This window comes from Xenopus laevis, chromosome 9_10S (genome assembly GCF_017654675.1).
Source record: "Xenopus laevis strain J_2021 chromosome 9_10S, Xenopus_laevis_v10.1, whole genome shotgun sequence".
NCBI lineage: Eukaryota > Metazoa > Chordata > Amphibia > Anura > Pipidae > Xenopus > Xenopus laevis.
The window spans coordinates 27,907,143-27,979,231 of record NC_054388.1 but is presented as its reverse complement, the minus strand read 5'-3'; the positions used below and the strand labels follow the sequence as shown (position 1 = coordinate 27,979,231).

The window sequence follows — 72,089 nt, the reverse complement described above, 5'->3', positions numbered from 1 at the left end:
ATCGTTTCACCACAGGAGGGCAGGCCAGACAACACAGCGTGGAGCAGGCAGACCGGGCCAGCACAAGCAGAGTAGAATCGTCAGACAGGCCGGGATCAGGATAAGAGAGCGTAGAATGGTCGATGGACAGGCAGAGGTCAGGATTGGAGAAGTCAGAATAGTCACAGACAGGCAGGATCAAGATTGGAGAGTTCGGAGTTAACAGACAGGCAAGGGTCAGGATTAGAGAGATCAGCGTAATAAATCAGGCAGGCAAGGGTCAAACACAGTAGATAAATCAGGATTCTCAAGGAATAAACACCCAGGAACAAGCTAATTTGAACCTAACAACGGGCAATGAGCTGCTACCTGAAATCCCCTTATATACATTTAAATTTCGCGCCAATGCGCGCTGGCGTAATCACTCCAGCGCGCCTTTAAGAAATGCACACGCGCGGCGAGCGCCCTAGGGGGACCGGAACCAGGAAGGAACAGGGAGCACAGCGGGCGTCCACGCCGAGGATGCAGCGCTGGACCCCACTGCCCACTAGACCACCAGGGTAAGTTATTTTCCTTACATATGCCTTCTTTTCTTAAAGGGATACTGTATGGGAAAGCATGTTTTTTTAAAATGCATCAGTTAAAAATGCTGCTTTTACTTGCAGTGAAATCTGTTTTAATTTTAAAATCTGACATAGAGCTAGACATGTTGTCTGTTTCCCAGGTGCCCTCAGTCATGTGATTGTGCTCTGATAAACCTTCAGTCACTTTTTACTGCTGCACTGCACGTTGGAGTGAAATCAGCCCATCAGCAGAACAATGGGAAGGTAATCAAATAACAGCTGCCTGGTAGATATAAGAACAGCACTCAATATTAATAATCCATGTCCCACTGTGACTTCTTCAATTGCATTGAGTAGGAGAAACAATAGCCTGTCAAACATAGTGCAGCACTGGCTATTTCTGAAAGCACATGACCAGGAAAACTGACCTGAGATGGCCTGCCTACAAAAATATTACAACTGGGCCTTTGATCCCTGTTTTAGCTTGCAATAAAGACTTTTTTCCTCTTCAAGTGGAGTGCCGTCCATTCCTTTGGCACAGTTTGAGTTAAGCGGTGGGGACGCTGCGGACTGAGCACCCCTGAAGAGGAGCTGGAGCTGCTATAGGAGGGGAGGCTGAGCGGTCTCCTAGGAGAGACAGAGGAACTAAAAAAATACACTTGTTGGGTTAGGAATGAAATTTTACATGGTACAGTGAATTATTTGCAGTGTAAACAGTGTCATTTAGAAATAAAATTTACACCACACAAATCATGACAGAATCCCTATAATACAAGGTAAGCTTGTTATTGGCTGTATTCAGTTCAAAGGCCGACATTTATCCAAGGCTTCCTTTACATAGTTACATAGTAAGTTAGGTTGAAAAAAAACATGTCCTTCAGGTTTAGCGTTGTATGTCTCTATAAAGCCAGCCACTGCTGCTACTTGAGAAAAAAAAAATATTTGAAACATCCCCAATTTGACTTAAAACTTTGTAAAAAATCCTTCCTGAATCCAAAATGGCAATCAGAGCAAAGTTAATCCTTGGACTGGTCCAACAGCTATTTTTAATAACCCTGTATTTTCTCACTTGCTAAAAAGCCATCCAACCCTTTCTTGAAGCTATCTAATGTCATCAGCCAATATGAATGATTTAGGGAGAGAATTCCACATCTTCACAAAGACCTACAGGTAAATAATACATTAAAGAGCTTATTATATGGTCCCCTTGTATATTTTTACTGTATATTATTACCTATTTATTATATTTCCAGTGTTATCACTCTTCTCCTGTGTAAACAATCACAACTTGGACAGTTTTTCCTCATAACTGATATTTTTATACCCTTTATCAGAGTAATTCTCCTTCTTTGGACTCTATAATTCAATAATATCCCATTTGTGCACTGAACTACATATTTTCATTGTTTTTTTTTTTTAAAGGTGTTTATTTATACACATTTAAAACATAACAAACAACATAAAGGTATACGTCAGGTAACATAGACAGCGATCAGAATACAGCGAGGTCACGCAGGACCCCCACAGTGCAATAAAGCAAGGAAAAACTCCACACGGTTAACAGCAGATCCCAACAAGAAACGAGCAGGCACGTAAATAACAGCATTCCCAGTCGGATACACAGGACCAAAGCACACCTCCCTCCAGGCAAGACAGCACAATATAGGAGCACAAGATCAGAAAGCAGATGGCGTCCCTAACGAATTACATCATAAGGCCACTTCATCGTGTGCCTCAAGCCACGGTCCCCAAATCTTATCAAATTTTTGGGGGCAGTGCCTAGCAGAGTACGTTAGCTTTATGACTGGAAGCCGAGCATTGACCAGTTTTTGCCATTGCTTGATTGTCGGGGGCAGGGGGCTCATCCATTTGATAGCTATCTGTTTTTTAGCATAGAACAGTAGGGCGCGCAGAAGGCATCTGGTTTTAACAAGGGGGGCAAGGGCCTCAACCACGCCTAACAGACATACCTCTGGTGCCAGTACCCCAGGAAGCAGGACCACATCAGAGAGGTGAGAAACCACCCTTGCCCAGTAGCGGTTGATCATAGGGCAAGACCATACTAAGTGAAAAAAATCAGCACCCAGATGCCCACATTTGGGACAGGCAGCATCCGGGCTCCTACCCATGGCCTTAAGCCTAAGTGGCGTAATGTAAGTACAGTGTATTATCCTAAATTGTACCATTTTATCTTTAGTAGAAATCAGAAAGCTGTAGAGCTCGCTAGTTGCCTCCTCCCACACATCATCCTCCATATTAGGAATAAGCGTGTCCCATTTAGTCCTGGCTTTAGCAAAGGGGCTACCCATGGAAGTCACTAATATTCGATATAGGCTAGACACTAGTTTCTGGGGGTTCGGATCCCACAATCTGTCCTCATGTGGCATCGTGGCCGTGGGAATAAGCAGGGAGCCAAACTGCGCAGTAACAGCATGGCGGAGTTGAAAGTACCTATGCCAAGCAATGTGCCGGCACCCCAGGGCAGTGGTGAGTTGGGTCTGGGTCAGGAGGGTATCCTCTGCCAATAAATCAGATAGATGCTTCACTCCTAGCTTGGGCCAATAGACAAAGTCTGGAAGTTGTCGCAGGTGCGAGAAATTAGAATTTCTCCACAAAGGAGCTCGGGGGGAGGGCAAAGGGGTTGGCCGTGCCAGCATCCTATGGGCAAGCACCCAAGCCCGTTGTGGGCAGTTCAGTTTGGGAGGAAGTTTTGGCGTGTCCTTGACTCTCCTATATGGAGCGTTACAAATAGCTTCAAACGAACCTGCCAGGGTGGCATGCAATGCGGTCAATGGGTTCTCAAGGTCAGGGTTGAACCAGTTGTGGATGAAGGACAGCTGGCTCGCAAAGTAGTAGAGTCTGAGGTGGGGGAGGGCCAAGCCTCCTTTGTCTACTGGGGCCAGGAGAGTCACCTTATTAACCCTGGGAGGTTTATGTGCCCAGATAAAGGAGAAAAGAACTGCGTCAATTTGCCGAAATACCTGTTGGGGGACCCAAACCGGGGCATTGTGTAGGAAATAAAGGAATTTCGGCAAATATATCATTTTGAAAAGATTCACCCTACCCCACACTGTTAATGGGAGATTTATCCATTGAGCAGCTACACTTTTAAATTTGGTCAGCACCGGGTCAATGTTCTTGGCCACATAGTCTAGAGTAGATTTGGAGACCTGAACTCCCAAATACCTGAACTGGGAAACCCAACACAGACCTTGAATGTCGCCCTCCCTCTGATCAGCTTCTAAAGTAAAGAGGATGGATTTGCTCTTATTTATAACTAGGCCACTATAGGTACCAAATCGATCTGCCAAGTCAAGAGCGTGCCTAAGAGAGTCCTGTGGGTCGGCCAGGAATAGGAGGAGATCGTCCGCATACAATGCAATCTTTTCTTCCAACCTCCCACACTGCAAGCCCACGATCTGCTCCGACTGCCGAATCATTAACGCATAAGGCTCTATCGCCAATGCGAATAACAGGGGGGAAAGCGGGCAGCCTTGCCTAGTCCCTCGAAATAGGGAGAATGTCCTGGAAAGCGTATTATTGACCCGGACCTGTGCGACTGGAGCACGATAGAGTAGTTGGAGCCATCCTATAAAGTTCTGCCCTATACCAAAGCCCTCCAACACCTTCCAGAGATACGGCCATTCAACCGAATCAAATGCTTTTGTGGCATCAAGTGCCGCCACGAGCCTAGAGCCCTGATTTACATGAGAGGTTTGTAGGTGGGAGAATAGCCTGCGTAGGTTCATAGAGGTACTCTTATTTGGCATAAAACCGGTTTGATCCGGGTGTACAATTGAGGTTATGACTTTATTGAGGCGCCTAGATAATATCTTTGCAAGTATTTTTACATCGGTATTTATTAGAGAAATAGGACGGTACGAGTCGCACAGGTCCGGGTCTTTCCCCTCCTTCAATATAAGAACTATCAGAGCTGAGTAGAAGGAATGAGGTAGGGAACCAGCTGCGGGCGCTCCCAACAGCGTGGCATGCAGGTGAGGGGCTAGTTGGTCTCTGAGTAGGCGGTACCAAGCGACTGGTAGGCCATCCAAGCCTGGGGTTTTCCCAGAGGGGAGACTACCAATGGCCTCTGTAACCTCCTCAAGGGTAATTGGCCCGTCTAAATAGAGAGCTTCCTCCCTGGTTAGTCTTGGAAAGGGGATGCGGTGCAGGAATTGTTGTAATTCAAGGTCTGAGTATTGCACCTGTGAGGAGTATAGTCTCTCAAAGTAATCAGAGAAAGTGTTGGCTATGTCAGTCGGGTCCGTAACATATGTACCTGCCGGGGTCTTAATTCTGGGGATAAGCGTAGTCAACTGAGCTGCTTTGGCTAGGTACGCAAGAGTCCTACCATTCCTGTCCCCTTGATCAAAGATTCTCTGCGCTGCATAGAGTAATTTTTTCCTGTTCACCGCTACCTGCGCTAGTTCTAGATCCCTCTGTGCTACAACCAGCGAACGGTGAGTAACATCATCATTTGACTCACAATAAGCTTTCTCAGCCGTTTGGACCTTGCCTTCAGCCTCGACTATAGTTCGCTTGGCTAGAGTGCGCACTCTGGAGATAGCTGAAATAAGCGCGCCTCTGGCGGAGGCCTTAGACGCCTCCCATACTATGTTCGGGGTGCTGGTACCTGCGTTCATTTCCCAATAAAGACCATATTCCAAACTACTGGCTTCCGCCACTTCTACATTATCAAGCCACATAGGAGAAAGCCTCCAGGTGGAGTGTCTTTGCTTGGGGGCGAAATGAAGTTCTAACAGGAGGGGGGCGTGATCAGAAAGGCCCCTGGGAAGAAAATCAATGTTACGGATCCCTTGAAGGAAATCCGGGGAGGCAATAGCCATATCAATCCGGGACAGGGAATGAGCCCCGGCCGAATGACAGGAGAACTGTCTATCATGAGGATGTGCGTGCCTCCATGCATCCACTAGCCCTAAGGCTTCTACCCACTGTGCCAGGGGCCCAGTTCTTTGAGCCGTGTAAGGAAACCTATCCAGCTGCGGGTCTAATACTGTGTTGAAATCCCCAATGAAGCAAACCGGACAAGGGAGGTATGTGGAGGCCTTAGCGAAGATCAGGTCCAGCAATTCTTTATCAAAGGGGGGTGGGACATACAAGTTGACTATTAGCAGATCCTGGTTATCTATCCTACAATGGAGGACTATATAGCGCCCGTAGTGGTCAGTAGATAAGTCGAGGTGTTCGAAGCGTAAACTCTTACGGATCAAAATAGACACACCCCTCGAATGGGTGGAATAAGAGGAGTGATATGTATGCCCAACCCATCTTTTCCTGAGGGACAGGAGCTTTTGGCCAACTAGATGGGTCTCCTGCAAAAGGAGAAGATCTGGTTTGTATCTGTTGACATAATCAAAGACCAAAGCCCGTTTGAATTTAGAGTTTAAGCCTCGAACATTCCACGAAAGCAGTTTCACGTTACCCCCCTCCATTTTGTGTGATGACCAGTGATGCGTCGTTGAGAAAGTAAAGGCCCTCTGGCCCGTGTATACCGTGTTACCATGGAGCGCCCCTGAGTTACCTGCCCATGTACCTTGAATGACAAAACTATGTTACAAACCCAACACAACCCCAAAATGGTTGTTACCCCGTCCCACCCTGCACATCCAGACAACATAGATGGCCTAAACCCAAAACAAGTATAACAGGAGAAGTGACAAAGTTATGCGATGAGTATACTCACAGTCCACATGAAAACCCTCTGAACTCACACCTTAATAGGCAGAATAACCCCTGAAAACAAAATGCAACCTTGGACAGTAGGCAACTCGTGCCCTGTGGCAGTAAAAGTGAGAATGACAGTCATAAGTAGAGATCCCAGAAGAAAAAGTCTCGACCACCAGTCATTACTGCAGCATAATGACCCTGCTCTCCGGCCATCGAGCCCTGGGCTTTAGCTGCAACCATGTCCCGCCCTGAAGTGGAAGCTGGTTCCGCCGTAGAGAGTTCTTGCTCCCGTGACAAATGCAGCGGTGATGCAGATAAAGTAGAGGAGCAACTACCTCCAGCCAGAACGGGGCTCAGACACTATAGTAGATAATTGTGGGAGCAAACATTCCAGCAGATGCCCACGCCCAGGTGGTAGAGCCATGTGACAGCAGGGGGGCAAAGGGAGGCAAGGGTGCAGAATCTGTAGCCCCTGCAGCAAAGTTGCAGCACTAGATCCCAAGTTCCGTCCCATCATTGCCGGCCACAGTCTTGGTTCAATGGCGCCGCTTAGGGAGGAAAGAGGCCCAGGACAGACCTCCACATGGGAAGCCAGAGAAGTAATATGGCCCGCCACGAAGGCACAAACAAGGACCGGGGCAGGGTATAGGAGCAGGCCGAGAAGGGACTTCAACAAAGGTTCCAACCAGAAAAGGCACAGTATAGGCGACCAATTATCCAACATATTCCCGAACAGGTCGGCAGATTATTCCTGACGGCGCGGGCTGTTATGCGGGCCCACCTGCCGCCCACGCGTGTTGATCCAGTGGTCCGCATCTTGTGGCGACTGAAAAAAGTGGGTCACACCACCATCCACCACCCTTAGCTTCGCGGGATAAAGCATTGAATAGGGCATGCCCACATCCCTGAGCCGCTTCTTGACTCCCTGATAGGAGGCCCTCAGCTTCTGCACTGCTGGCGAGTAGTCGGGGTACAGAGAGATGGAGCCGCCCTCCCAAGAAATCGGGCCTTTCTTCCGCGCCATGGTTAAGGCAGTGTCTCTATCGCGGTAATTAAGAAACCGCATGATGAAGGGCCGGGGGTTCGAGCCGGGCGGCAAAGGCCGCGTTGGAATATGGTGGGCGCGCTCAATCACCAGAAAGGCCGAGAATGCCTCTGCCCCTAACACATCCTTCAGCCAGCGTTCCGCAAAGGCCTCCGGGGCGGCCCCTTCGGCCCTTTCAGGAAGCCCCAAGATTCTCACTTTGTTGCGGCGGTGGCGGTTTTCCAAATCTTCCGCCCTGCTGTTCAGCGCCTGCACCTGGTGTCGCAACGAGGCTATCTCGTCAGGCATCGGACGGATCGCGTCCTCTATATCAGACACCCTGCGCTCCGCCTCCGTGGTACGCTCCCGCAGGGTTTGGAGATCCTGTCGGAGCAAAGATAAATCCACCTTTATCGTCTCCAGCTGCGCCGTAGTGGAAGCATGCGTACCTCTGATAGCCGCCAGTAGTTCTGCGTTAGACGGCTCAGGAGCAGAGGCCGCCGGCGCCTCGTGGTCCGACGCTGGAGATGGCGGCTCCCCTTCCGGGGCCTGATCTGGGCCTTGGGAAGGCTGCAAGTAGCGGTCGAGACGGTTTTCCGACTTGGATCTGGTCCCAGATTTCCCCATTTGGCTGCCAACAGCTGTCCACACCTTGTGTCGGTATCAGTTGGAGAGGTTAACTGCTATAATCGCCAGAATGCTAAGCTGATGTGCGGAGCTCTGGATGGACACGTCCGCTCAAGTCGCCATCTTCATTTTCATTGTTTTTAGTATAAAACATAACCCCCCATACTGCTCTGAAGTAGTAAACTTAAGGAGCTACATTTGATTTTCTGATTTTTTTTTTGCCCCGGTGTATATCTACCTATTGCAATAAACATTAAGGGGCAGATTTATCAAAATGTGAGATTAGAGCTCACCACAGAAAAACCCACCCATGTTCTATTCATTCCTATGGGATTTTTCAGAATCATAATTATTAATGGAGTTCTCCATTTAATTAACATGCTTTTAAAAATCTGATAACAATGAATAGAAAGTGAATGGGTTTTATTGTGGTGAGTTCTAAATTCTAAATGATATAACATTTAATATTGACTCACACCATGTTTGCACACATATGATCATAGTTCTAAGAATATCTAGAACAGTAAAAAAAAGTGTGCACCAGAAATCTTATTCTAATTGAACTCCAAATTGGGCTTTCAATAATATTTAGGGTATTTTCCTATATTTATCTGAGCAGGCCTAGGCCTAGAGCAGCAAAGATGAAGAGGCTGTATGCTGCCCAGCCACATATGGGGAACTTTGAGGTCTAGGGGGTTGATTCCATACCCCTCTGCAATCGATAGCACTTGTGAGCAATCCTGGGGGGGGGTGTATACCCGCCTGTGCATCCAGTCTGCCTATGTGTGTGTGATCCTGAAGGGGGCAGGAGCGTGTACAGGCAAGTGCTTGTCTGCTTGCGTGTAAGACTGAGCCTATTATAATCGTAAGGATCATCACATCTAAATGCCATTCTGATTAGCTTCTTGGCACTAGTAGGCCAATCTGAACTATACTAACACTTTCTTAAAGGAGAACTCAACTCCCCAATTAAGAAAACCCATTACCTACTAAGCTAGATAGTTCCATCTCCCTGCTTCCCCCCCCCCACATACTTTAATAGCCCTGAAAATGTCCCTAAAATATTTCTCACCTATCAGTGCAGAGTAAGCGCAGCGGAACTTGTGGGTGCCATCTTCCAGATCGCCGGTCTTCATATGTAAGAGAACGCTATATTGGTGCATGCGCAGTTGGAGCAGTCTTCCAGTTCGTACTGTCTACGCATGCACCAAAAGTGCCAGAAATTGCAGAAGAGGACCCAAATTGCCGAAGAGAACCCAAAAGGAATCCGAAGATCCGGAAGATGGCACCCATAAGCTCAACTGCGCTTACTCTGCACTGATAGGCGAGAAATATTTTAGGGACATTTTCAGGGCTATTGAAGTATCTGGTGGGGGAAGCAGAAAGGGGGGACTATCTAGGTTAGTAGGTAGGGTTTTTTCTTAATTGGAGGGTTGAGTTCTCCTTTAAGGTTGATTGAAGATGTGTTATGATCCCATTTTCTTGCAGCCAGTGCTGCATCTTCTAAGTGAAGATGTTGCTCATTGCCCTGTGTGTCAGTTTATACAATATAGGGCCAAATTCAATCCAGTGACAAAAAGTTTTATCACGTGAAAACTCATGGACACTATTCAATCTGAGATGCAATTCAATTCAGAAAACTTATCTCACTGTTTATCACATTAAAACTCTATTGAAGTCTATGGAAAAAAACTGGAACTGAATTTGGAGAAAAATGTTCTCCTTGAACTGTAAGGCTAAGGCCACACTAGGCGATAGCGCCGCGATTTGACTCGCGGCGACTTTTCGCCGCGACTTTTAAGCCGCAATCGCTGGGGAAACTTTTGCGCTGGCGTCTATGGGGAACCGCGAAAAATCGCCAGCGTAAAAACACACGCGGCGATCTTTTTTCTATTGTCGCTCGAAATCGCCTAGCGAGGCAATTTCGAGCGACAGTAGAGAAAAAGATCGCCGCGTGTGTTTTTACGCTGGCGATTTTTCGCGATTCCCCATAGACGCCAGCGCAAAAGTTTCCCCAGCGATTGCGGCTTAAAAGTCGCGGCGAAAAGTCGCCGCGAGTCAAATCGCGGCGCTATCGCCTAGTGTGGCCTTAGCCTAACTCCTCCAAGAGTTTTCACGTGATAAACTATGAGATAACTTTTTTTCACTGAAATAAATCTGGCCCATAGGTGATGCCCAACCATGGGACTTAATATAATGTTATAACTCCAGAACTTAGGTGCTGACTCTAAACAATGTCCAAGAAACACAGTTAAAAGGTCTCAACAATTGTGTTCTGTGCACATGTATAGAGGATTTATCCATTTAGATAGGCAGAACAAGTAAATATTATTGTGATCAGATCTTCATGAGTAGTCCAAACAAAGTGCTGGCAACTTGCAGGATAAAGATCAATAAAGTTGTCATCTTTTAATGTCTTTTATAAAGTCATATCCAAAGCTAAACTGCATGACTATAGTACAGCCTTCAGCAGATGTTTCAATGACAAACTTAGCTGTCTGGATTTACCATTTTCTGCTGTTTATTTTCCAAGTTCTGACATTGTCTTTGATTACCTTGTATCCTGCCTTGAGATTATAACTGACTATCTACATGACCACAATTTATGGCACAGGCAGGATATGTGCAGCAGAAACATGGAAAGGAACACAGGGAGGGCTGTTTCAATAATTTCCAGCTAAAAACTGAATTTATTTTGAAACATGCAACTCTGCCCTTAGACCACCACACTCTGACAGGAAATCTTTAAAAATTCTTGCTCCCAGCTTTTCTTATCCTCTTAGCAATGTATCATTGGGACACTTCTGGACCTAGGACACCCCAGCACTGTCCATAATCATCCATCAAATTGGCAGCAAGAAAGACAATTGCATGAATAATGGATCAAGGGGCTGATTTCATACAGATACAGGTTTGTGCACAAAACATAACAGAATGCAATGGCTCTGCAGTAATTTATCACTATAGCTTAAATCCAAAAATCTGTCAAAAAGTGTCGCTTTTTGCCTCAAACCCCTTACTTTAAATAGAGCACATGTGATGATTTCACTCAGTCTTTGAATTAACAGATATACAGTATACCTTGATTGAATTCAAGTATTAGTTCTCAAAAACATCATTGTAGGGCACTGTACAGCTGGCAACACATTGTAGTGTGTTTTGTAGTGGTTCTTAACTGAACAAGCATAGCTGCTGATGTTGTATGACTGGACAACGAACCCTGTATCAGGTGGTCCAGGGTGCTTTAACATAACTTAAGACTCTGGATGGTTCATTTAAAGGAGAACTAAATCTCCAGAGTTGCACAGCAGAGTTAAAGGCACCATCTTCTGCCTGCTTCTGATCCTCTTCTGTAGAGTGGTAACATGGATCTTGGAGGAAAATGCACAGTTCAATCCATGCCCTGAATAAGCTCCTACTGTGCATGCACCTGCAAGTTCGGCATAGGCAACGTCAGAAGAGGATAAGAAGATTTATTGCAAGTCAGTAGACTTCTGGAAAGGGGGCAAGGGTTTAGTTCTCCTTTAAGAAGGTTTTTTATATGATTTATAGATAACAAATATCATTTTAATGAATGAAAAGGAAGCACTGGATGAAAAATAATTACAAATAAGCTATTATTGTTGCAAGTGATCCTTTTGTATAGATTAAAGCTGGCAATAAGGCTATTTTAAGTAGGCTTCATTTCAGATGGGTTGAATACAGAAAAATAATTTTTTTAAGGTTTTTATGGCTTTTTTTCTGTTATGTTAAAAGGGTTAAAGGAGACGGAAAGGTACCGAATCAGGTTATTGTCAATATATTAACCACAATAGTTCAAGCTATAGCACTATTTATTTTGTAGAATACTTTACCATACCTAAGTAAACAGCTCTAGAAGCTCTCTGTTTGTTTAGGATAGCAGCTGCCATATTAACTTGGTGTGACATCACATCCAGCCTGAGTTTCCCTGCTCAGTCATAGCTCTGGGCTCACATTACAGCAGGGAGGGGAGGAGGGGGGGGGTGAGGAGCAAACTGAGCATGCTCAAGCCCTAGCCCTGGAGGTTTAAAATGAAAACAGGAAGTCTGATACAGAAGCCCATGTATACACAATAGAAGGAAAGAAATGCTGTGTTTCTTTTGACAGAGGACATTACTTTGAGGGTAACCTTTCTGATAAAGATTACTTAAATTTAGCCTTTCCTTCTCCTTTAAAGGAGAAGGAAAGGTTAAAACTAAGTAAGCCTTATCAGAAAGGTCTACCTAAATATACCTGTAAACCCTCAAAGTAGTGCTGCTCTGAGTTCTCAAAGGAAAACACTGCATTTCTTTCCTTCTATTATGTACACATGGGCTTCTGGGCTTCTGTATCAGACTTCCTGCCTTCAGCTTAAATCGCCTTGTCCTAGGCATGAGCATGCTCAGTCTGCTCCTCTCACCCCCTCCCTTCTCTGCTGTTATCTGAGCCCAGTGCTATAAGTGAGCAGGGAGAGACTTAGGCAGGAAATTATGTCACACCAAGCTAATACTATAGCTGCTATCCTAAACGAGAGCTTAGAACAGAGCTTCTAGAGCTTTTTTCTCAGGTATGGTAAAACATTCTACAGAATGAATATAGCATTGTAGCTTGTACTACTGCAGCGAATCTATGAAATGCCTCTGTAGCTTTCCTTCTCCTTTAATACGTGTTTGGGTTAAAAAGCTTGTTAAGTAATTAATGATGTAATTTCCCGATTTGTGATTTAAAAAGCCGTTGAATGCCTGTGTTAATTATGCCTATGAATACGTATCCCACATACGAAATGCGTCAGGATTTGATGATTTTAATCTGATAAAATAAAGTTGCCTTTTACTTCATGAGTGGCGTCTGGAGTGGTTGCCAATTCATCCTTCAATTCCATACTCACCTCCTGCTACGGGTTAGGGGCGATGCACCCGGGCCACTCGATTCATTTGGTGAGTGCATTTTCCCTCCAAGTCTTAGAATTGTTAAGGAGTTAGTTAATTTACACCCAGGTCACAGTACTTATGCCTGAAGTGTTAGGTGTTTCATTGCTATGATTACTCATAGTACAATTTCCAGTAAATCCAAATAAGATTGACTAGTAAACTATATTTATAAAGGGTTTTGGAATTGAGCTGCATTTACTTACTCCTTTAAGAACCAACAAACTGCAGTTACCCCTAGTAGCCAATCAGCAAGTAATCTGCTAAATTAGAAAAGCACTGGTGCAATTTAGCACCACATCCATATAGGGGTTCCAAAAGCCATATTTTGCATTATTATGTTGCCCTCCAAACTTTTTTTTTTACGCTTGCTGTGGTTCATGGTAGAAAAAGGTTGGGGAATCCTGTTTTAGGCTATGATGACCCCACAGTTGTCACCTGGTTATCACTTATATTTACAGTATACATGCCAGAATGAAACATAGTCTTTAGACTAATGTTGTCACAAATGAACTTTATGATACGTATGGATAATATGGGTGGCAGAGATATAATGGGTGGCAGAGATGGCATTGTCAGCCTGTGGACAGCAGCATTGACCTTCTCAAAAATACTTGTGGAGCAAGTGGAGCCAGGGCTGGTCTTGTCCAATTCGGATAACAGAAAAACTGTGACAAGCACTATATATGAGGGCAGTATACACTGTGAGGTCCCCCTCATGAGTACAGGGTCCAATAGATTCAAATGGCCCAAGGTTGTCCCTGGGTGAAGCCTCAGTGCTTATGAATTTGTTTATTTGAAGTTTCACCTGTAACTTGGTGGAGGTAACTATAGCTACATAATGGAAGTAAATTTACCTTTCCATATATAGATAATTACCACATCCATTATTTTAAACCAAAGTATATTTTGTACAAATTTACTGGCCATCCATTGTTATTATAAAAGCTGAATTAGCTAAAGATACTACACAGGCATTGACATGGATATGCTGCCAATATGCAATATGAGGTTTCTTTGCTCTGACTTGGCTTGACTCTTGCAATGGTGTTTCTTCAGTCTAAAATACAGTATAAACAGGCAAACACATTTATTACAAACTTTTATAAAATTATAAAATAGGATTTAAATGAAAGAAAATATTCAGAGTAGAATATTATATAGTTCCATTTTGCCATCTAGAGTTCAAATTTGGGTATTGCAAATACTTTGGAGTAACCTGACCTTAGTTTTATATATGTATATGTATGTATGTATGTATATTTTTATTTGTATAGCGCTCCTTGAGGGCAAAGCACTGTACAGCAAAACAATAAATTAGTAGTAACAAACAAGGGGTCATTGGAATAAAAAGTAACAATAGGTGCATTATTAGAAATACAATTCACTTAATATAAAATATAATTACAAAACAGATTAAGTGCTCAGTGTCAAGGAAACAAAAGGCTAGAGGACCCTACCCCATAGTGCTTACAGTCTAAATGGGAGGGTAACATATAGACACAATTCAGAGGGTTATTAAAGTGCTGCAGTTTACAGTTTGTTACACTGTTATATAAGTGCCAGTTCCCAGTTCAGATGTTATCCAGGTGCTCCCAGAGGTAGTCTTTGAGTTTCCTTTTAAAAACACTGAAGGAGGATTCTCTCCTGAGAGATTCAGGAATGGCATTCCAAATATAAGGAGTTGCAAGAGAGAAGGGTTTGATATGGGAAACAGCAGTAGTAGTGGGGGGTACAACCAAGCCGTTGCTCTGAGAGGAGCTGATTTTGGCAATATTGCATAAGAAAAAGTGACAGTGGTGTTAATATGATCAGAGAAGGAGAGAGGAATCAAAGATTACCCCCAGACAGCGTGCTGAGTTGACAGGATTAATGAGCATGCCATCAATAGAGATAGTAAATAGGGGAGTAGGACCAGGTTTATGTGGAAAGATGATTAGTTCAGTTTATGTTAGGTTGAGTTTGAGGTGGCGCTGGTTCATCCAATTTGAGATAGCTGAAGGCAGTTGGAGATTTGAGCCTCTGTTTCAGCTGTTAATGGATGGGGTGGATAAATATATTTGGGTATCATCAGCATACAGATGATAATTAAAGCCAAATGATCGGATGAGATCTCCCAAAGACAGAGTGTACAGGGAGAACAACAGCGGACCAAATACAGAGCCTTGCGGCACCCCCACATTAAGTGGAACTGGAGATGAGGTTTTGTTATCATAGGAGACAGTGAATGATCGGTTAGAAAGGTAAGAAGAGAGCCAAGAGGCAGCCTGGTTACAGATGCCAAGCGAATACAGAATCTGCATCAGGAGAGAGTGGTCAACTGTATCAAATGCAGATGATAGGTCAAGGAGTATATAAAAAAGCAACCTGAGAATTGTATCTTGGCTACGATGGATATAAAAAGTCTCTATATGGTCATTCTTCATGAAGAGGGTATGCACAATTCACAATTCGAGGGGCCTCTTCACATTTTCTTTTGGAACTGTTGTGATCTCCACTACCACCATGGGGTCTAATAAAGCTCCATCTTATACCTTTCTTTTCATAAATAACTATGAAGAAACCTCAAAATTTTGCTGAATTGTAGAATGTGTCGGATGCCATCGATCCGACAATCCTGAATAAAAGGGACTCCAAGGCATGGGTTCAATGCCACGAAAATAGGTTGTACTTGTTAGTGTTTCTAGGTGCTTCTAATTTCTCTGCTGACGGTTTCCTGAACATTTGACCTTCAGTTTTAGGGTCATGAAGAAAAGACTTCATCCAACTTTATCTGATCTGACTTTACATACTAGCATCCTACAAAATCTTGTGCTGTTGTATGGAGTTGCATGGAGGTTCAGATAAAATCTGACCTACAAATTACTCTAAGATTCATACATACCTTCAGTGACACTTCAGTTGACTTTTGAGATGGAGGCATTTCTTAGGTGTTTAGCAACCTATTCAAATAAATAGGAACTTGACCACTAGTATAGATGAGCCTCGGGGAGCTCTTGCAAAACAAGTCAATTGGTTTTGGCAGGGAAAAACTTACAAATGTCAAAATTTTTAATCAATACATTAAGAATTGTTGTGGGGACTAAAGCAATGCTTTTAACTAATCTCTACTAAGGTGAAGATGTAGATATTTTAATGATTTTCATACTATTCTACTTAGTGATGGGCAAATGTATTTGACAGGCACAAATTTGCGGCAAATTTGCCCGTTTCGCTGCCAGCAAATAAATATGTGAATTTGCCGTGAAAATTTGCTTGCAAAAAATTCACCGGTGTCACAATTTTGACGCCGGTGTCAAGGTTTTTTGACATTTTGGCGCCGGCGCCAATTTAGATGCCAGTGATGATAAACAGACGACCATTGACTTTAAAGGACCAGTAAAGTCAAAAATTTTTACAAAAAAATTGGTTCTAATACAACGAAAAAAAAATACCAACACAAATTAAAATTTAAAATAGCAAAGCCTTTATTAAGAAATAACTTACAGAAACTCCACTTCCTGTCCTCTTCAGAAACGGCAAAAGGGCGACCATCCATCTGCAGCGCTCGATTTCTCCTCCTGGCTATACACTGACAGCGTGTCCACTGCCCGATCGCCTTCTCCAGCTCTTCTTCATCCAGCAGCAGTAGGAAGGCGATGTCTCCCGCTCCTCCGCTCCAGGAATGCAGCCCTGACTGCCGACCCCGTGCCCACTCCGTCACTGTCAAGGCAGCTGAAACAAAGCAGCCGGAAAAGAATGCGTCCAAGGAAGAACGCTTCCAGGCTGCATTCCTCCCCGATTCTGCAGTCTGCATTCCTGCCCTCCTCCGCGCAGCCAAGCTCAGTCCACCTATTAGCGGAGGCTGCTGGTAAAACAACAATCCCGTAGGATTCCTTTTCTCCAAGAGTGACAATCCCAAAAATGAAGGCCAAATGAAAAGTTGCTCATAATTAGCAATTCTAAAAGTTAACTTAAAGAATAACATCTGCAAGGAACATTGTTCTTTTCTAAACTCGATGTCGGTGTGATATCAAATTGTAAAACAGAATTATGTTACTGGATAATCTTGTCTGATGAAGTACATGGTGGAATAACTGGGGTACACAGAACACTGGAGTTTGTGGCAAGATTTGGGGACAGTGTCTGCTTTATTTTGTAAGTAAAATACAGAGAAAGGGGGCTTTTCATGTTTAAATTAACATTTAGCTTCATATAAAGAGTGATATTCCAAGACAATATGCAATTGCTTTTCATTTTTTATTTTTTGTGATTTTTGAGTTATTAAGTGTTTTTCAGCAGTCTGGTTGCTAGGGTCCAAAGACTGGAATATGAAGAGGAGAGGGCCTGAAGAGAAACCAGAGTAATACAAATTTGTAGCCTTACAGAGCACTTGTTTTTTATATAAAAGCTGGGAAGATTTAGAAGAAGTCAAATCACTCAAAAACTATGCAAAATGAAAAATTATTCTACTTGTATACAAAGAAGTAATAAAGTAAATATAAAGAGGGACCAGCTGCAAAATAAAATATTAAATATTATATATGAATCATAAAATATTGCATCACAGTGGATTTTACATGTTTAAAGTTAGTGTAATAACAAAAAATACTAATAGTCACTGGAATTATAAGTAGTGGGAGTTACAAAAAAGGTTAACCCAAGGCCTTATGGCAACAGCCCTGCACAAAGCTATAATAATCCAAATTGCTTTCAATAGTATTATAAATGTCAGTATGATGGATACCATCCTTTAGGATATAAAGCCTTGTGGGTTTTTTTTTTGGCAAATAGCATAATGCTTCCAAAATATTTTGCCAACCTTACAACTTCCCCTTGGACAGACATACTCCATGGAGTGACTCTATGAACCAGGGCGATGCAGGTGCACAGCCTTCTAAACAATATACAGTAGTTACAACTGAAAGATTGTCTCTCTCTTTTTTGTTATCTGCCAATGATGGGATTATTGCCAGGAAACAGGAAAGGGGAAGCCACTGCAATGACGGTAGAGAATTCTGTTTCAAATGGTCTTCCAGCCTCACTAAATTAATATGTTTCCTAGAAGGCTCTACCCTGGTCTTTCTATGATATGTTTTTTGTTCCTGACACTTGTCCATTCTTTTTTTTAGATGCTTCCTATGACTACAGTATGTTGCTAGATTAATATTAACCCTTTAATGGCCACAGAACGTGGAATCTACATTCTGCTGAAAAGTAATTTGAAATGCCACATAACATAGATTCTAAATTCTGCAGCATTTCCCCCCTGGCAGCTAGTGATGCGCCTTGAAAAGCAGTGCATTGCTTCTAACCGACACAGATCCCCCTAGGCAATGAGCAGAAGAGGTAATACTTACCTATCCCAGTACTGATCGGTTTCAGGCAGCCAATGGAAGTAGTGGCGACTCAAGGAACACAGTGATGATGTCTCCACTGCTCCCCCTTTAAATTACACCCCTGAATGTCACCCCCCTGCTGCCTTTCTGAACTTTGATCGCTGGATTGCCTGGATTCGAATTTGTGAGCTGAACTGCACCTCTCTACTCTCTTTATGTTACATATTTCTGTTCATAACTCTCTAAAAAAGTGTACACTTAGTACACTTACAGGCAACTTTGCCAAGCACACATTCACACTCTCACACACACTCACACTTACTTTCTTACTTTTTTCTCTACTTATTTTATTTTATTTTTTACTTTGCTTTCCTTAGTAGTTTATCTTTATTTGTTACTCAAACTTTATTTCTAATCTTGTTCTACAGTGCTTTGCTTTTATTGTCTGTAAAAAGGTTCTGTTTACAGTGATGCTGGTGGATCTAGATTTCTGACCACCAATTCCATTCCGATAACTCTACTTTATTGCTTTTGGTGATTTATAACGTTAATTCTTTGCATTTTTCTTTACTGCTGGTTTAGTTTCCCAGAAAAGTTTCCCTTTGCAGTGATAGATGGTGGATATATAGTTCTGACCACCGATTTCACTCTAACAGTTCTTTTTATTGCTTTAGCTGATGTTATTGCATCTTGTTGATTTTATTTAGTTTTTCCCTTGCATTGTTTTTACTGCTTGCTTAGTTCCCTTTGCAGGGACACTAGTGAATCTAGGACCCTTGACTACTGATTTCAGTGTAATCACTGTTCTTTTATTACTTTGGGTAGTGTTATTGCATTCTAGTGGTTTTCTTTGCACTGTTCTTTGTTGCTTGTTTAGTGCCCTAAAAAATTTCCTTTGCTGTGACATAGTTTTCCAATACATCCCTAGTAACTCACTATGGGATGAAATATTATAAACTCTGCGAAAGCAGCTCGGGCTATACTCTAATTTGGACCCTCCCGGTTGTCCCCTTGATTTGACTGCCATTGGTAAAATTGTCTGGGAGCTCATGGGGGCACCAAAGGATGCCTAGCGATGGTGCATGGGACTGGGAGGAGGGGTGGGTGTATGGAAGCTGGGATTTCTGGGTAGTGTAGTTCTTAAAGGGGATTGGTGGGCATTGGAAGAGGAGGGTTGCTATAAAGAAAAGAAGTGCCTTACCCTCTTCTCTTCTGGATCTTGGAGCACTGGTGGAGCTGCCCAGCAACCCTCCCGCCAGTTATGGTTGTCAATATTCAATGTTACTTTGTCTGTATATATTGTGTTATTAAAATTTATATATTTATATATATTTGCATGGTGTTCCCAAGTGGTTGTATTTGTTGCCACAGCTTGTGGGGTAAAAACTGTGTCCTTGCCGTTTGTTATCAATGCTGTATTGGCTTTACCTACATGCCAACCATGGCCGCAGTGGCTGGCATTTGGATAATTTATGTTTGGTGATGTAATGGCAAGCTTTTTGTTTATGGTTAACAGAAAGAATAATAACATGTTTAAAATAAAAGCAGTGGCCGACCCTCACCTCACCGTGTGGTTCTTTATGTTATGAGTCATAGGTTGCACGGCGGTCACCTTGTGGCACCATTAGGAGTATCCGCTAAGGATTGCCCAAGGATTTGCTGAATAACAAATTAAAATGTGGAGAAGTATATACTCTACTGATGAGCTCCTGGCGCTAAAATTTGCAGACACCAAAAATGTTTATATGCTTACTACTATCCACAATGAGAGTGTAGTTGTCCAACACAGATGTGGCAGGCCCGCAAAATCAAGCCACTCTGTTGTAAAGAATATAGTATGCATATGGGTGACTTTAATAAAACAGACCAAATCCAAACTTATTACGATGCCACCAGAAAAAACGTTGTTTCCAAGGCGGCAGAACCAGGCCCAAAATTTAATTATTGCAATTATCTGCTGCAGCTGCTCCCTGGCCTTTTGTTGGGAGATGTACAGGAGGTTCCAGATATGCCTGACAATGACAATTTGCCCGAATGGTGGATAAGCATTTCATTGCCCAAATTCCACCAACTCCTAATAAAAGATATACCCAGAGAGTTTGTAAGGTTTGCCGTTCCAGGGATGTTAGAAAAGATGGGCGGTATTTTTATCCCAAGTATCCTCAACCCTGTTTTGAGGTTACCATACTGTGGTACACTACGAGAGGACTTTAATTCTGTGTTGTGTTGGTAGGTTAGGGCTCTCTGTGTTTGTTGGTGGTAAAAGGATTTTATTTAGTAAACACACCAGTAGGTGAACATTTTATTAGCCCCAACCACAGTCTGGATGACTTCCAAATTTCTGTTATTAAAGCCAAAACAGAAAATGAATGCAAAGTGTGGGAATACAAACTTATGCAAACCTTAGGCCAAGGATTTATGGCCAATTACCAAGACTAGAAACAGATGCATACATTTTTTTCTGTGGAGATAACTACTACAGGAATCTGTTATCTGCTTCACATCTTAGGTCTAATTCATGCCTGGTCTGGACTACTTTACATAACACACCTCCCTATAAGTCTGTCCCTGCTTGCAATACAAATTATGTTTATGTCACGTGTTGTTTCTCCTTTTGTCCCTCACAGTTTTTTTTGTAAACAAAATGCTGTATATATGTCAGTGCCAACATTACGTCTTTGTAATTAGCTTTGAAGAAGGAACTGCAATGTTCTGAAAGCTTGCTGTGATTATCATCTTAGTTAGCCAATAAAGGTATCTCCTTTACACCACTTTTGTTATGCTTCATATCAAAAGTTCTACCCTATAACTAAATCTGTATAGTAAACTTGGCATGCTCTCGGTTTTTATTCAAACTCTAGTGGTAACTGGTTAGGTGATGCTTGTTATTTTGTGGTTTTTTTTAAGTTGTGATTGTGCAGTGGGTTTTCACGCTCTAGGTTTTTATGCACACGCTAGCAATAACTGGTTAGATGTGCTGGCAAAATGATGCACTTTTTTGTGTTTTGTACTGTGGTTTTTCAGAATTAAGCCCCCCCCATTGAGATCTAATATTTTTGCAGGTCCCCACTTCACTTATAACTAGGTTATAGGCATTGGTAATAAAAAAGAAGTTTTGACAAGGCAAAAGTTGGCAGTTTTTATGATCTTTGTTGTGATTTATGGTGTAGGATTTGTTTTAGACTAGTGTGTGTACACTATCAGTTAGCAACAAAAACCTTCTCTATACTATTGTAGGGACCTATAGGATCTGCTAGGCTTCTATAGCTTTAAATCCCTACCCTTCCTTATTCCATAGTTACTATGCAAAAGTCCATGTATCTAGTTAAGTATATCAGTCATTGGCCAAAGGGTGTATGACCACTTCCTGCCACACCTCCATATAGTGTTGGAAAGGAGTGGCCTCTTCCTCTTTGGCTGCTGGTGTCCTATCCAACTGGTTGTGCTCATTGAGCCTGGGTACACCAAGGTCCAGTAAAGCCACTGCCCTAAAGGGACCTGTACCTTTAGAGATAAGTCGGGAACCAGGAAATCCTGTGAACGCGCTTCCAGCAAGCACAGGTTATACTCTTTAATAGACTCTCTAGGAGAGTAAGATAGACAGATTATATAGAAAGAGCAGCTGTGTGCTCCATCAAGGATAATAGCAGGGAATAGCTTCCCACAAGGCTTCCTTGTATGACTTTAGTGAAGGGACCACAGCGGATAGGGTGTTAGGCTAGACTTCTTCTCCCTAACCACTCCACTGGATGGGATCCAGACCACTTAAAGGTGTATTGCCTGAGGAAATTGATGTACGCTTGACTATTTGACTTATGCGAGTGACATCTGTTATTGCTGTATCATCATCCTCTATCTACCTTCCTCTGTGACTTGTTACATCTACCTCATACGTGAGTAAACCTGTGGTCAATATTGTTGCTCTTGTCAATAAATCCATCAGTTATTTCATCTAAAGAACCTCCTGGCGTCCAATTCCTCTATTTTTGCTTACAATAGCCTGTGTAGTGTAATTTTACTACCCCTTAAATTAAGCTTTCATTTGTGGGTAGTATGTTTCTTGAATAGTCTTGAAAAGGTTTTTGAGCACAGGGTGACCGAAACACTATGGTCTTCTGTTTAGATTTGTTCTCAGTGTAGGCATTCTGCATTTTTTTCCTGAAAAGTTGTGTTTGGAATACTCCGGGTTTTTTTGTACTTATAGCACAAATTGAATATTTAGGTGGTGCTTAGGTTAGACAAGTTGCAATGGCTCTCTGAATAGGAATAGCACTTTGATCACCAGTGGGGCACCAGATTTTTGCCATGGAAACTTATGGAAAAATATAACTTTGTCTCTCTTTTTCCTTTATTTCAGACCAAATTTCCAACTTCTACAAAGGACTGCGGCCACAATTCTCAGTGTAGAAAAGCATGAATATCTTTGAATAGCTGAAGAAGTGTACTTTTTGTAAATATATGGTTTGTGGGGGTTATTTCACAGGTAAGGGGCAGTTTAGGATGAAAAAAGTTGAGAACTGCATATAAATTCACAGTCCCAATATTACGCATTGTCCCTGCTCTGGGGTGTTTGGTGGCTGCGTCTCTATGTGGATCCATACATATGTGGTATCGTCTTATTCAGGGGAACTTGCAGATTGTTATTGAGCAGGTTTTTGTTAGTTACCATCGGAACTTAGGGAGAAAAATTTAACTTTGTATATCATTTTTATCCTTTATTTAAGACCAAATCGCTGACTTCTACGAAGGACTGTGGCCACAATTCTCTGTGTAGAAAACAGAGAATGGCATCTTTAAATAGCTGAATATATGGAAATATATGGTTTGTGGGTGTTTAGACTGAAAACTGCAAGTAGTACACATAGACCACAGCCCCCAGATTTTCAACTGCAATTGCCCTTATGCATTGCTCCTGTTTTAGGGTGTTTGGTGGCTGCATCTCTATGTGTATCCATACATTGGGTATCATTTTATTCAGGAGAAGTTTTTCTTTCAAATTTCTGTGGTTTGAACATTTATAACAGTGTTATTTTGTTAGATATACATTTGATCCTGCGTCTAAGTTTACATTTTAGAAAAAAATAAACATGCAAAAAAAAAGCTCAAAATTTCATGATGCACTGGTAAAATGTATTGAAGGTCTGTAGTTTCTAAAAATATCAAACTTGAAGGGATAATTTAGATGTACATATAAGTTATGCTGCATCAACTGTTACATGTGCTTATCCACTTTGTTCTGCTGTAAAATTCTACAAAATGCTGTTTTAATTTGGGGGATACTCCTGGACAAAAAATGTGGGTTACTATATTTGTAGGGGCAGGGCAGGACTTTTACAAACACAAAAAAAAATGCATGTACCAATAACTTTTACTCGGAACAAAAACTCAAGATATACACAATTTTTAATATTTCTTTTTACATATTTCACCCAAAATACACATTAAGGGGCCGATTCATTAACTTCGAGTGAAGGATTCGAAGTAAAAAAACTTCGAATTTCGAAGGTTTTTTTGGTACTTCGACCATCGAATGGGCTACTTCGACCTTCGACTACGACTATCGAAGGATTCGAAGTAAAAATCGTTCGACTATTCGACCATTCGATAGTCGAAGTACTGTCTCTTTAAAAAAAACTTCGACCCCCTAGTTCGGCAGCTAAAAGCTACCGAAGTCAATGTTAGCCTATGGGGAAGGTCCCCATAGGCTTTCCTAAGTTTTTTTGATCTAAGGATATTCCTTCGATCGTTGGATTTAAATCCTTCGAATCGTTCGATTCGAAGGATTTAATCGTTCAATCGAAGGAATAATCCTTCGATCGTACGATCGTACTATCTGCGCTAAATCCTTCGACTTCGATATTCGAAGTCGAAGGATTTTAGTTCCTAGTCGAATATCGAGGATTAATTAACCCTCGATATTTGACTCTTGATGAATCGGCCCCTAAATCTCCAGAAAAGTTGCAAAATTCCACTTGCATGTCCAAGCCCAATTTGCAATGAAAAAAACAATACAGTATATCATTTTCCTAGTTTCATGGAGGTTTTCCTACTAAAAAAATCTTGTTAAACTGAACAAGTAGCAATTGCTTAAAAACGGCTGGCATTTCTCGTAACCAAAATGTGAAATTCTGCTGGCACTTAAAAACTCTGTATTGTGCTGTCAAACATAATTTCTGTTATTAAATAGTAAATCAAGTAATGAGGCATCATGGCAGGTTTAGTAAAATGGGTGGTTCACCTTTAAGCTAACTTTATGCATGTTATAGAATGACTAATTCTAAGCATTTTTTCAATTGGTCTTTATTTTTACTTTTCTTTTTTATAGTATTTGCCTTCTTTTCTTTCCAACTTTCTAAGAGGGATCACTCAGCACATCTAAAAAAAATTGTTATTGTAATATTTATAGTTAATGGTACTTTTTATTACTCCTCTTTCTATCCAGGCCCTCATCTATTCATATTCCAGTCTCTTATTATAATCAGAACATGGCTGCTAAGGGTAGTTTGGACTCTAGCAACCATATTGCTGAAACTGCAAACTAGAGAGCTGCTGAATAAAAAGCTATATAACTCCACAACCACATATAATAAAAAATAATAACCAATTGCAAATTATCAGAACATCCCTCTCATCATACTAAAAGTTCAGGTAATGGTGAACAACCCCTTTAAAAAATGTATTAAGATTACAAATGACATTCCCATGCCTCTGTGTGATTTGTCATTACTAATGGTGATTGATGAAGAGACAAATTTGGCATGCTGCATCGCGCAACAAAAAAAATGATGCCCATACACCAGTGCATTTTGTCGAATTTGCCATTTTGCTAATTTTTGGCAAAGTGAAACAGGTCAGATTCGTCCATCACTAATGAAGGTGCTTTTCGGTTTAGAATCGTTGTCTATAGCCATAATAAAGTAATAATAGTAATTATACAAAGTAGTAATAATAGTAATTTAGGGTGAAAAATAAAAGCACATCCATCAAGTTCAACTGGACTAATGTTAAGCCGAACCAGAGGAAGACGAAAAACCCTATCTCAAGCCCCCTCATATGACTCACAGGGGAAAATCTGTCATATCTCCAAGATGGCAATAGGGTCAGTTGTTGTTGGATCAACTTTGTAATAAGAAATAATTTCAGTAACCCTGTCTTTTTGTACTTGCTAAAAAGCCTTCCAACCCCTTCTTGAAGCTAATGTATCTGCCCACAACCAGTTCTGGGAGAGAACTCCACAACATTACAGCTAAAGTATAAAAACACAAAACTTTTTTGATTGAATATTATAACTGACTTTGCTCTAATCTGAATTGATGTACTCATGTCTGCTGTATCTACTGGTAAAGTATCATAAAGTTGTATGGTTCCCTTGTATATTTATACATAGGTAACATATACTCCTTAAAGGGGTGGGTCACCTTAAAGCGGTGGGTCACCTTAACGTGATACTGACACTAAACGCGTTATTTATCAAAGTCCGAATTTATCTCTCTATTTTCTGCTACAAACTCCTATTAAATCCGCTCAGGTTTTTTAGGCTTATTTACTATTATATTTTCTCAAAATAGAATGTACTACATACAACAGATGCTTGGAAGGATAATGCTAGTGACTTCATGGTTGCCTTAGACAGACTTGTTTTTTTTTTTTTATCAGATTTACAGGAATAATAATTGAAAAAAAGTTCAAGAGTGCTAACAGCATCTAATAAAAGAGCAGCTGTTATTCAAATGATGTACACACTGGTTTTACATTATTAAAATGGGTTATTCCTAAAACAAAATGTTATAAAATAACCAGATGGATCGGCTTGGAACAAGAGTTGCTTCTACAGTTATGGGACCTATTATCCAGAATGCTCGGGACATGGGGCTTTTCGGATAATGGGTCTTTCCATAATATAGATCTTCACATATACTAGAAAGTCATGTAAACATTACTAGAAAGTCATGTAAACATTAAATAAACACAATAGGCTAGTTTTGCTTCCAATAAGGATTAATTATATCTTAGTTGGGATCAAGTACAAGCTACTGTTTTATTATTACAGCGCAAAAGGAAATTGTTTTTAAAATTTGGATTATTTGATTATAATGAAGTCTATGGGATACCACCTTTCCTTAATTTGGAACATTGTGGATAATGGGTTTCTGGATAACAGATCCCATACTTGTACCTTATTTATTCAATATAGAGGTTTGTAATGAGTTAGGGCATATTTATAAAAATGTGAGTTTATACTTTAATAAATAAAAACTCACCCACGTTCTATTCCTATGGGATTTTTCAAAGCATATTTATCAATGGGTGAAAGTTAGAATGCACCATTTGATAAATAGGCTTCCAGAAATCCCATAGGAATGAAAAAGAGCATGAGTAACCTTTTATTTATTAAATTCTAAACTCTGCCTTTAAAAATTCAGAAGAAATGTTAAGGGGAAATGGAGATAGAGAGAACGATAGAACCTGTGGTCAACACCCATACTCCTACACAACATGCTCTGATGAATTATGCAGCACTCGGATAAGGTGGTATTTTCAGGGTTGCACTAGCAGTTTAATATTCTATTTGCTTAAAATTGAGTCTATGGGAGATAGCCTTTGCATATTTCAGAGCTTTCTGGATATTGGGTTTTCAGTTGAGTAATCCACACCTGTATTGTCGGTTCAGCAGAATATACAGTAATTGAGTACTTTAAGCAGAAGAACAGCATTTAGTCCTATGGAGTAGTACGACTTATAGGATTCAGACAATTCTTCTTGTTCCACACAAGTAAAAATCAATCCAGTATCAGAACTCTTAAATCTGAAACACCCAATATTTTTTTCAATATACTGTAAACCTTAGTGGTGGTTGATAACAAAATGCCAAACATTCATAAATTGGCCCAATTGAGAATTCAACATAAATAATGATGAGAGAATTTTTTCCTCGGGCATGGATTTGTGGGGAAATTCTGCATTTCACCATTCTGCAAATTCTTTTTGTGAAACTGCTCAACCTTACTAGTCTTTTCTCATAATACATATACATGCAAAAGATGTCCCTACAACTCACAAGGGGACATTTTTCATACTCCAAGGATCAAGAGCAAGAGTGTTAAGTGACACAAGAATATGCCCGTTAGTGCTCACTTACTAAGCATTTGAGCCAATGCCAGATTTCTGCAAGGTCACAAAGGCCCAGGCCTAGGGTGGCAGAATTTCAAGGGAGGCAAGCTGCATACGAATTGGTTACAAGCCCTAGAGACTCCCAAAGGTATTAATTTATGTAAATGCCATTTTTTCTCATCTTTGTACAGTAGAAAGATGTATGCATCGAGCACATAAAAGTATTGACCATTAAGGGTCAGCTGTTTCAATGTTATCTGGAATTGTAGGGAAAGACAGTATAGGGATTGGCAGAGTAGCATGGCATTTATTATGGAGTGGAATGTAACAGCCTCTTAAGAAGTTCAAGATCAGTTAATAAGGAAGAAGTACAGTTGGATCACTGTATTGACATAATTTGTACCAATGAATCCATGATGATGGCACCCTCAGTCAGACATGTAATTAGCTGGTAAAGGCAGACAACAGTACATTTGTGTGAAGAAATCTGATGCATTTACTTGATTACCAGGAAATTTGGGTAAACACATGTTCACCGTATATTTCCATACGGTGCATTATACATTTTAGAATAATAATCTTGTAACGAAAAATTTGGTGTGCTTTTGAAATTAATCTGTATCTTAATATTTCCCAGTCATCCATCCTTTTCCTTCCAGAACACATCTTTAATCAGATTCTGTGCAGGATCCTGGAGTTTTTACACTTGTACTTTATCTCTTTAGAGCAGGATATAGGAGGTGACTTTATCTTCAGGCGGCAGGATATAGAATGACATATTGTAGATGCTTACAAACTCTTAATTGATGCCATCTTGCTGAAAATATAATGTATGTACAATATACTATATATATTGCACAATACAGTACAATAATAAAATAACAATAAAGATAAAATATAGCTACATTTAAGTTTAAGGTGTAAAAGAGACAAGACGGAGGAGGCCCCTGTTTCCCTTTGCTCTTTTTCTGGCATATTGCCATGTACTGGAATCAGATCTATATTTTCAATTTTGGTCACTTCTAGTTAGCATGATTAAAGCGGTTGTTCACCTTTGAGTTAACTTTTAGTATGATGTAGAGAGTTATATTCTGAGACAATTTGCAATTGGTTTTCATTTTTTATTATTTGTGGTTTTTGAGTTATTTAGCTTTTTATTCAGCAGTTCTTCAGTTTGCCATTTCTGCAATCTGGTTGCTAGGGTCCAAATTAACCTAGCAACCTTGCATTAATTGTAATAAAAGACTGGGTCATGATTAGGAGAGGACCAAAATAGAAAGATGCAAGAGTAATAAAAAATAGCAATATCAATGCATGTGTAACCTTGCAGAGTTTTAGGGGCAAATTCACTAAGCCGCGAAGCGCCGAACGCTAGCGTTAATTCGCTAGCGTTTGGCATTTTCGCTACTGCGCAAATTCACTAACGAACGCTGGTGTAGTTTCGCTAGTGTTACTTCGCAACCTTACGCCAGGCGAATTTTCGCTAGCGACGAAACTACGAAAATTCACTAACTTGCGCAGTGTACTGAACGCTACCTTTTACGCTAGACTTCCTTCGCCACCTCAGACCTGGCGAAGCGCAATAGAGTAGATAGGGATTGTTTAAAAAAAAAGTCAATTTTTTTTCTAAGTCCCAAAAAACGCTGGCGTGTTTTCTACATGATGGGTGATAGGCTGAAAAAGATCGAAATTTTTTTGGGGCTCCCCTTCCTCCCCCCTACATTTCCTGACTCATGGCAACTTACCTAGACAGTGGGCACATGTGTAGGGCAAAATAACATTTTTATTTGCTGATTTGAAGGTTCTCTAGGCATTTGTAGTGCAGATACGTGTTCCTCCATTGAAATTTGAATTTCGTGCCGTATGCAAATTAGCCTTCGCTAGCGTAACTTCGCTTTATATAGCGAATCAACGCTAGCGCAACTTCGCAACCTTACGCTACCCCTGTGCGCAACTTCGGATTTTAGTGAATTTGCGGAGCGCTGGCGAAACTACGCCTGACGAAGTGCGGCGAAGTACGGCGAAGTGCGGCGAAGTTGCGCCTGGCGCAACTTCGCATCTTAGTGAATTTGCCCCTTAGATGGGTTCAGTGACCCCCTTTTGAAAGCCGGCATGTCTCAGAAGAAAAACGCAAAATAATTTAAAAAAAAATCAAAAATAAACAATTAAGGCCAATTGAAAAGTTACTTATAATTAGCTGTTCTAAAACCATACTAAAAGTTAACTTAAAGGTGAACCAACCCTTTAATGGCAAGATGGACAGAATCTTTCCAATAAGAAGCATTGTTTGCAGGATAACCATGGGTCCAATGCTATACTACAACTGCAAAAAATACAAAGATAGAGTTAGTGTAACCATAGGAATAGAGAATTCCAATAAAGATCTTTTCAAAATCAGTTTTCAGAATTACAATTCTTTCTGTAGCTGTAAGTAAAAATGTCAGATTGGTGTCCAGTAGATGGCAGAACTACACTGTTTAGCAGAATAGTAGAGGTTATTTTCCTTTCACTGTTAAACCACCTTCCAAATAATATTAGCATTTAAGATCAAAATCTTTTGGTTGCTGGTGTTTTTTGTGTTTAATGTTTTCCTGTATATATAATGTAGACACCCAATAATTCTATAAAGCTGTGGATTATGTTGGTGTTATATAAATACACGATAATAATAATAAAAATGCACTACTCTACTAACTATGACACTTGGCTTTGACTACCCTATTAATTGGGACACTAAGCTTGGAAGACTCCACCACTGGGACACTTGGCATGGACTACACTAATGATTGGGGCACTGGGCTTACAAATCTACTGAGTAGGCATGGACTACTCTTCTGATTGGGATGCTGGGCACAAACTACTCTTCTGTTTGGGACACTGGGCATGGACTACTCCAATAATTGGGACACTGGGCTTAGATTACTCTAGTAATTGGGACACTAGGCTTAGAATACTCTACTGTTTAGGACATTGGCCTTCTCTATTACTCTTGGCTTGGGCTACTCTATTAACTGGGACACTCAGCTTGGACTATACTTCTGTCCTTTGAGTCAGGCCTGTTGAATCACAGCTCACAACATTACACATGACTTTCTCTTTCAAGTTTGCCCTCTCTAAAAGAATGGAGGAGGGCTACTTCACTTACTTCACAGATCTTGCAAACACCTGGGCACCAGTGGTTCTTATCCTTAGTTAACTGTATGTTTCCTGGAATGCAGAGCAACAGATACATCTGCCAGATTGTGGCTTACTGCAGTTTTACTGTTCAATTCTAATCAACTATCAATAACAGCTCAATTTCTCCTCTCTACATTTTGGATACACACAGCTTTGCCAGACACGAAAGGCGAGTATAGCAGGGAAATCCCCTGCACGTTTATTTAGTCATATGATTTAACGTTTCGGTGGCATGCCCCTTCTTCAGACATCATGTGGTCTGAAGAAGGGACACGCCCCCGAAACATTACATCATATGACTAAATAAACGTTGCAGGGGATTTACCCGCTACACTTGCCTTTCGTGTTTGGCAAATCTTTGTGTATCCAGATCATTGGGAGAGGCGCCAAACCCTCCAGCCAGCACTAGGCATTCGCAGACAGGACAGAACCGGGGGAAACAGGATTCTTTGGTTGCCTCCTCTCTACATTTTACCATCCATGGGTGTCAAAGCAACTTGGTCTGGAACTGCTGGAATTTCAGATTCTAATCAACAGGCTCCTTGATGTCACTTTATGAGAGCACACAGCACATTCACTTCACAGAATTTAGATTTGAAATATTTTATTTGGTTTTCACAATAAATCATAAAAATCAATATGGTAACAAATAGTATGCAGAATAAAAAGATTAATACAATGACATATTATACAGAATGTATAACTTACAAGTAAGTAATATGTAAAATAAAATAGAAACTAACAAGAACTATCACTAACTAAGCCAGTGGACGCATAGACATTCTTAAAAGAAAAAGAAGAAAGAAAAAGCCCATTGTCTTGGGAATGTCAGTTAACCCCCCCTATGAACATTTTACAATTGAAGAAACTGAGATATTTGACTTCTGGTATTGGAGTCACAGAACTCAAACTAAGGAGACCAAAGAAGTCTAAATGATTCTTTGGAATTATTTCCTTTAGTTTTTACTAATTAACCTTCCTGCCAACTAAGCTGGTTCATAAAAGCCATTGTGTCTGTCAATGAGGGAAACTCATTTTGCTTCACAGAATTTAATATATTCTCATTCCTGATGATATGGAGAAAGGAGGTTACAGTAACAGTCAATGGTAGTTACAGTCAATGGTAGTACTCAGACCCTCACAGTGTACAGCTTTAAGCTTTTCCCTTTAAGCTGGCAGGTGATGCCTGAAGTACTAACCTTTTCTGCTTTCCTCTGTGAAGCCTCTTGCTGGTTTCAAAACTACCCAAATCCAATCTGTTACCCCTAGAGTAATTTATTACAGGAGCTAGCTCTCAGGTTAGCTAGTCCTACCCTAAAGAGGATATTCAGGATATTCAGAAAGAAGCCCTCTGTATAAACAAAGACCTCCCTCACACTAGCTGCAACTTTATTTGTATGAGAGAGCCTTCTATTAAATTGATGCTCTTCTGCTTAAGGTAAAAACAAATCACACCATAGATTTTTGGGGATTAAAACAATATGTAAAATGTATGTTCATCAGAAGCCCTAGTCATTAAACTCGTATTAACGCGAATGTGACCAATTGAATCTACCAGTTATATTAACAAAATATAGTTTTATGGTGAATGGATACTGTACTATTGTAACATGCGTTGTCTATAAAAGTCAACATTATACTGTTTTGCAGTTATGTTCTGCCGTCTTGTTCCAATTAAGATCAGGCTCCTATTACAAATGGATCAGACAGCCTCCAGGCCTGAAAAATGAGAAATAAAAGCTAGTGACGCACACAGAGGTAATTAGAGCAGTCTTATTTACTCATTTTATGAAACATATGCATATTGAATATATTGATAAGCTCAAGTCAAGCAAATATCCTGTTGCTGGTTCATAAGATATATGTTGCTCTCAGGGACAACAGAAAGACTGTGGGTAATAATGCACTTTGTTATTCTAGGCATTTAATATACCACATAAAAGGCCTTAAAGCAGCTCAGCTTGGTACTTCACAATACAGCACTTTTAGCGTTGCAAATCATTAACACATTTTATTTTGTATTTCACTTCAAAGACTTGTTTAAAAATAAACAGATTTTGACATTGGATAAATGAATCCCCTACATTTGCTAAACAAAAATGTTTTAGCACTATTTGTCCTTAGAATAATACTGAATGCTTGTTTTCACATGGCAATTTTGCTTAGGCTGTGTTATGAAAAATACATTCCTAAGGCTGCTAGGAATCTTATACCTGGCTGCTACGCCCCCTTTTATTAAGCAATAAGTACTCATTGCCTTGTTATCTACTTGTTAGGATAGGAGCTATAAATTGCATTTCGGTCTTTTGGAAGGTTGTAATAGGGGCCTAGACCAGTGCTGCTTCCTGGCACTTTCTTGCTGGCTATTGACCATAGAAAATTTGAGATTGTGTGAACTCCTCAAAAATATATTTAAGCAATAGTTTTAAAATTTGCTTTATTAGGACATGACAAAGAGGCCTAACACATTTCATGCCTAGTGTGGCACTTGCTCATAAGCTTCTGATGAAGTGACGTATTAGTCACGAAACGCGTCAAGATACTCTCCCTGCCCACTTGTTTTAATCTGGATTAATAAAGACAAACTTTTACCTCACATTTGGTTCCACTCTGCAAGATTTTTTCCTGGTCGTCACCCCTCCGCTTGTACCTCATGAGATGACTTGCTCATAGGCTAAAAGACTTCTTTACAAGGGGTTCAGACCAAAAATAAATAAATCATACATCAACCAATCAAATGTCAAAGCATATTTAAATCCCATGTGTAGTGATGTGTATACACCAGTATGGAGTTTATGTTGTAACATGGGCTTTAAATGTGCTGGAGTGCTGGACTTGATAGCTAGTAACATTTCAATTTGTGCAACATCCTTTTCCCATTTTAATGCAACCATATTTGAGGTTGGGGTTGTTAAACCCTAAGAAGACATAAAACATTTAGAAAGACTGTAGATTTAAGATGGGATAGGTATATGTTCATTAGGAGATGTTCCACCCTTTTACAGTATTACCACATTGTGTTATGTACCCCAATAGTGTTTAGCTCCCTGCACCATCTAAACGGAGTCATAAAAATATGATTACTGTGGCAATATAAATTGAGAGAGGAATTTAAATTGTGCAGGATGGAGGGTCCTCAGAATTTGTGTTTATACATTTGTGTGTTTTCTCTAAACATATATATGGTACCTTTGCACTAAAGTTGTCCAGACACAGTTGTAATAAGATGCCAATTTGGCTTATCAAATCCAGTTTGGCAGATTTATTGCCTTGTGTATAGGACTTCCCAACTGTGCTGATGTCCAATGGCTTTTCACAGGCCAGACCTATGGGCCAATGACTGGATAAGCCAGATACTGTCCAGTAGGTGAGTGGCCAAATCAGGCACAAATCCACCCATTTGGCCACCTTGCCAAATCAATGGATCTTAAGATGTATGGTCAGCGTAAAAAAAACAGTTCACAGACATTCCAAAGATATTTTGTAAACTGAAAAATGGACACACATGCACCGCTTGGTCATGGATAAGGGTGTTTGGTCACTCTTCACCTTCAGAATAAATTGGATTCAGATAGGTAAGAAATTAGTGAAATCAGCCTTGATGAGTGGAGTAGAAGTTATATATATATTGGCTTTGTAGACCAAGCTTCAAAGTTCTAACTTCAGAGTTACTGGATGAAAATTGGAGTGCACCATGTAATAAATATGCTACTATAAATCCCTTAGGAATAAATAGAAAGTGGGTTAGTTTTTCTGTTGTGCACTCTAATTTCACACTTTGTTAAATCTGCCCCAAACTTAAATGTTAGCCTAGGACCCATCTAAGGAAGTCACTAAGCTGTGTTTACTCCATTTGTACAGTGTTTTGCTAGTAAACACTTTCCAGATCTACAACAGGAAATAAACAATTGTCTCCATTCCTCCATGCCCTTAGCAGATAATTCTAGTCTATACCATAGGTACCAACGGAGCATCACTGCTGCTACTGAACTATAACTCACTCAATCCCTTGGCAGTCATGAGATAGAAATTGTAGCACTAGAAAACTATGGTCCATACTTTTCAAATGTTAGTTGCATCTGTTCCTTTCATATGTTGAAATGATCCGTTACTTTCCCTCCCATTTCCCTTTCACACAAACCAGGATGACCTATATGTTTGTCTTCTCTATATTTGTTCCTCTAAGGAAACAACACCCGAAAAATAGGGCACTGAGACAGTAAAAGTCAAGAGGTTTTGGTTCCTTAACCTACACTTCGTCCTTTGAAATCACTCTGTAATACTGATGGACTCACAAAAAAAGACAGAGGTGGCCCTACAGCCACTGTATGCTTTAAATAAAAGAATTATATGTAAATTAAATTTGAAAAATTATCCATTTAAAAGTTTATAAAAAAAACTAACTAGCTACAACTCTAGCTCTGCCTGTTTAAAATGGGTTACATACAAAAAAATAAGCCCAAAAATAAAAACCCAAAGTTGCTTTGACTATTTGTATAAAAATCATTAATTTCATATAAGGATTAATGGCACCCAGTATTTAAGCATAAGTGCATTTGTCCTCTCCTACCAACTCTATCAATACATACACAAAACCTATGACCAGCTTCGGTGTCAATATGGGTGTGCCAGGACATGTGCTATCAATAAGTACATTTTTGATTGATTCATCTGTTGCAAGTAAAAGCTCCCATATGCAAAACACACAAAATGAGCCTTGAAGAAGCCACTTGTGAAGGAGAACACACCCAACTACTTTAAAAAAAAAAAAAAAACCTATAGCCTTTCCACTATACTTCAACATTCCCCCATACTATACCTGCACACCTACCCACTTTAAGCCCAGTACCAATCCAACCACCCTCTATACCTAGCAACTCCCCCAATTGATATTCTGCAGCTGTCTCACTCTATACCACATATCTTTCCCACCACTATACCCCACCTCACCCCAATTTACATTCAATTTACATTCTGCAACTATCTCATTCAACTCACTGCTCAATCTTCCATCTGAAGCAGCCGCCTTTGGCCTCGGGAGGAGCCCTCAGCTACTCAGATGCCACCAGCTCTTACCTTGAGAGGAGCAAAGCAGATGTTCTGAACAAGCAAAGGGGCACATGTGTTTCCAGGTTTTTGGACGGAAGGCAACAGTTCAGGGAATAGCCGAAAAGTGTAGTCAGCAGGCCCGGATTTGTGTAAAGGCCACCTAGGCCCGGGCCTAGGGTGGCAGGATTTTAGGGGGGCGGCATGCTGCCCAACCACACCCACATTGGTTAAAAAACACTGGGTACAATAATTTTTTAAATTTCTAGTGCGACAATCCCCATTGCTCCAGTCCAGATTATGAAAATTTGCAAGAATAAAGGGGAGGGGACAGGGGCGACGAACAGCAGTGGGCCTAGGGGCGCCCACTATGTAAATCCGGCCCTGGTAGTCAGGCAGGCCAGGTCAGTACAGGCGGAGTTCAAGCAGGGTCAGACAAGCAGTTGTCGGTACATAAATGTGCATTGAAGGGTTCACAACCCTCTCTTTCATACTACTGGATTTGCATGTCTACGTTTACTGTTTCTTTCTACAGGTCAGACAAGATTTTGGTGGACTTTAACTCATTTTTGTTGCTACTTGAGAGCATACATTAGAGAAGTAGGATGGCACACACATTTGCAAACGTACTTAAATTAAAATGCTTTTATTCTGATCTCAAACAAGTTTTTGAGATCAGAATAAAAGCACTTTAATTTAAGCACGTTTGCAAATGTGTGTGCCATCCTACTTCTCTAACGTATTGCTATTGGAACCCAGTCGAGCAGCAAGGTTTCTGGATAGAGCACCACAGCGATACAGCCGCAGTCTTTTGAACTATTTTATGTTACAGCTACTTGAGAGCAGTCAACTAGATTGCATGGAGGATATACCCCTTTTCTTGGAAGCAGATGGAACTATGCAACTTATTGGGTGGCTCATTTCTTCCCTTCCTCCTCCTTTTATCCATTCAGTGTATGCACAGTTATCTCACATTTATGCTTCTGGCAAACAAAAATATTGTCTAATTTTCATAAAGGGTAATATTTCTTCTTTCATCTTACCTAACATTTTCTAAACGCACCTTTGGTGTTGTGTTTCAGACTGACTGCTACTTATAACAGATCAAAACAAAAGGAAATGTACGCGTTATCACAGTGCATTTAGGCAAGAGCTATCTGGGAGGATACTGAAATGCTTCCTTAAGGAAGTTAGTCTTTAATCAAGACTTGCAGATAGGAAGATCTATGGCATGTGAATTACTGCAATGGGAAGTAAGTAAGCATATTGCAGTACACATTACCACTAACATTTAGCATCACGAAAGTTGCTTCCCTTTTAGTATTACATGTGATTAATACATCATTCCTCTTGCTTGGTTTTCTCTTTGATCAGTACAAAAGAGCCCGCCAACCCTACGCTCTGCACCTTGTAGTGGATTGTTCTATGCATCAGCATGAAGGGGTGCATTATCGTCTAGCGCAACTTCTTCTACAGTTTTCTGCATAAGGGATTTCTTTCCTTTCTGCAATTTGGATCACCATGCTTCAGTTCTACTAAACATTAATTAAACCCAATAGGCACTTATCTTCACTGCAAAAGGGATGTTGTTACAGAAGTTCAGTTTATAGCATTCTTATATATACTATATATATATACTATATATATATATATATGTATATACACACTGTATATATATATCCATACATGCTTTCTCCTATAGTGGAGGCCAATCTTAGGGGTGATGCTCTAAGGTGGATTGGGTCCAAAACGGGGTTATACACTTAGAACACTTGTTTTAAATATCAGATCAAGTAAAAGCCTACCATTAAAATACACAATATATTGCTAGGTTTTTTTCTCATATTCCTTAGAAGGTTGATTTTTTTATTGTTCTTTCCCCACTGGCCAAGCAAGAAAGGCAATGTCAGATGTCAGTGAACAGGAAGAATGTTTTCCTGGAAAGAGGATTTAGCAAGTTAATGAAAGGGTGAGTGAAAATAAAAATAAAGGGACAAGTGGCAGACCTGGGAGACTGGGAAAATATTAGAAAGACAAGAGCAATAAAAGCATTCCATATACACAAACAATGGAGCTATAGGAGTTCAGGCAGGGAACAAATTGCACTGTTCTATATAAAGATTTTGCCCAAAGCAATTTACTGACTGGCCCCGGATCACCCCGATCACACAGTTGAGCACGCACTCTTGTGTGCAGGCTCACAAAATTTTCCGCCATACTGCAGGGCGGGCACCATGTTGCGCATGGATGTCCTTACGGATGCTCTAAAAAGCATCAATAATGCAGTGAAACGGGGCAAATGTCAGGTCCTCATCAGACCATGTTCAAAAGTGATTGTGAAATTATTGATGACCACAGAGATGTTCAACTGAAGGATCTGGAGAAGTGGCAAAATAACCTCTTGCCTTCATGTCAGTGTCATCGATGGGTATATTGTGCTCACTGCTTTAGCTGGCATCATGGACCACCGAGAAGCCAGGTGAAAACACACAGGAGGCAAAATCCTGGGATTCTTTTTCTAAGCGACATGAGAAAATAAATCTTTTTTTATTTGGTTATAGATGTCCTTTATGTAAGTTTGATGCAGTAGGCTTTCAGCTTTTAGATTTAGGTCTAATATGCAGGGCCCTCTTTATCACCTGTATCAGTCAATATTTGTATGTAAATGTATGTTGCCGCTTTATAAAAATGGCAGTATTGACCTACTTACAAATAAAGAAGCCAAGTGCCAAAGTAACAGATCTGCAGCAGTGAAGTTTGTGCCTCTGAGGAAGCACTGGAGACATCTGCTTTCTTTTTTGTTCTTAACATTGCAAGGGAGCTTAGAAAACCAGACCTCTAGTATCGGCTTCTGCGACAGATGTAGACTGACTTTCAGCAAATGTTTTGATGAGTCCAACAACCCTTAAGCTTGGCCCGGAGCACACTGAGCATGTGCATTGTCACAGACTAGAACATGGACTAATAAGATCTGAGGATAGAGTGCTGCTGTGCACAACTTTGAAGGTAAAGATTATTACTGTTACAGGGATGTCCAACCTCAAGGGATGGTAAGTGGGTAAGGGAAGTAAGTTCATTATATTAAAAAAAAAAACATTGTTAGCCATAATTACATAATTACTTTTGTGCTTTTGTTCACCCTTAAGATAAAATTACTGAAAAGCACAGGTTGTTAAGGGATTAAAATAATTTGACATCACAAAAATCACCATGCAGAGCACTCTAAAGCTTCACCAAAATTACGAGGAAGAACAATTTGAAATTCTTTGCATTGCTACAAATGAAAATCTGTTCTAAATTAAAAGGTCATTCCCCTAAAGGGGACCCTCCATCGGTTCTCTAGTATGCTCTCTAAAGTATTTGTAAAGAGGTATCACATCCATTAGAAAGTGCCTCTTCTCCACCGTAAATAAACCCAACTAGTGCTGCATTGTACCTGCTAAATAAATGTAAAACAAAAATTATTCCACCTTTATGCAAGCCTTTTTGAGTTCAAAAAGGAAATAACCGTTGTTGGGTAATTATGTCTGAGGAAGTTTCAGATATTACAGACAAAGATATTGTAGGAATCCAAAGGGTTAATATGCCCTTATGGCTTTAATTCCCTACCCTTCCTCCTTTTCCATAGTTGCTGAGACCATGTATCTAGTGTTAATCTACATATCTTAGTTATTGGCCAAGAGGTTTAATGACCACTTCCTGACACACTTTAATAAAGTGTATGGAAAGGGATGGACCTTCCTCTGTGGCTTCTGGTTTTCTGGTCAGCTGGATGTGCCCATTGAGCCTGGGTACACCAAGGGCCAGTAAAGCCATTGCCCTAAAGGGACCAGTACCTTTTGTGTCTGAGTCAGGGAGCAGGGAACCCTGTGAATGAGGTTAGCTAGAGACAGGATTAGAACTGTTATAAACTCTCTAGGAGAGTGAGATAGAGAATACAGATAATAAGAGCAGCTTTGTGCTCTGTCAAGGATCTGTCGCAGGGAGTGGCTTCCCAAGGCTCCTAGATTGCGTTTAGTGAATGCTGTAAGGGTGCAAAAGTAAAAAAAAATTTATGATTCACACAAATGAAAAGAAGTCTTCATGGTGCCATGGCCTTCAAATTATTTTCAACGTGCTCTACGTTGAACATCCTTTGCTGCAATATTGCAATGGGCAATCAATGATTTATTAACCAGAAGTTGTACCAGTAGAATGTATATCCTGCTGTCATCTGACACAAAGAAATTATAGAATAATTCTGCTCCAGAGTCACTTGGTGGCTAATCTTTCATTGGAGAAATTGTTCCATTCCATTAATTAATGTAATCACATAAACTACAGTTAATGTTCTTCACTGTATAGGAAATTGTAGGATAACCTGCATTCCACTAAACAATACCAATGGGGAAATCTATTGAATTGTGTTATCAGAAATGTGCCAGTGCCAAAATGGCTTAAGAGTTTAATATACTTATACCAACTAATACTAACTTAAGATATAATTCTCTACTTAGTAATGCAAATTTCAAAAGAAAAAGTAATCGCCTCTGCTGTATGCTGGCAAATGCACAGAGTTTGTCAAGTAAAATGAGGGACCTAGAATTAATTGCATGTTCTAAAAATTTACGATATAATTGGTATCACTAGGACTTGGTAGGATGAAACATGTGAATTTAAAGGTTACACATTTTTTTAGGAGGGAGAGAGGGATTAAAAAGGGTGGAGGAGTGTGTTTGTATGCAAAGCCTAAATTAAAGCAATGCACTAAAAAAAAAATAAACATTGCTGGCACTGGTGAGGGTGTAGAATCCCTCTGGGTAGAGATTTTGACTGGGCAAAAGGTTACAAAGAAAATAATCATTGGTGTATGCTATAAACCACCTTGTAGAAGTGATGAGTATGAAGCCCAGCTACTACAAATAGAAGCTACTTCACATCTAGATCAATTTATCACTATGGCTGACTTCAATTATCCACATATTGACTGGGGTAATGGGGTTGCCAAGACAGAAAAAGCTAGTAGGTTTATAAATATGCTGAATGACAACTTTGTATTCCAGCTTGTTCAAGAACTTACTAGAAATAACTCTCTTTTGGATCTTATAATAAATAATAATACTGAACTCATCTCTAGCATTTGTGTGGGTGAGCATTTAGGAAATACTGATCATAACATGATCTCCTTTGAGATTCTGTTGCAGAGACAATTCTATAAGGGAGTAACTAAAACACTAAATTTGAGACATGCAAACTTTGACAGTATAAAGGCATCTCTACAACATATTAAGTGGGAAGTGCTTTTCACAGGGTTAAACACAGAACAAAAATGGGAAGTCTTTAAAATGCTGCTTGATTAATATACATGTCAGTATATTCCCCTTGTAAGCAAGGAACCTCATTGAAAGCAAAACCTTTTTGGTTCAATAGAAGTGTTGGTGTTGAGGTGGGTAAGTAAAGACGTGCTTTTAAGGCTTTCAAGTTAGCTGGGACAGCCAAATCATTTATAAGGTACAAGGAGGCCAATAAATCATGCAAAAAAAGATAAGCTAAAATTGTATAGGTATGGGTATATATAATTTACGTGAGGGTATGGAGGGGTGTGTGTATGGATGCTAGGTTTTCATTTGGAGGGGTTGAACTTGGTGGACTTTGTCTTTTTCCAACACGATTTAACGGTATGTAAATTACACTGCTAAGATAAGGTATAAAATAAAGTGCACAATACATGCATTTCCTATAATTTATTACACTCAAAGCTTTCATCAGTACAAATACAGTAAGAGTGATCTGCTACATTTAATACGTCTGAAAATGCTTCTGTTTCCTTTTGCTGTGTTTCTCCCACACAAAAGTCATAAGGAAAAGGACCCAGTCTTGAACCAGAACCAGCCAATGTCTAGACCTACTAGTGACTTTTCTGATCCTTCAATAAAGTGTAACACCTATTTGGGCTGCATAGCACACAAATAGTTAAACTGTCCAGCTAGCAGTAGAAGCATGGGTTACAGGTGACTTCACACAACAGGGTCAGGGCCTTCGCCATGTGGAAGTGTTCCCTCTATGGTGTAGTGCAACTACATCCCCCCAGGCTACTGTGCATACAACAAAAGATGGGCGCCAGGAGGTTCTTGCAGTAAAACAGAAAACGGTTTATTTAACTATGCACGAGGCAAGTGACCACAGGTTTAGTACTCACACAGGAGCTGAGGCAATAGCACATTTCTCACACAGAGCTGCAGGCATTAGGCATTTCTCACAGAGGAAAGGTCTCCATTAGGCATTTGCAGTATTCACACACATTCCCTCCTGGAAGTTGTCAGGAAAGCAGCTTCTACCCTACAGTCCCTCTTCACTGAGGTCCCTGACTGGAGGCAACACACAGAGCCTCTGGGAAGCTACTCCCTTACTGCAAATCCTTGTTGGAGCTTCAGCTGCTCTTTCTCTCTCACCTCTCGGCCTCGGTGTACTGTTGACTGGATACTGGCAACGTATAGCACTCCGAAATCATAAAGATGGTTTTTAAAGGAATGTTGTGTTAAATCAAAGGCATAAAGAAAGAATATATCGAGCTAGCAAACTGTATTTGCAAACTGTATTCTAAACTGATAGATTTCTAAGCAGTGCCAGGGCTTTTGGGATGGGTAAGTCTGGGCAAAGTCCCAAAAATAAGATCTTCAATCAACTTCTTCAATCAACTATGAATACCATGCCCTTATTAGAGATTAATTAGTTGGGAGGAAATAATCCTCAGGAACAGCAGTGGCAATGTTCTGTACATGTAAATTAACTAAACAATTTGGAGCCTATGAGAGTCATCCCTGTCTGTCTCTGTTTTATAGGAAAAACATATCATATAACATAAAGTGGACCTGTTATGCAGACATAGAAAGCTGTATAATGAAATTCCTTTGCAAATGAAACATGAACCAAATTCTTTTTTTCTTTAAAACATCCATATCTGTTATAAACTCATTTAAAAGTCACAGCCGTCAATCATATATTGCCTGCCATGCCTCTATGCCTCAGGCATGGAAGCGGGGCAGTCACTTACGTTCACTTTGCATTCAGCACTTCCTAGATATAACTGCCCTCCCTACATTCCCCCTCCCTTCCCACACTCTATGATTGTAGACACTGCGCATGGGCATTGGGCCCCCATCCTGGCACATACACAACATTTTGGGGCTATACACAACTTGCTTCATCCACAAAATGGCACCTGCCTACTCACTGTGATTGTGAATTCCAAAACTGAAGGGAACAAAAATTTAATAATAAATATAGTGTTGGCAAAGTGTATTCTCAACTAACATGATAGAAAAGAATTTGGAATTATTTCTTATGGTGATAGGTTCCCTTTAATGTAAGATGAGAGGTGCTTTTACTACCTCTTGATCTAAAGGCAAACAAGAGATATAAATTTAGTTTGCCAAACCCTCCTATTTCCCACAACTACACGCCCTGGAACCATCAAAGACTTCCAAGTGAATGGAGACAGTTTTCGAATGTTTCCTTTTAGTGTGATGTCGACAGCAGATATAGTGAGCAGTGACATCTGCCTTTCCTGAATACGTCAACCTTTTAGTGTGGGATACTCTGTAAGGCTAATATTGAAAAAGTCTTTGTTCACAGGAGAAAAGCATATTTAATGCTTGTTGACAAACATAATTTTTTAAACCGCGTTTGAACAGAGTATTTGTATCCTATGGAGGCTCAGAAGTTAAATTTGCCAGGAAGACTTGCTTATGGAAGGGTAAACTGGCCCTGGGTTGCAGGGATTAACTAAGGTATGTTAAATATTCTTTTTCTTGCATTTTGTAAAACTTCACATAGTAACCTAAGTTTCAGAGTCGCTGGTCAGTATAACAGCTCTGTAAAGAACATTTAAAAAAAGTTACCCCCATTTACAAAATGCATTTTTTCCCAACTGAGTTGATGTTTTGCTTGCTGTAAAACCCCTGAGCTCATGTCTGAAGCCATAAACAGATGATCTTGTGATCTTGTGGCAATTAAATACTGTGAGAAAGTAGCTAATAATATTTCGAATATTTAGGGCTGCCCTTTAAAACAGGACACAAAGTACACGCATAGGGTTCATACCTGGATTTAAATATATGCTTCCAATTGTGCTAATTTCTCTTAGTCATAAAGAACAGAAATAAGTTGTATAGATTTAAAATGTTTTACATGTTTCTATTTGTCAGGCTTGAATTTATGCACTTACATGGCCTTTAAGTGTGCATGAAGCTCATAAAGACCTAATGACCCAGGTAGATCCTGTACTTAATCTCTGTGTCTGAGCATGCAGCTGCTTGCAACTTCTACAAGTACTTATTATGTACTCCATATTAACACCTAACATTATGCCAAAAATATGGTACACAATATCTATAACTTTCTAAGTAGTCTAAGAAACTACAGGGTTCCCGGAAAGGGATTTAATAAGGAATGAAAAGATACGTAATCTCTCTATAGATAAGTATTGTTATCATGGTTGTGAATTTCTAGCCTGTTGATATATTGTTGTAATCAAGAAGGGTTGTAATTCACTTTCTATTAGCTGAACTAAGCATCCAAGCCAAAGTACATGGTAAAGGTTGACTTGATTTTGGATTGGTGGCTTTGTTTAACAGGCATAATTGTAGATCGAAAAGGTGAGTGAAACATTATAGGAAATATTAACCCTGGGTAACCCCATGGGCCCCTTTACAGATTGATCCCAGGATTATATAGTGTCTGCAACTTTGCATGACCTGATAAAAAATAATTTATTTTAACAACAGGTTAAAATAGATAGCCTGCAGGTAAGTACTAAGTACAAGACCTTGGAGGAAGGCAATAGCAGATCATCACAGTGTGAGGGTCAGTAAATCTTTAATGTCTATGGAGCTACTGTTCACAATGTATGTTCAATTCAAGAATTGTGCTTCAAATAAAATATTACTAAATAGCAGTAGGCCAACATATATGTATAAATAAGTGATAGGTATATAGTGTGATGTTATATAAAAAGTAGTCTTTAGTATTCAAGCAAGTTTGTAGATTTTTTTTCTGTGATTTTCACGCCAGTTGCAGATTCTTAAAAATGAATAGGAAAATGCAGTTCAAAATGAGTTTGTGTCTTTTTAAATCATAGTTGAGATCATGATTAACAAATCCATTTCAACACTGAGCTGCAATGTCCATATCACCCTTCACTTAGCAATTGGGCCCAATGCCTGCAATCGGGTCTAGAATTTTTACGCCCTGAGAAAAATGTTGGCAGCCGCATATCCAAACATGACACTGCTTTATACATTAATACTTGTATAAAATTATTATCACTGTAACATACATTGAGTTGAGTTACCATACAGGAAATAGCTAGCAGCCAGCTGGGATTACTAAGGCAATCTCACTTCATCATTCTTGCTAAGCCTTTCAGTGCGCGCTCTGCCTGAAAAGTGTAATAGTATATGAAATCTGCCAAGAGACTGCATAAACTTGCATCAGAGGCAGAGCTCAGAGTGATAACATAAAATACATAAAAATTAAACATCTTGCTTTTCTTTTGGAAGTGTCCTTCAGAATTATTATACAGTGACTAATGGGCTATGAGATCCTTCCAACTTTTACTGTTAATATAGCAAATTATATCAACATTTTTAATTTACTGGTATGGGACCTGTTATCCAGAATGCTCACGACCTGGGAGTTTTGTCCCCTAGGAGGATAATGGATCTTGCAAGCTGGTTTTACCACCAATAAGAATAAATATCTTAATTTAGATGAAGTACAAGGTACTGTAAAATTATTACAGAGTAAAAGGAAATCACTTTTAAATATTTGGATTATTTGGATAATATTAGAGACAACCTTTCTGCAATTCAGAGCTTTTTGGATAACAAGTTTCTGGAGTTTTTCTTCATTTAAATTTATATTCAACCTAAAAAGAATAATTGACACTCATATTAAGCTTTCTTAAAATTTAGGACCTAATTTCTATTTAGAACTACGTAATCCAATAGATTCAATATATTTGAGATTTTGCATTCTGCCAACAGCATGGCAAGTTTGCATCCTGCCAAATGTTAGGAAAAAATGAGAACAGAATTATTAAGGAATATGTTTTTTTCTCCTCTCTAATTGAATCTCGCCTGAAAGTTTTTATGTGATAAAGCATAACATTGAATCTAGCCCATTAGGTCAAAGACTTTAAACGAGAAGTGCAGGATGCCTTTCCTTCTCCTTTAAAGTCTTTGACCTAATGGGCTAGATTCAATGTTATGCTTTATCACATAAAAACTTTCAGACGATATTCAATTAAAGAGGAGAAAAAAACGTATTCCTTAATAATTCTGTTCTCGTTTTTTCCTTTAGGTTTCAAAAGCATTTTCATGTGATAAACAGTGGGATTTTTTTCTTATTGAATTGCATCTAACTCTATGGGAAAATCTGAAATTGAATTATGAGATAAAAATTTCTCATAATACTAATCTGGTCCAATGTCTTGGGCTTCAAAAATTAACTTTATTCGGTGCTCTGTGTTTTAGGGCTCAAGCAGTGCATCTTAACAAATCATCAATGTTCAGGTAAATAATGGAAGTTACATTTCATTAACATAATTTATGGGAGATCTATAATTTGGTAAAAAATATCCTCTACTTTTTCCAATACAAATAATATTATCAAAAAAGAAGAACCCAAAAAAGCTTGAAATAAACATTCTATTAACTTCCATGAATTTCCTTTTAACTCCTTTGGAGGTAAAAAAAATTTTTTTTTATCTAATTGGTAAATCTTTGCTTACATTATTTTGTTACAATTTCAATTTCAACTCAGACTTAAATTTGAACAATATTTTTACAGGGTATCACTAGTGAAGCATGAATTATCGCTTGTTTATTCTGCCAGGTTGCGCATTTGTTGCTAAGCAAGGCTCTACTCACTCCCGTGAAACCATTCTGACTGTATTAAATTATACAGCTGGCAGCTAGCAGCTATAAAGATGCTATAGCTTAACTAGTAAATGCAAAACCTGACTTTCACCTGTAGTCAGTTATGCATGTATACTGTAAATGGATAACCAAGAAAACTCTTGTTGTTGTTTCTTTATGGAATCATTGTTGCTCTGAAACCAATGTCCCCTAATTGTGATTTATGAAGACCACCTATCTCTACGCAAATCTCTGCAACATTTTCTCACAAGAGATTAAATGCACAGACTTTATGAACGAATAAATGGAAGGCAGGTGGTCCTGTGCACCAAAGGTAGGTGGTGCCAACAGAAAACACACCATATAATTAATTCATGGTCCCTTTATATATCGTATCTCCTCTTAAGTGCTTCTTCTCCCATCTAAAGCTGGCCATAGACACAAAGATTCGATCATACGAACCATCGTTTCGTACGTTTTTTGGACCGTGTGTGGAGTGTCCCGAAATTTGACGTGCTATGCCGATTGGTCTTTCAGTCGATCGGACAGGTTAGAAGAGTTCTGTCAGCTGCTGATAATATCTCTGCATGTGTTGCCAATCTGACGATTTTCAGAGGGACTGTCACCAGCTTTGACGGATATAACTTTCGTGCGATTGCTGTAGGGGCAGAACATCAGCTGATCTGTTCTTTTACTACTTTATTTGATCTGAAAGGTTAGTGGCAGGTCGGGAGATTGGGACGTCCAATAGTTTGTCCGATATAGCAGGTAAATCTGCACGTCTATGGCCAGCTTAACACTCCTGATTTGGCCAGCCTTCCATATCAGCTTAGTCATTCTATATATTTGTCTTAAACACTAGAGACCAAAATTGCACTGCAATATCTTATATGGGGCCTAACCAGTGTGAAGAAAATGTATGAGCCTCTCCTCCCATGAATCTCTACCCCTTTTAAAACAGAAAAGGTCTTGCTGGCCCTTCCTGTTGCTGGTCACATTACTTGCAACAGATAAGTTTATTATCCACAAGCACCTCCAGGCCCATCTTTATCAAGGCTTTGCCTACATTAGTCACATTATGGTTATAAGTAATTGTATGCATATTTGTATGCTATCCTATTGAGTGTCAGTATGCTTAAACAACTGCAAAATACTCTGCAAGTATTATAAATATTGGTGAAATCACATATTCATGATCAGTTAAGATACAATGAAAAGCAATAAAGCAGCCCCATACATCTATATAACCATAAAGCACTGCTTTCATTTACAGTTGCTTCACTCTCCTCTTTAAATCAGGTGATGCAGGTTAGCCTGTAAGGACACGGACTGAATGAGCCGCAGGTTAGAGTATGGGAAAAGGTCATGAATGTGCCTCTTCCCAAGCAAATAAATATCAACCAATCTTCTCTCTTCTTCTTAAGAAGAATATCTCAATCTTCAATCTGTGCTGCCTAATATAGTTAGTGCTACTGTATATTCAAAGGGAAAATAGCAGTGTTGTTTAAGAGGTTATGCCTCCTAAAGATTTGCTTTAATTAACTCCAGCAATGAAGACACAGTGCCACACCCCTTTTAGGTTACATGCCATGGTCCTGTTGGATTCAATTAAGGAGATTACCACAATATATATTTATGAAGATAAGGAAAATTGAAGCAAGAATATGCAATCAGGTCATAGAAGCAGAAAAAAATCAGTACAAAGGGAAAATAATACATTTACCGCACTTTTTCATTCACAGTACATGCATGTGGTTAAGGACTTATCAGAGGTCGGTAAAGTAGATTCCTATAATAAAATACCTTTCAATTTAAATATGGAAAATATAAAATATCTGTTTGCAATATTGGGTCACTTATTCCCCTTAAGTATAGTTGTAGTTAAATGTATTCCACATTCCTAGATCTCCCAAGGTGCAGCTGCTCCTGCATAGATATAATACTTTTCAAAGCATTAAGCGACCCCAGCAATGACACTGCAATTTTAGCTATTTTATTACTCTTTCTTGGAATTTTCTGGAAATGTAATACTTGGGCACAGGTTAAAGTTACTTAAGCTGAATGCTTAATACTTGTGATCCTTCCTAGATCAACTATAAATATATATATCTAAAACCATAAGGTGAACCTCATTGTGAGCCTACAAATATGTTAATTCCCCAAATTCTCACTTTTTCTTAATGTAGGTAAACCACAATATTACATGCACCAATTTTAAGTTTTACCCAATTTTACACTTTTTGTGTGGTCCCACCAGAATATAATGCATAATGTATTTCCCTTATTTTACATTTTCCTTGATTGTATTATCATTTTTCTTCTGGTCCCCAGAAAAACGTAACATGGAGGTTCCACTGTACATGGCAGATGCTACCCCTATAACAGTACCTCCTTCCTTTTCCTAATGTCCAAGCTGAATCTAAAAACACCAACTAATGTGAGTGTCTGCTACCCCGACAGAACTGTCTGTTCTCGCAGGTGCATATGTATCATTATCCTCCTTCACTGTCTTCACCTGCATAGCTCCTGACCCATGGATAATTTTTTTATATTCAGAGATATAATAGAAATAAAATTAAAAAAAAAAATTCATCTGAGGGCTACAAATTGAGTAGGGCTTTTGGTTGCCTGGCTAAGGAGACACTTTTGGATTGGATTGTGTTAGGAATTACAAAAGGTTGTAGCTTGCCCATAAAAGAAGATTGTTCTGTAGCTTGAGAGATGCCCAGTCCAAAACGTGACTTTAAAGTTTTTCATATCTGACATGCCTATATAATTTTTTTTGTTTTTTGTGTTATTTGGTGTGCAGTATTACAAACATGAATGGTAGTCCATCCTTCTGGACTTTTGACTTAATTTATTCTATGCTAAGGCCATGGAGAGATGAAGCATTGGCTAAGAGAAGCCTCTATGCAGTCAGCAGAGCATTGGTCGGCCTGAAAATGCCTGCTTTCACGCATTTGGTCAACCTCCACTCTGCTGCATGTGATTGTATGCAAGTGGATATTATATATAGAGAGGGGCCATGGAGTAGATCCCCTATACTCAGCCTGAAAAAATATGCAGGCTGAGAGCAGAGGAGCCAATGCTACATTAGCCCATGGCCTAAACTGAGGGTTACTAGCAACATGCATTGTGGCAAGATCAACGAACACCAGCAGGGTAACCCACCCCTGAATTCTAGTCGATTGGTAAAAAATGGTGCAAGTTCTTTTTTTCCTACAATACTGATTAATATAATAAAGGTAAAAATAGAGGATAAAAGTCTACAAGCAGTATGCTACATAAATTACCCTATGGACTCCTAGTGGTAGCACAAGAATACACTGTTTTTGTCAATAGTGTTTAGTTTATTTTTATATTCTCTGTATATACTGTATATATATGTTTTTCAACACTAACATGACTATTGGGCACACATCCATAGAATATAAAAAGTTTGTAAGGACCTGCTTGCCAAAAATGTCTGCTATCAGGCTTCCACTGCAAACCTCCCTTTTCACAGAAAAAAATGTTTAAGTTAATGCAACCCATACTTACTGAGGTGGTGAAAGATTAATAATCAATAGTAGAAAATAAGGAACTGACTGCATCCCAGGTACAGACTAATCCCAAAAAGTAGTTTTAAGTAAATCAGTATTAAAAAGATGTGAGTTGAATGACTCCATTAAAAAATTAACTATTTTGTTTACTTGTAATTGTGAATAGCAAACTTGCTTAATCGATTCTAATTCACTGTGTATATATGTGTATTTATATGTAATTGAGGAGTTACAGGACCAACTCTTTAAAGTTGCACATGACTAAGCTTAAATAAGTTGTCAGTGGCTAACACCGTTTATGTTTTAGCAAAATTACATGGCCCTAAGCCTGATTGAATCCTTACAATTCATATTAATGAAATAGAGAAAGTCCAAAAAACAGCTAATAAGTCGAAAAAAGGGAATGGAAGGTCTTAGTTATGAGGAACTGGTTATTATTCATCTTCTGTTACCATAATAGACACCCTAAAACTGAATGTGCATGCCAATAAAGTGTTAACCTCAAGTCAATACCAGGGAATGATACGAAAATTGCATATTTAAGAATCAGACCAAGTATCAGACCAAACTAGTTTGCCAGTAGGATCATCATAAGAAAAACAGATAAGTGATCTAGAAATGAATAACACACAGAGATATTCATAGATTTTATAGACTGGAATGTCTGCATGGCTACACACTACGAGGGTTATTTACTAAACTCTGAATGCCAAAACCCCCAAAAATGTGTGTTCTTTAGTATAAAATCCGAATTTTTAGTGAAAAAAAAAATCACAAATTTTTCGGAATTTATTAAACCCCAAGGATGGAAAAGTCTGAATCAGAAAATCCTGCATCTCAGACCTGTCGAGGTTGCATATAAGTCAATGGGAGAAGTCCCAATGATTTTTGATGTGTGCTGGGTTTCGTGCAAGTTTTCGGGCAAAAAGCATAACACATCGACGTTTTCAAATTTTTTTTGGATCTTTATCCGCAAACAAAATTTTCGGAAACGTTTATTATACATTATATTATATATAATATAAGCCAAAAAAAACCTGTGCGGATTTGATTGGAGTTTTTTTCTGAATATTTTTTTAGATAAATTCAGACTTTGATAAATAACTCCCTACAATTTAAAAATTATCAAAATTTTAGACAGAATGGTATAGCTACATATCTTCTAATTAAAGAAATCTCTACATTCTGTACAATGTATTTGTATTTCAAATTCTACATTCTCAAGCCGACACAACATCAGGGTCATATCAGTCAAGATGATATAATGAGAGGCATTTGGCAGAGTTGTTGACTTATGTTCCACATTAGCATACCAGCATAGTAAAAATGTTGTCAACAGCATATTAACCGTTTTGTATATTCCACTGGATTGAAACTATTTTGTGATTTTTTTAAACTATTATAAATATAAAATTAAAGGACAATAAAAGGCTTATGGCTAATAAGTGCAATAAAGTGCAATTCTGGGCACAAATGGCAATGTTTATTAAAGGGATTCTGATTTTTTTGGTGTAGTTTTTATTTCTAAATTACAATGCAAATAATTCATCCTGTCATGTCAAATTTTATTCCTAACCCAAAAAGAGTATTTTTTTTAGTTGTAATATTGGTAATATTGGCAGCCATCTCAGGTCATTTTGCCTGGCCATGTTCTTTCAGAAAGAGCCAGTGCTGCACTATGGAACTGCTTTCAGACAGGTAATTGTTTCTCCTACTCAATGTAATGGAAAGAGTCGCAGTGGGGCGTGGATTTTTACTATTGAGTGCTGTTCTTGTATCTACCAGGGAGCTGTTATCTGGTTACCTTCCCATTGTTCTGCTGATGGGCTGCTTGAGGAGAGAAGGGAGGGGGTGGGGTGATATTACTCCAACTTGCAATGTAGCAGTAAAGAGTGACTGAAGTTTATCAGAGCATAAGTCACATGACTTATGTGGGCACCTGGCAAACTGACAATATGTCTAGTCCCATGTCAGATTTCAAAATGAAACAAAAAAAAAAAACAGATTTCAGTGCAAAAGTCTGCTGGAGCAGCACTATTAACTGATGCACAGAAACTTGTTTTCCCGTGACAGTAACCCTTTAGGGATAATATGCATTAAAGGAGAAGTCAACCCCTTCGGTGTTAAAATCCCTCCCCATCCCCTGTGTTGCCCCACCTCCCTCCTCCCCCCCTGGCCTACCTCCCCCCTGGGCAAAGGTCCTGTCCACAGCGTTCACAGGCGCCATCTTCTCGCGTGCGGTCTTCTTCCTGGATTGCCCGCGTTTGGTGGTGCATGCTCAGTAGGAGTATTTGCCAGTTCAGCTCTACTGTGCATGCACCGAAAGTCATACAGTTTTCCGATTTCTTTTTTCGGAAACTTTGTGACTTTCGGCGCATGCGCAGTAGAGCTGAACTGCCAAATGCTCCTACTGTGCATGCGCCGCCAAACGCCGGGCAATCCCGGAAGAAGATCACATGGGAGAAGATGGAGCCTGTGAACTCCATGGACAGGACCTAACAACTTAGGGGCATTTGCCTGGGGGGGTGTAGGCCAGGGGGGAGGAGGGAGGGGGGGAACACAGGGGAGGGGGGAGGGATTTTAGCGCCAAAGGGGTTGACTCCTTTAAAGCAGATGCAACTGTGACCAAATTGGTAGCATTTGAGGATTGTGTCAGACTTATTCAAAAAAAAGTTTAGTTCACTAAGTGCACTTCGGGAACCCTGGAGCTATAGCCAGGTCTAGGGTGGAGATAGTTCAAGGGTTCCCATGGTCATTAGGTGTGGTTGTGCACCATTCAATAGAAGAGATAGGATGGACACATTGGCAACCTTTATTGGCACTTTCTGGTGCATTCCTAAAAGAGCCCCTTACATGATTTTCTTTCCTGTAATCCATTTTGCATTTGGCTGCAGCTTAAGAGCTGGGTAATGTTAGCAGTTTTACTACCACACCCTGGATGTGTTAATGTGAAGAGATTGAAAGAATTCAATATGGCAGCAGCGAGTGCTTTCATGGTAGTAAAACGTAATACACACATATAGCTTCCCAAAATACTTTTAGCAGAGTTTAGGGGCAGTATGGACAGAAATAGACTGTTAAAATATCTTATGTGTTCTTGTTTAGGTTATTTAAATTACTCCAACCAACAAAAAAACAATTGTTATGGGATAATTTATCAAAGGCTGGATTGGGATTCCTGGCATTCTCCTAGCATTTTAAAATGTATCATATTTATTAACCTGCAGTTTTCCAAATTGCTTTTAGCAAAGTTCAGGAGAAGTATGGGAAAAAAAGGACAAAATGTTGAAAAATATTGTGTTAATTATTTTATAATATTTTTTTTACATGCAGGGGGTAACTTACAGTATCAAAGGCTGAATTGGGATTCCTGGCATTTTCCCAGCTGTTTACATTTCTTTCAGATTTATTCATCTGTTCTTTACCAAAAAAGGTTTTAGAAAACTTTGGAGCCTTTCGCCAGGATTGTAGATTTTTGTAACGTTTTGATAATTTGCCTCTTCATATCTCCACTTTCCACACTGGATTTTTATTCAAAATCTGTTCCCCTCTTTGAAGCTATTGAAAAAGAATGTTGTGTTCTTTTTAAAGCAACAAGTTAACGAGGTAATGTTTTAACACAATGCATGTTTATGAGGCAACTTTATAAATCAATAAAATCTTGTATATGGCATTTCGTTGTGTCACTGTGTTCCATTATATCTAACTATGTGGGTTTATTTTAGTTAATGTCTAATTTCAGATGGAGAGTGTAGTCTAACAAATTAGCCAGTGCCCCAAATCAAGCTATCCAGCATGAAATACATAAAATAGAACTATCCCTTAAATACTGCTATAAATGCTTTATTTTACATACTTTAACTTACTGCACTAGCCAGCATCTCTATAACAGAATATTAATGATCCAGGCCTTCAAGTTATGTACAGGAGCTCCCCAATTTGGACTTTGTTAAGAGTCAGTGACATGCACATGCCCAGTGTGCTTTGAGCAACTGTTGAGAAGCTAAGCTTAGGGGTAGAACTGCATGGGTGATTTAGGTACGATCCAACGCCACTCAACGAAAAAATGGCATCAAGTCGGATGCGCCAGAAATAATGTAAGTTGTAGGAATGTAGTGACAGAGTGCATACAACACGACTGTTGGATGCAGACGCTGCATCCGACAGTTGTGTCAGATGCACGCTGCGACTTCATCTGACATTTATTGCCTTATTTTGGGCGCATCCGACTTGACGCCAGCGTTTCTTCGTGTGGCATCGGATCGGACCTAAATCACCCATGTAGTTCTACCCTTAGGGTTGTTTTAGATCATTAAGCAGAAAATGAAGTTCACCTGTTATGAAAGCTGATTCTACAGGGCTGATTATTTAATTCTAATGCAAACTGGGTCTGCCATATAATGTGAATCTGAATTTATTGCAAATTAATATTTTATTGTGACTTTTATATTCTATATATACAGTATATTGTGAGTCTGTCTCTAAGCTTAGGTAAGAAAAACAGAACATTTGTTATAAATGAGTAGAAAAGAATAAGGGGAGGGGAGCAACTGTATCATCTGTGTTGGAGGCGCAGATCTTCCCTGCTAAAGAGCTGTGGTTGCCTTGAGCTTGTTCTGAAGCCCATAACATAATGTACAATGCTTCTACCATATGTCTTTGTAAAGTTGTACTTCTCCTTTCAAGGTTACAGAATCTAATGGGCATGCAGCAATATCCATTAAAATTTCCCCTCCATACCAGTAAAGATTAAAGGAATCTAAATTATAGATAAATGGGTTTATAAAGCAAATTCCGATAATATGAGAAAGATATATGTAACACACTTTGATTCAGTATCATACCCCTCTTCCATAAAGCTGGGCATACAGAACAAGAGCATCTCATTTGGTCACTAAACCAAATAAGCAGGTATTTCCCATATTAGTCTGCCCAATAGCAGGGCCAAATTTACAAAATGTTGGGCGGTATGCAAATTGGCCGTGCTATTGTGCAGCATAATATGGGAAATACCTGCTTGTTTGGTTCAGTGAAGCTTTATGGAAGAGGGGTATGATACCGAATCAAAGTGTGTTAAATATATCTTTCTCATATTTTGCCAAAAAGATTTGCAGCACAGCGAAAATGTATTGACCACGCCTGTTTCTGTGGCTACACACCCTAATTACCATGTTAATTTTACATAATTTGACAGGTTATGAAAGTTTGAACACATTTCTGTAGTTTGTATGTGTTATTACAGTTTTGCTAATGAAGGTGAATTCCTCTTTAAGCTGCAAGTCACAGTTTCCCAAAGAGACCTGCTTATCTTAAATAGTTACAATTGTTTCTTTGCTTATCTTAAATTGTTACAAAGGTATCAAAGTGCACCTGCCACATATTCTGGGCTCTCCACCAAAAGCCAGTTACATTTTAGAAGCTTTAAATTTTTTTCTGGCTGTTCAGTGCAGGAGATCAAAGACAAAGTCGGGACATTTCAGTAACAATCCAGCACTGCGGCTTGAGCTGTCAAAATCAGGACTGTCCAGTGGAAAACAGGACAGTTGGGAGGTATGAAATTGGGGTTATCCAACTAATGACTGATTACTAAGAGCCTATGGGGGCATGTCAGGAGAGGATTAACAGCATCTTTCTGCCTAGACATAAATTTTTGCCTGTGTTTTGCTCTGTAAATCATTTAACTATTTCATACCTCCCAACATTTTGGAAGTAAAAAGAGGGACAGCAATTTTTTTGATCACACCCCTTTCTGTGGCCACACCCCCTAATTACCATGTTTGTTTTACAAAATTTGGCAGGTTATGAAAGTTTGAAAATTTTTTTCCTTATCTAAACTGTGTTTTTGTGTCTCAAAATTGTTACAAATTATCTTATTTGCACCGGTTCTGGGCTCTCTGCTAAAAGCCAATTAAGTGAGAAACTTTTTTTCTTTTTCTGGCTGTTCAGTGCATAGAAAAGAGGGACTTTCCAGTACAAATGAGGGACTGCGGGTTGAGCTGTCAAAAGAGGGACTGTCCCTCCGAAAAAGGGACAGTTGGGAGGTATGCAAAATGTAAAACCTGCATTGCATTTTAATTCAGCTGCACTGCACTAGGAAATTAATGTGGGTTATTTGTAGGCATCTGCTTATTCTGACGTGCTTTCTAGACTGTCTGTAAAAAGCACCCAAGTAAGCAGTTGCTGCTGAACATACAGTTTGTGCTTTTGCAAGTTGAGAATTTGACCCACATCCCTAAGTGTTTTTCTCCTGTAAAAGCAGCTGGTAATTAGGCGACGCTCCCTTGAATTGTTATTTGCATCCCCTCACATATTCTTTCTGTACATGTGGCTGGCTCAGTTGCAGTCTGGCCATGGGAAGGTAAGGAGCTCCTCTGTTCTCTGACTGCCTGTGACCTATGAACCAGCAAAACACAGCGTCTGGATAAGCATGAATTCTTCTTGTCCCTGGATGATTTTCAGCAGTCATTTGTCTGTATGAAGGTTTCCTCTTCTGCTTAGAGTTATTTATTTTTATGCCAATTCATTTGCTATGGCTATGATCCTGCAAAAAAATTCTGCATTGTTATATATGGAATTATTTTATATTGCGTGTTTAGTATAATTATTAAATCTGATAGCATATACAATATATTCAAATGTAACATTATGTTTATTTTTCTATTATGCTTCTGTAACTTTCTGATTTGTCTGGTTGTTGCGTTTCAGTGTAGAGGAGATTTGGAATTTGATTGTGGCTGGATACCCCAATTCAGTTGTAAGATGTTTCTAATTGTGTGAGGTACTGTATAAGAGCACATTCTTTGCGGATTTCCGCATCCCTTGGGATGACTGTCTTAACAAAACATTCTAGATTACAAGGTTCTGGTTTAGAGGTAAGACATACTGTGCCTCACTGCTAGATGAACAAACGTTTTATTATCTGCTGCAATTTTTGTAACTTTCTGTAATAATAGTTGCTGTGTTTGTTAGCATAATACCTTCAAATACAACACGCTAAGGAGGTTATTTATCAAAGTCCGAATGCCAAAAAATCTGAAAATTCTAGTTTTTATTACTATAAAATCAGAATTTTTAGTAAATAAGAACCTAGAATTTTTCACGATTTATTAAACCCGGAGGCAGCAATAAGTCGGAGTCTGGTGTCTCTGATCTGCAGACGTTGTATATAAGTCAATAGGAGACTACCCACTCCCTATCCTATCTGGAAGTTTCTGTGGTCTGTGTTGGATTTAGCCCGAAAATATTTTCAGACTTTTCAGGCAAAAATCCCAAAAAATCGGGCTTTTTGGGGGGAAAAGCTGGAAAAAATGCACAAATCGAGAACTCCAAAAAACGAGTTTCCATATACGTTTTTTTCGTGTTTTTCCCCGAACTGATTAATTTGTGATTTCTCATTAATAAATAAGTTCAAATCAGGGATTCTAGTTTGGTCGGACTTTTTTAAATTAAAAAAATCAGATAATTTTTTTTTTTTAGGGCATCTTACATTGATGCCATCTGATAAAGTGGTTATTTATTATGGTGCTTGGGTGGATTAAAGCATTTTTTTGTGATGAACAATTCCAGGACTGGCTAACCGAAGGTTATGATTTAATTTATCATTATATAATTTTCTCAAAGGTGAATGTGCAGAGTAGGGTTTGGATTAAGTTTTGTTGTAGTTTTGGTGGATCCAGTATTTGCCAAATGCAACAATTCTACGTAAATTGTATTCTAAGCTTTTTTTTTTTTTTTTTTTTTTTAAACTTGTGGAAAAAGTACAGGTATGACACTCCTTATCTGGAAATCCGTTATTCAGAAAGCACCAAATTACAGGAAGGCCATTTCCCATAAGGTCTATTTCATGCTAATATTCTAATATTTAAAAATAGTTTCCTTTTTTCTGTAAAAATAAAACAGTGCCTTGTACTTGATGGTCACTATACCATATTGGTGGCAAAACACTCTACACTCTATGTTAAGTCATTTTTAACAGACTTAAAGGTATGGATATGCAAATTATAGACTGGTCCCTTATCCAGAAACCCCACATTGCAAGCATTCTGGATAATACATGCTATACCATGTACCAATAAGTGGCAAGTGTACAAAAGGCTTTTTATGCATCTATTTATACAGTTTGCAAGTATGGGACTTGTTATCCAGGATGCTCGAGACCTGGGGTTGTTGGGATAAAGAATCTTTCTGTAAATTGGATCTTCATAGTGTAAGTCTACTAGAAAATCATGTAAACATTTAATAAATGTTTTTTATTAAATATTTGCTTCCAATAAGGATTAATTATATCTTAGTTGGTATCAAGTACAGGGTAATGTTTTATAATTACAGAGATAAAGAAAATCAATTGTACAAATCTGGATTATTTGATTATAATGTAGTCTATGGGAGACTCCCGTAATTCACCGCTTTCTTGATATCCATACCCATACCCATATATATATATATATATATATATATATATATATATATATAGAAAAAGAAAGAAATGGAAGTTTGTGATTTTTTTTGGACAAGTAATATATAAAATCACTCACATACTTCTATATGTTAACAAGAGGCGTGTTGTTTCACTAAATAAGCTGGCAGCAAGCAGGAAAAATAGACACATTAAACACATTTAAATGTATTTTTAATTTGTTTTAAAAAGCCGACATCACAGAAAAAAATTATTATGCTACAGAACATAGTTCTTGCCTAGAGAGTAGAAGAGGGGAGCTGCAAGAGGGTTTGTAAGACCAATATGACTTCCAGAGTTTAAGCTTCAAAGACTGGAGCAGCCTTTTAGCACATCTGATGAGGAGACAAGAATACCCAGTGTGACAAAAAAGTTGATCTATTAAAAGTTATCATACCTTAACTTAACAAGTTGACATCTTTAGCCTAATAAATAACACTCTGTTTCCTGTAGCAAGAAACGCACCCCATCAAACATGATACCATCAAAATTATACAAGGATTTCTTCCCTTCGTAAAGCTACAAATCAGAAATTTGCTTATTGAAAAGAGGTATTTTTAAGGTACACATTTAAATTTCAATCCATTCAGATGATTTGGTTCAATTTAATTGCATTAAGCTGATAGCATAACATTAAACTACTGTCTGTTCTGAAAATATTATATTGGGGGTTATTAAACATTTTAAATCAAAAATGCATCAGATCCATACATTTATAAATATGAATATATAAATATACATGTACTTAATAAATGACTGGCATAACAGTTATGCTGATTTAGTCTAAGCTGCCTTTACTTATAGGTACAGTAGAACCCCCATTATACATTTTTTAAGGGGACCAGAATAAAATGTTGTAAAATCCAGGAAAATGTATAATCAGGGAGATGTACTATGCCTAATATATAGGTGGGACCACAAAACAACAATGTAAAATGAGGGAAAACTTAAAATCAGGGGATGTAAAATTGAGGTTCCACTGTATTCGAGTGACTATTCAAGATAAATACAAAATAGTAACAGTAAGCAGCCAGTTAGGAAGAATGTATTACATCAATGCTCAGGACAGGTGGCTTATCCCCACTCCCTGCTATTGCCACAAATCCAGCAGCCAATTAGGACAATAATGTTGTATTACACAAGTCTGTGACGCTTGTCTCATTCCCATTGACTCAACTTTGAAATGTTTCTCCTTATGTTTTTTTTATTCCTGCTACAGGTACAAGTACACCCCATATGACCAATCCACATGCATATGTAGGCAGTGCAGGGCACCCCATTGGCACAGAGGGAATGCCAGAGGATGCACGAAGGGTGCAGGAGCTAAGTTACTTAACTTTTTGACAAATATGCAGTGGACCTCGTTTGGCATATCAACCAGTTTTCATTTTATTGTACAATATAGTTAATCATTACCCAGCTAAAAATGTTAATTGTAAAGAATGTTAATGTTCTCACTAATTATTCTGAATTAAGGTTTACCACGAGTCAATTAAGTGTACTACATAGATCTTCAATAAGCCATAGTTATACAGCATTCTGCATAGTTCTAGACTGAACCCAAAGAAACACTGCATGCTAAACTGATCTGCACTGAAGTTATAGTGATACAGCATGTTGTATAAATCTAATCTGGAACCAGTGGTACAGTATGCTACTCTGATATGGACTCAATCCACAGTGATACAATTTACTGCTATTCCTGCACTGAACCCATACTGAATAACAAACATTTTGTGTAGTGCTAAGAGTAGTTAGCCAGCTGAGATAAGCACTATGTGGTCTAATTGAATGTCCCAAATACAAGGATTAAAACATTAATGGGTGCATTACCGTTGCTTATCAGTTGCCATGGGGAACAGCTATGCTCTGCACTAGTGATGTGCGGGTCAGGAAAAACTCAACCCATACCTGACCCTTACCCACAAAACATTAACACACATCCAACCCTAACCCACAACATTTCTGTATTTTTTTAATCTTTTTGTTCTGTAATCCACTTCTGTGCATGCCTCTGATTGCCAAGACAGGGAATCTTCAGACCCAGAGATATATGTTTCCCCAGTCTGACCCTCACCCAACTCTAACCCACAAAGGTCAATCTGGACCCACCCAACCAGCAGTAAACATGCAGGTCCCTTCTGTCAACTGGCATATTACTACTCTGCACCTAGCCTTGGTTGGTGCAAGGGAGCTCTGTCCTTACCACCTGATTGATGCACAAGTTACAGGTTGGGATGAGAGAGATTACATCCCCCAGTGAAAACAGGAAGGATTATATTCATTGTCAACATGGTGGCTCAGTGGGTAGCAGTGCTCTCTTGCAGCAATGGGCTCTGAGGTTCCATCATGGCCTGAGCACTATCTTCAGGGGGTTTGTAGGTTACCATTGTCTGCGTTGGTTTGTTTCAATAGTGTTAAAACTGCCCATAGTGTGTGTGTAGGTGAAAGAGACCTTATATTGTAAACTCCACTGGGGCAGGAACTAATGTAAATGCTAAATAAATGTAGAAAGAGAAGTACTGTTTGTACTTTATTCTGGAGCACATGTGCTCTTACTTCAAAATGCAAAAATGTTATGCCTACAGATAACATTACCTATACCCTTTTGCCTCTTCTCTAATTTATATTCTTTTCATCAGAGCATATTTACACATACTGTATAAGATAATGTGGCTTATGTATGGGAGTTGTCGTGTGACTTAAAGGGATCCTGTCATTGGAAAACATGTTTTTTTCAAAACTCATCAGTTAATAGTACTACTCCAGCAGAATTCTGCACTGAAATCCATTTCTCAAAAGAGCAAACAGATTTTTTTATATTCAATTTTGAAATCTGACATGGGGCTAGACATTTTGTCAATTTCCCAGCTGCCCTGGTCATGTGACTTGTGCCTGCACTTTAGGAGAGAATTGCTTTCTGGCAGGATGCTGTTTTTCCTTCTCAATGTAACTGAATGTGTCTCAGTGAGACATGAGTTTTTACTATTGAGTGCTGTTCTTAGATCTACCAGGCAGCTGTTATCTTGTGTTAGGGAGCTGCTATCTGGTTACCTTCCCATTGTTCTTTTTTTGGCTGCTGGAGGGGAAAAAGGGAGGTGGGTGATATCACTCTAACTTGCAGTACAGCAGTAAAGAGTGATTGAAGTTTATCAGAGCACAAGTCACATGACTTGGGGCAGCTTGGAAATTGACAATATGTCTAGCCCCATGTCAGATTTCAAAATTGAATATAAAAAAATCTGTTTGCTCTTTTGAGAAATGGATTTCAGTGCAGAATTCTGCTGGAGCAGCACTGTTAACTGATTAATTTTGAAAAAAAATTTTTTTCCATGACAGTATCCCTTTAAGTAGTACTAACTAATGCTCAGATTGCATTAATAAACTTGAAAAAGACAGATGTTATTTAGTCTGGTGCTGAAATAGTGAAAACTTTATGAATATACATTTAAATGGGATTTGTCATCGCATATAGAAACTTGTTCTCTCTATGCTCCATCTTTTAAGGACTGATCGAGAGACAGCAATGTGATCAGGATATACAAAAGAAGATTATAAAGTTTAATGAAGCTCTATTTTATTCTAACACATATTTATGTCAGTTTAAACATTAACAAACTCTTGAATCAGCAGACATGGCAATTATCCTTTAACTGGGCTTTTATACAAATCCCGTCTTTGTATTTATGGCATGAATAATGTCATACAGATAACTTGGAGGCTTATATTAGATGAATGTCTTCCTTAGTAGGAGTGGAATGCTTTATAGTGGTTTTACAGATATAAAAAAGATTTATGATGTATATGTGAAGAGGCTGTGGGGAAAAAAAGCAGGAAACTGTCTCCTGCAGAAACAGGCTGGATGGAGTGCTAGCTAATTGTTTGCAAGAGGCATGCTGGATATGTTGTAAGAGCATCTGTGCACCTCCTGTTGTCACAAATTGGCCAGGTCAGTGAGCAAAGCTTCATGTAGATTTGTTGAAAAACAGTGCAAGGCAAGAAGAAGGGATTAAGGGGTATGTTATTATTGCATATATTATATATTATTGTATATTATTTATTGCATATCCTATGCCTAGCAAATTTGCAATTAGTCTTCATTATTTACTTGTTATATTTTTTATTTTGCATTGGGCAAGGTACATTTTTAGGACTGAAATCAGCAGAAATTCAGTGCCAACCTTTTCAGAGTGAGTACTGCATTTTAACCCTGTAATTAACTCCATGTTCAGGGTGGCCTTAGTGCCAGGGTTCCCCCAATGCCAATAAGTGCACTTGTGCACAATTCAGCAGAAGAGACAGGATGGAAGCAATGGTGCTTAGTGCAACTATAAGGAAGGGCAAGGAGTTTATTTGGATGCATATACAAACATTGGACCTGGTATTCAGAATGCTTGGGGCTTTCTGGATAAAGGATTTTTATGTAATTTTGATCTCCATACCTTAAGTTTACTAAGAAAATATTCTGAACATTAATTAAACATAGGATTAACTAAAAATAGGATTTTTTGCCACCAATAAGGATTGATTATATTTTAGTTTGGATCAAGTCCAAGGTACTGTCTGCTTGTTACAGGGAAAAAATGGAAATAAGTTTTAAAAATGTAAACTATCTGATTAAAATGGAGTCTTCTTACTAGAAGATTCAGAGCTTTCTTGATAATAGATTGCCATACCTGTACCTTTAATGCATGGCATCATCAATATTTGTTTCAATTTTAACTTGACAACTTTTACGGCTACGCTCATAAATTACCCGTCATTATTGTAATGATGATTACACAATTGGGCTAGTTTGAAGACGACAAAATGTGTAGATATTTTCAGGTGTTGTGTTACCCACATGAGAGGAGATAACAGGGCAGACTGATTATTTTTTTTATGGTCAAAACTGTCAAATTTGACTAGGGAGTTATTTTAAAAAAAAATTCAAATTAGAGTTTTGTGATTTGTCATACTCTGATCTTTTAATAATTCAAATTCGACTATTGGCTTTCTAAAACCTGCCGAATTGCTGGAAAAATTTGATTTTTAATAATACATTTCGACTAGTAGGATCTCTAATTTGATCTCTTGCACTGAACTGCCAGAAAAAAGATACAATGTTTCTAAAACTTAATAGGCCTTTGGCAGAGAGCCCAGAACATGTGGCAGGTGCACTTATAGATACATTTGTAACAATTTAAGATAAGCAAATAAACAATTGTAACTAGTTAAGATAAGCAGGTCTCTTTGGGAAACTGTGACTTGCAGCATAAAGATTAATTTACCTTCATTAGCAAAACTGTAATAACACAAAAACCACAGAAATGTGTTCAAACTTTCATAACCTGCCAAATTTTGTAAAATGAACATGGTAATTTGGGAGTGTGGCCACAAAATGGGCATGGCCAAAAAATTGTTGTGCTCATCGCGGCAAATCTTTTTCTCTCTCTTTCTATTTCCAAAATGCTGGGCGTTATGATAACTTGAGAAAATGAATGTTTCTATTTTTATATTACTGGTTTTTTAAATGTATCTAACAGCCTATCTCACCAGTTCAGCAACTGTAAACAAGTGGTACTTGCCAATCCCCCCCCCCAGAATATCCCCAGGAATGCTTACTCTGTTCTGCAAAATACAGCCCATCACTAATTGCGAACAAACCCCCATTCACCCAATCTGATTCTTGTGCCTGTTCTCTTTCCAGAGGAAACCACAACACTAACCATGTGTCATCTGTAATCCAGTGTCTGATTCAGAGGGACAAGCAGACAATCCTGTCTATAGATCTCCAACACAAGGCACAAGCTGGACTGTGACAAACACTCCTGCAAAACACACAAAAACACACCAGGGAATTCTGCTATGATGGATTACATATTTTCACGGTAGGTTCAGAATTTCATGCTTCCTTGTAAATCATGGCTGCAGACGAACTTTGCTAAATTTAAATCCTCAGTCATTGACTGATACTGTTAGCACAGTAAGGCTACTGAGTGGCTGAAGCTGATATAGAATGTGTATAGGGACATTAAATTAACACTTAAGTATTTAGTACAAACATGGGATATGCTATTCAGAATCCGTTAACAAGAAAGCTCTGAATTCCGGAAAGGCCATCTCTCATAGACTCTATTGTAATCAAATAGTTCAAATAATTCAAATTTTTAACCTTATACTTGATCCCAACTTAATATAATTAATCCTTAAAGGAGGCAAAACAATCCTGTTGCATTTAATTAATGATTAAATGCTATATTAGCAGACATGGAGATTATTGAAATACCCTTATCTGGAAAACCCTAGGTCCTTAGAATTCTGGATAACAGATTCCAATACCTGTAGTAGGAGTGCATTTTTGATGACATAATTGAGTGGCACAGCAATACTTTAATATCCTTCCTTATTTATTATTCAATGGATTTAACTTTGTCCAGGACGATTTTTCAACATAACCTGGTCAGTTGGGTAACAGTTTCATGTAGTACATGAAACAATCTGTTGATTTACAAGAAGGGGGTAGTTTGCCTTCTAGTGTACAGTATTCCCTCAATTTACCACCCGACTGATACAAGGCAAAAGATTGTGCTATGAGGGTGGTATTATGCACTGGTGTTTGACATTTAAACTGAGGGAATAATTACTGTTACAAGTACAAATTTGAGGATTATATAGACAGATAGCGGGAGGCAGTCTTTTTCACATAGAAAAAATAAAAGAACCAGAGGCCACCCCCTAGACACTGAAGTTTCATTTGAATCAGTGTCGGTGGTTATTCACGGTGAGGACAGTGAGGTTGTGGAATGGTCTGCTGGGTGATATTGTGATGGTTGATTCTACCAATGCCTTAAAAAGTGGCTTGGATGATTTTTTTGAACAAGCAACATACAGTATCTTAAGCTGGCCACAGATGCAAATATCCGATCGTACAAATCAATGTACGATCGGACTTCCCCATCTCCCGACCTGCCACTAACCATAAAGATCAAAGTCTTACCATTCAGATCAAATATAAAGTTGTAAGAACCGATCAGCCGATGCTCTGCCCCTGACAGCAATCGTACGATAGTTAAAGCTAGTGACAGTCTCCCTCTGAAAATCGTACGATCGGCAATACATGCAGAGATATTACCCGCAGCCGGTCGATTCTTATGATCAGATCTCTGCGTCTATGGCCAGCTTTAGGCTACTGGAATCTTAAGATACAGTTACAGGTTTGTATATATATATATTTTCTTTTAATGAAAGTGAAATAGATAGGTATGAAAGTGTATAGTTAGGTCTGTATATGTACGCTGTGTGTGTTTATATACTGTCATCTGCAAAAGTTGAATTTAATAAAATTTCGTTTTTTCTTTCAACCAAAATTAACTATGTAACCAATACAATATAGTGTTTTGCACATTTGTGTAGAAAGTGTATGAATCAATGTAAAAATAAATTAATAGGGGGGGGGGTAACCAAAATTTACAGTTCCAGAAACATTGAGGAATGTTACAAGCTGGTCCCAAATGATGCCAGCATTAGCATGACTGCAGGCTATACATTTCCCTCTCAATGAATCTCAGACCCATCATGTATGGTTCCAGGAAATTCTTGTTCATAAAACTATTGTGCTTGGTTGAAGGGGTTGTTCACCTTCAAAAACTTTTTTCAGTTCAGTTGGTTTCAGATTATTCACCAGAAATAAAGACTTCTTCCAATTACTTCCTATTTTCTATTTGTGACCATTTTTCTAATATTGAATTGTAAAGTTTCATTTTACTGGGGGGGGGGGGGTTGTCGACTTTCTTTTGTTTACTGTTCTAAATTGGTACATTTAGTTGATGCATTTCTTATCTTTGTCCCTGCTGAGCAGAATCCCCGAGTTTAATTAAAGGTATCTGTTAGAATTGATACAATAGTTGCTAATATTTCCATATCCTGCTGAGAAATGTATTAACTAATTGTATCAACTAAATGTAGCAAATTGTAACAGTTCAGAATGCTCCTGGATAGTGATCTGCTAGACTGAAAAATTAGTCCTTATGAGAATACCTTATTGAAACCACGTGTGCAGGGAATTGTGGGGTTTGGAGGATGCAGGCTGAGGACAGCTGGCTGCTGAGTAACATTAGTCAGCCAGCTCAGCAAAGTAGTCAGACAGATTAACAGCAGAGCAGGGGGCTAGGCTTAGGGAACTGTTTCAAACCATTAAAAATCATGAAAAGTCTGCATATTTTTTAATTGATGTATATTGCAAAGTTGCAATTTTTACTTTTCAAAAAGCTTAAGTTATGTTTGTGTGGAGTTCCCCTCCTAAGGCTAATATAAAATATTTTTTAGATAAAATATCAGATAACAGATGTGTTTTCTATGAATACTGCCAGAAGGATGCAAGGAACTGCAACTGAAGTGGCACAAGTTTCACAAAACTACAATTTGGATTTATGCTATTTTGCTATTTTATATAGAGTTTCGTTTGGTTTATAGAGAGTCAGCGCTATCACAGCTCAGGGAAACAAGCAGTATCAAAAAAGAAAAGAAAAAAATATATAGTGTAGTATATTCACACTCTTTTTAGTTTAGTTAGCCCACTTTCCAAAATCTCAAATCACCACAGGGTTTTCTTGCATTCTTTGGTGCCACACTTAAAATGTTGCAGCACGGTCACCTCGTGTAGTTTAAAAATACTTACAAACATTTAGTTTAAATGCAAACCTTCAGGGGTGTCTTTAATCCTAACCGGCACTTCCACTCTCGCGTTACTTAAAAAGGGAGCAATACATAGCATAAAATCCTTTTAATAAGAAATATATATTTTAAAATTACACTCACAATTGTGAAAGATTAAACAAGCATTAATCTTTAAGTCGCCCGCACTTTGCAGCGGATCCGCTCCAATCCACATTGGTCGGAGCGGATCCGCTGCAAGTGTGGCCAACTTCTATCTGTGATATTTGGTATTAAGTGGCCAAAGTCAATATAAGTTTATAAGCATGGGTTATTGGAAACATTACCAATTGAAAATATTACCAACATTATCAATCACAAACACTGGGGGTCATTTATAAAGTTCAAGCAGCTCATATTTATTTGCCAAATGGTTGTATTGCCCATGTTTTTTCATGGACACTAAAATATTCCACTGCTGTGCCCATCTTTCCGGTTTTTGCGAATTCACATTGCGAACACTGCCAAATGAGATGGGTGTTAGCGTCAGTTTGGCCACTGTGCGAGGCTGTCGTGCACAAAAATAGCATTGACAGTAATATAAATTTGCAATGTGAATCTATTTGTGAACTTTTTCTCTGGCATCAAATTTGTGGCGTTAGTGTGTCCATAAATATTTGCCATTTGAAATGTTTTGCCATAATTAAAAAAGCTCTTGTGGACAAAAAAATCACTATTCCGTTTGCCCACTTTATCCAGCTTTATAAATATAACCATGCACAGGGCAAATATATTCACTGTGTGAATCATTCTATGCTATTTGGAGTCAATTGGTGGACTTTGAAAAATCAAAGTTTTTTTTGGGGAAATTCCAAATCGAATATGATCGAATGCGATATTCCTTCGATTCGTATGATTAGAATTTGGGTGAATACGGACCTATTCGATCGAAAACGGACCTATTTGACCAAAAAAAGCCTTCTACTTAATTTCGGTTGGTCTTTTTGAATTGGAATTTCGAAGTTTTTTCCATTCTAAATTCAACCCTTGATTAATATGCCCCTTAGTGATCTGGGTTGTACTTTGCCTTAGCAGAATATTTCTCTGTTTAGAGAGCCACAAAATAATAAACATCAGGGCAATGTCCAACTTCATTACAGGTGTTTTCCTTTTGCTGCTATGGCCAATGCTTCGCCTTAGGAAACAAATATGGAAGCCCTGTAACATACATACAAAATCACACCACTCAGTCTGAAAAAAGGATTCAAGAGTTCAGAAGCTTCTTTCATTATCATGTGAAACCTAATGTATTCCAGTCAAAAGCAATATTACTGACGTGGTGTTCTGGCAGCTATTCTTTACATATGACAATGCCACTAGAATCCCATGCACCTGTTGCACCGAGCAGCACTGCCATTGACAGTACGATAAATGAATGAGCATATGCTAAGCACTCAACCCACTGTACAGCAATGTATTTTGAATGTTGGTATGACACATGCAAACGACTATTCTTTGTTGAATGAACTTGCTCAGACCTTTAAACACATTAACTTTATGCTAATATATTTGTATAATTCTATACACAGCTTAAAACAATCTAGACCCAACGCAGAAGTAGCATAAGAATCAATTGCCGACTTCATGAATCTAGATAATGGAGCAGCCCATTAAAGAGGGAGGTCCAAAAGGTTCTGAACCTATCCTGATGGAGAAGACAAATAATGACTTTGTGATTACAGTTCCAAGGGTGAATGAAACCCAACTGACAGCAGCAACAGGAGGAGCAGAGCTCTCATGTTACCGCTGCACTATCCCCTTTGGAGTGGTTATACTTATAGCAGGAGTGGTAGTCACTGCTGTCGCATACAGTTTTAATTCTCATGGATCCATTATCTCTGTATTTGGGCTGGTGCTTCTGTCTTCTGGACTACTTTTGGTGTGCTCAAGTGCCCTGTGCTGGAAAATAAGGCAGAGGAAAAAGAGGACAAATAGGAGAGAGAGCCAAACAGCCTTGGTGGCAAACCATCGGGGTTTATTCACTTAAGACATATCTACAGAACATGTAGAATGATATTTCTTAAATAGCTTGGATCAGCAAAATAAGTTGTGAAACAATCGACAGGTTTGGAATTGTATCATGTTGCAATGGTTTCTTTGAAGATGCCTTGAGACACGGAAAAGATATATGATTCAAATCAGTCATGTGGTAGCGTTGCCTAGCATCCCTTGATCACTCATGTGATAAACCAGTCTAGAGTTCCTTGTCCAAGCAAGAGTTTCTTAAATGTCTAAGACTAAAATACATTAAATTACATGCATTGAATTACATGCATCAAATATGCAGTACATGCTACATATGTCAAACACTAAACCAGTGATCCCCAACCAATGGTTTTTGAGCAACATGTTGCTCACCAACCCTTTGGCTGTTGCTCCCAGTGGCCTAAAAGCAGGGGCTTATTTTTGAATTCCTAGCTTGAGGCAACTTTTGCTCCATAAAAACCAGGTGTACTGCCAAACAGAGACTCTTGTAGGCTGCCAGTTCACACAGGAGGTGCTAAATAGCCAATCACACCCAGGGGTGCTGCACCAATGAGGCGATTTGAGAAACCCGCCTCAGGCAGCAGCGCCCCACTAGGTACCAATGGCGACAAAAATGTCACTCCTGGTACTTTAAGAGCCAAATTTCTGGTTTTCAAACTGGAAATTTGGCTCTTCTAGCGCAGAGAGCGCAATTATGCTCTCTTTGCTAGCATTCTGACCCTCTCCGGTGGAGGGGCTAAGATAGCCCCTGATCACACCTCATATCAAAGTGTACTTAACAATACTGTATGCTTATGGGGAAGAATCATCTAAATAAACTAAAATGATTTTGGGTGAGTGGCCATAAAAATAACCTGAGGTGTTATTACTATCCATTTCTAATGTTATATCAGTAGGTGCTCATTTCCATGTAAGAAGTATGTTATGTCAGCTTGTGATTACTTTCTTATAAAAATTGCCTGAAAAGATTAAAACTTCTGACAGTGATATATATGCTGCATGTAGGGAGAATATGTGTTTCATATAAAAAATATAATGAATTTAAACATTACTATTAAAACCCCCCCTATACAAACACCATATGCTTGGAAAATGGGACCTTATTTTAAGCTGCAGTTGGGGGCTTTGATATAAACATGCTACCTATATCTGGTAATGAGTACCTAGGTACATATGTATTGTAAAATGTATTTCAAATTCGTGTTTCAACAATGCTTGCATTTGCCCTGCCCTCTTATGGAAAATAAATCTAAACATAAAGAATCACAATGTAAAACTGTAAGGGTTTATTCACAGTAGGGAAATATAATCAGCACTTTATAACTAATTACATCATAATTAGTCTACACTTAAGACAAATGTTTTTACAGGCCATGGAGTGTTTCTCAGTACACCACAATAGCAAATTTCTGCTTAAAATAATTATATTCTAAATTGATGCCTATGCAATGCAAGGTTTTTTTAAGCTTAATTAAGATGGTCAGTGTACTCTTAAATGGGTGGTTCACCTACAAACAACTAGTTGTTTTCCAATAGATCACCAGAAATAACAACTTTTTCCAATTACTTTCCATTTTCTATGTGTCACTGTTTTTCCTAATATTGAAGTGGAAAGTGTCTTTTTTTACCTTCTAAAGCAGTTCTGGGAGGGGGGTCGCCGACCCTGTAACCTGTTCTAAATTGATACTTTTAGTTGGTTCATTTCTTATCTTTATCCCTTCTGAGCAGACTCTCTGAGTTTCATTACAAGCAGCTGTTAGAATTGATACAATAGTTGTCAATACTCCAGAGATGCTGCTGAGAAATGTATCAATTAAATGTTGCAAAATTGTAGCTGGTCAGAATCTGCACCTGAATTACTGAGCTGCCATAATAAAACACCAGAGACGGACATTCAACTTTAAACTTAGATTTAGGAAAAACAGTAAAAAATAAATAATGGAAAGTAAGTCTTTATTTCTGGGGAACAATCTGAAAACAATTGAACTGGAAAAAGTATTTGGAAGGTGAACAACCCCTTTAAGAACTGTTTAGGAAATTAAACAACTGTGGAGCAGTACTATGTGAAGCTGAAGGGCTAGAATTCTTAAGTAGAAAGCAACTGATGCTATAAGGTAGATGGAAGTCGAGACTTTCCTTGTGGACTTTAAGCACAATAATTATTTTCCTATTATTTTATATTGTCTATGACCTTCATTTGAAACAGCTGATAAATGGACAGCAGTGTCTATTTTTTGCTTAGGCAAATTAATTTGGTGGTACTTGTAGTTATTTTTTATTATTAATATTATTATTGTAATAATTACGGTGTATTTAGGTCGCTATTTGTAATTGTATTTGCCAACAACGATCGCACTATGTAGCCCTTTGTATTGAAAACAAAATCAACTTTTGTAAAGTAATCAAATCTAGCACTTTTTGGTCCTTTTTTTGTATAAAATATACATTTTATTAAAAAATTTGTGCTGCTACAACATTTTGTCATACTCCTACTTTTTGTTTGCTTATATTTATATTTGTGATCCAAAGCATTTTCAGTAAGTTTGTCTTGCACATCTGAATTTAATTATTTTTAGTTACAGTCTATACCATATTAAAAAATGTTCCAGTTAAATCCTGGAGACGAGCCGTACTCAGGAAATTCTCAACCACATGCTAGAAATAACATCATCATAACATCTCAGCTCATCTTGTGATGTTATTCCAGGAGATATCTTAGGAATCAAAAACAATTTTTGAAACATCTTTATGGAGATAGATAATTCCTAGAAAACTTGCATTATGATTACTTTCTGAAATCATGTCCATTTGATCTTCTCCCCTGTTAAGAAATTTTGGCCATTCCACCAAGAATTATGCAACCAGCTCTCATAAAAAGTAAAAAAAAAAAAAACCTTTTTTGTTACAGTGGTTTATATCATAGTTTCATAAATATTTGGACAATCTGTAAGTACTGGTTCCATTACTTAAGAACCATTGCTAAATATAAATATTACAATGCAGAGAGTATGTAGAACTTTGAAGATCCAGGTTGGGATAAATGGTGGAAATGT

At 38.9% G+C, this 72,089-nt stretch overlaps 1 protein-coding gene and 1 pseudogene across 4 annotated transcripts; both read left to right on the top strand.

Annotated features, from left to right (window-relative positions):
• The first annotated feature begins 37,678 nt into the window (after positions 1–37,678).
• LOC121399179 lies at positions 37,679–37,983 on the top strand (annotated as a pseudogene).
• Positions 37,984–42,969: 4,986 nt separating this feature from the next.
• tmem100.S (transmembrane protein 100 S homeolog) lies at positions 42,970–69,461 on the top strand. Of its 4 annotated transcripts, XM_018240543.2 has the most exons (4): positions 56,266–56,773; positions 58,810–58,918; positions 64,046–64,226; positions 68,580–69,461. In XM_018240543.2, exon 4 carries the CDS (start codon positions 68,648–68,650, stop codon positions 69,035–69,037), a length of 390 nt encoding a protein of 129 aa, XP_018096032.1. In that variant the 5' UTR covers positions 56,266–56,773; positions 58,810–58,918; positions 64,046–64,226; positions 68,580–68,647; the 3' UTR covers positions 69,038–69,461. The 4 variants fall into 4 exon arrangements, with proteins under 4 accessions (XP_041434233.1, XP_041434234.1, XP_018096032.1 ...); XM_041578299.1 differs by lacking the exons at positions 56,266–56,773; positions 58,810–58,918 and adding an exon at positions 42,970–43,230; XM_041578300.1 differs by lacking the exons at positions 56,266–56,773; positions 58,810–58,918 and adding an exon at positions 56,178–56,259.
• The last annotated feature ends 2,628 nt before the right edge of the window (positions 69,462–72,089 follow it).

Coding starts and splice junctions, on each gene's coding strand:
- tmem100.S (XM_041578299.1), top strand. CDS start 68,648: ATGGAGCAGCCCATTAAAGAGGGAGGTCCAAAAGGTTCTGAACCTATC.